This window comes from Hirundo rustica, chromosome 3 (genome assembly GCF_015227805.2).
Source record: "Hirundo rustica isolate bHirRus1 chromosome 3, bHirRus1.pri.v3, whole genome shotgun sequence".
In the NCBI taxonomy this organism is placed as follows: domain Eukaryota; kingdom Metazoa; phylum Chordata; class Aves; order Passeriformes; family Hirundinidae; genus Hirundo; species Hirundo rustica.
The window spans coordinates 109,268,456-109,340,544 of record NC_053452.1 but is presented as its reverse complement, the minus strand read 5'-3'; positions in this window follow the sequence as shown (position 1 = coordinate 109,340,544).

Sequence of the window (72,089 nt, the reverse complement as noted above, 5' to 3'; positions counted from 1 at the left end):
ATTCCATAAATATTCACAAATATTTGCCAAGCAGGCCTCCATAACCACGAGTTTTAATTAGGTTGCAGCTCCCTTGGTTGGGCATTATTGAATGATTCTGTCAGCAGTGCTGAACCATTAAGGTGACTTGAAAATAACAGGAAGGCTTTTGTTTATGCTGAAACACGAACATCACTTTCCTTAGAATATTGTGCCTCAACCTTTTTGTGTTTGTTTATTTGTGTTAAAATCACCCAAATGTTGAGGCAGTGTATTATTAGATCAGCAGATGAGAGAAAGGCCCTGATAAGAACACATTTTTGTGACGTATATTAGAGAACAGTAATAGCGACACAGGTTTAATGACAGTGCGATAAATAAGATCGAGAGGAAAGTTGAGCATATACCGGGTGTTCATGCATAATAGAGTAGGAATGCATTGTCTGCTGTACTTTTTCTATGCCAGTAAATTGCCTTTGGATAAAAATACCATGCTTATCTACTCTAGAGAAATACTGATGGAAAAGTAATGCTAGTGGAAGGATGCGTGCTTGCAAAGAGCACCAGGCTTTTCCAAGTCTTTGCTCATCTTTCTGCTCATTACTATTAAAAGTGGCTGAGGAGCAAATGGTCGGGTAATGAAAGAAAAAGCAAACCGATTTCTTTCTCACAATTCCCATTGGCCTATGAGTGAGGCTGCAGCATTTCAGGGCTGGGACAAGTCGGGAAACGCACTGATTCCTTTTCCATAATTTAAAGCTACTCCCTAATGAGGGATGCAGCCTTCATCCTTGCTAGGCTGCATCCATTACTCCAGCACAAAGATGCAGGCTGGAGCAGTGAATGTGGTTCCATGCTTGACACAAAACTGGATGCAATCTCCCCGGTGTTCAGTCTTGGTAGATGTTAATGTGAAACACAGGTAACAGGAGATTAGGATTTGTGGACAGTGTGCTTAATATACACATTGCTGTGGAGCTGAGGGTGGTTGTGGAGTAATTTTCTTTCCAATCAGCATTTATTACAAAAAATAAGGAAAATTTCATTTTGATGAGAACCTTTACTTTTGTCTTCTATTCTCCTCTATAGTGTGTTGCAGGAAGGAGTTTGCTGGAAATAGAATACAAAAGAATCTGAAAATTTTAATGGAAGTAAAATAGACTGGATAATGTCCATCCACATTTTTTACATTATATGGAACCTCATTTCTTCATACACCCTGTATGATTTTAGTGTGGCATGGAAATTATACAAAATGCTCCGTGAATAAATGTAAAAAATTACATAGGGTTTGTAAGCATGAAATGAGTAAGAGTCCAGACTGTCCCATTAGGACTGCTGGGTTCAAGGATTGTCACTTAATGCTTACTGAAAGGGGTTCATTGGGACAGTTGGCTCGCATTCCTAGGCTTTGATTTAATGTACACATATTTTCATAGGTGTTTTTTCTTCTCTTCCATTTCCTTATCAACAAAACTTATATTTGTGTAAATTCTCAAGCACATTTCCATCAAAAGAAAAGCATTTCTAGGAGTGGGTAAGTTCTTCTGGGTGCAGTACTGTCTATTTATCCAGATAGAGCCATGAAGAAAAGAATAACTATTCTTTTAGGATGCTGGAGAGCTAGGGGAAAAGACATCCTGCCTGACCATTGTTTGCTTGGAAAATCAGAAATAAAGCCATAGAATGGAAACTGCACTTTCTTATCCCCATGGGCCACTCTGGGAGATAAGTGCTCTGAAGTCCTCAAATCAGGTAAAGTATAAAGGTGCACAAGTCGTTTGTGTCTGAATGTTTGTCTACAAGTAGGGGAAGACCAGCAAGAGAAAGATGTGTTCTCAGGGAATGTCAGGGGCTCAGTGGGTGCTTAACTGTTTTGTTGTCGCTGTTGGACCTTTTCTGTGGGACAATACTTCAGCAAGTTGTCACTTTTTATTTCTGATTTCCCCCAGAGCCTTTCTTGTACAAGGCAGCCTATCTTTCCCTCCCCGTCTCACTACCTCTGGTGCTTGTTCCACAGTATCTGAATATCATCTGTATGCACTTAAAGACCAGATGTTCTCTGTTGCACTTCTTCCAAAACTAGGCTAGAGAGTGCAAAAAAAAAAAAAAGAAAAAAAGGGTACTCAGACTAAATCATCCAGGGATTACACTAACAGAAAATGATGCTCCTGGTATGGAAACTATTAAAGAAAACTTGATTTTGTCTTTATATACTAGGGTTCATTAACTTTCTCTCTGGTAGGGCTAATGACCTGAACAGAAGCTGTGGTTCATTAGTGATCTTTCTCTCTCTGCCTGGCAGTTGAACAGAAAAAAGAAAGAGCTGGAAGGAGACATAGAAATTCTAACTGCGACAGAACAGCATCATGTGTTCTCAGGTCAGGAAGCAAATTATTTTTCTCTTCCTGTTCTTGTAATAAGAATGATTTGATAGAGATAAAAATATCCTTTATGCCAGAGTTGGTTTAGTCACCTGAAGAGGAGTTAATTTACCCACTTTTTAGCAATTTCTTGTTCTGGACCTGCTGAGATCTGCTTCCACCTCTGGAGCCTGTAGCATCTTAAGGTCTGTGCTGCTTTATGTGTGACAGCTCCAGGGGTCATTGGCAGCAGGGAGCAGCTGCAGGGAGGTTCGGGAATACCCTGGCCTGATCTGCTCTGCTGTCATCCAGCTCCTGCAGGACATACCTTGGCACTTTGTGTTGGTGCAGGATAAGGAAAGGGTGGGCAGTACTGCTGCCTGTGTATCCAGCTCAGGTGTGGTCCTGATGCAAACCAAAGTTCAGGAAGCCATTAAATGTGTTTCTGTTTCCTTGTATGGAAAAATTTCCATTTTTTAACTGAAAGCCTCCTTTGTGGAGCTGTGATTGCCAAGGAAATCTGTTCCTCTTAAGCATGCTGTTCTTACAGCACAAGAAAAGGTCTTTAAATTCTATTGAATTGTTATTTCATTTGAAGGAGGTGAGAGAGGAGTGGGATGAAGAAAAGAAACACTGCACCAACATTGCAATGTTACATAACTTACCAAATAATATACTAAAATATTCATCCACTCATATTTTCAAGGCTGTTTATTTTTTCCTAAACACCATTGTTGTTGTTTTTTAATGTCACAATAAAATTGATTAGCTCTCATCACCTCTCATGTTTGAATTCAACTTTCAGAGGAAAAGATGTGCAGTTTACTGTGACTTTAAAATGAGCATTATGAAATATAGCATGTGAATTCTAGGCAAGTAGCCAGTGAATTACCTGTCACTGAAGGTAATTTTCTCTCTCTCTCTTTTTTTTTTTTTTTTTTTTTTTTTAAATGTAGTCCACACTAAAATATAGATATTAAATATTTTTAAGGGAATTGTTCTTACTCGTAATCAAATGCAGAGAAGCAGTATGTGAAATAACTAGTATTTGCAGACAGTTATTGAAATAGTAGATCTGCAAATGAAAATTGTGAGCTTTGATTTGGGTAGTTAATGCTTTCAGAAGGCTTGAGGTGAAAAAAAAAAGGATAAAGAGCAAGGGGACAAAGAGTCAATGACAGATTTTTTTACTTGAAAAGGGATCCTGAGTCATACATAATGCTATCATATACCCGCCAAAATTAGACATGGGAAAGACATGTCAGACAAAGCAGTCTGTTCCTTTTTTAGTGCAGGACTGTTCCCTGAATGACGTTGCTTTGTCCAATCTAGTTTTAAGTACTGGAAGCAGTAGATCATCCCCATGGGAGACTGTGACACACTCTAGTAGTTGTTACTATTGAATTTTTTGTGATGTTCTTCCTAATATTCCCTTTGTTTAATTTCTTGCTGTTGTTCCTACTTATATCTATATTCTCAAGCCTTTATTTATTTATTTATTTATTTAAATTCATTTTAACCCCACTCTGCCCATGTGCTTTCTCAAACATGCCAAGTAAAAGGTTTGGTATCATTTGTCTTACATGCCCTTTTGAGATTCAGAATCCTGTGAAGTTGTTCACAAAGGAAGCATTGTGATGATGAGATGATTTATTCCAGCTTTTAGATTAGTTAGGTCCCTGGCACCCATCTGCACCTGAGGAGGGATTAGCCTTTGAAGGGCCAAACTGAAGTGATGAGGGATGAGTTATCCCTTAGAGCTCACCAAAAGGAGAAACTGTCCCCTAAGATATGATCGAGTTTATCCAACCCATCTTGTCTCTGCTCTCACAAGAGATGGCAATGCTGTTATCTGACGCTTATAATTTAGAGGCTATGTAGACCAGATGGAAAATAGAATTAAGAATCCTGTCAAAAGTCCTTGAGTTATTTGTTAGTTTCTCTTTATATTTCCTATCTAGAACATCAATCCCTGTTGGGGGCTGCTCCTTCCTTAGGTCACAGATTGCAGGAATGGCTCAAAAACGTGCAATGACTGAGATTCAAAGCATTGGACTTTTAAAAGGCAATGCTATTAGTCTGGACAGATGGACAAGGAACTTCCTGGAAACCAAAGACATGAGACATTGACCTTTCTGTAAGAGTCTCATGGTGGTGGATCAGAGAGATGCAGGAAAATGTTTCCATAATAAACTTTTACAACTGGTCTTTAGTGCTGCAGTATGATTTAGGTTGGAAAGGACCACTATAAATCCCGTGTTCTGACTGACTGCTCAAATCAGGGCCGGCTTAGAGCACTTTCCTCAAGGCTTTTTCCTTCTCAGTTTTGACTGCCTACGAAGATGAGGCTCTTGCAGCCTCTCTGGGGAACCAGTTATAGTGTTTGACCATCTCACAGTAAAAGAATTAATGTATAATCAGAATTTCCTTTGCTGCAACTTGTGACTTTGCATATCTTTGTTGTAGTTCATGTTCTTCTGTTTATCCAGGTCTCATAAAAATAAAGTCCTTTTACGGTATCACTTCAGGGGATTTTTATGCTCACTACATTGCTATGTTAGGAGAGTGTTGTCCTAGTGTCATGGTTTAGCCCCATGGTTTGTCAGTAGGGTCTCATTTACTATACTGTAAAATACCACATGGTCACTCCCCCACCAGTGGGATCAGGGAGTGAACTGAAAAGGTAAAAGCTGGAAAAAACTCATGGATTGAGACGAAGACAGTTTAATAGGAAAAGAAAAGGCTGTGCAAGCAAGCAAAATAAAACAAGGAATTGATTCCCCACTTCTCACAGGCAAGCAGGGCCCCATAGCATGTAATGGTGATGTGGGAAGACAAACATCATCAATGTCCCCCCATCCCTCCTTCTGCCCCACTTCATACACTGAGCATGATGTCATGGTGTGGAATATCCCTTTGGCCAGCTGGGGACAGCTGTCCTGGCTGTGTCCCACCCACATCTCCTCACCAGCATGTCAGTAAAACAGCGGAAAAGGCCTTGGCTCTGTGTATTTCCTGCTCAGCAATGAGAAAGGAGCATCTCTGAATTATCAACCCTGTGTTCAGCACAAACCCAAAACACAGCCCCATGCCAGCCACTGTGAAGAAATTTAACTCAATGCCAACCAAAACCAGCACACTTAGGTCAGTGGCAAGAGTGCCATAATCTTTTATGCAAGTGGAAATTTGGGAATCCTGGTGCTGAAGTTCTGAAGTCCTTATCACCCTGTTTCCCCTCTGTAGAAGCTGTCAGCATGCTCTTCAAGTGCTGAGTTGGCACACCCAAATACACCCTCCCACCCTCAACTTGACTGCATTATTACAGAAATGCTTCAGGCACTGGGGCTTCTCCCTGTGTGTATTGAAAACAGCAGTACTGGTCTTGTTAGTCATTGAACAAGGACCCAGGAAAGTACAAGGAGAAAAACAATTCAGCAAGGAGAAGGTGCAGAAATGCCTCTAGTTTGAAGGTGAGTCTCCATGTGCAGCTCACTGGCAGCACAGAGATCCTTGCCGTTGTCCGCAGCTCCTTGATGTCCCATCAATCTGAGAACAGGACGTCCTACTTTTACTGACCTTTCTCATGTAGTGTGTGACCTGCACATACTGCCTGTGTCTGGGTTGCTTCAAAGAGCTGCTGGACTGCAGCTCTCCTTTTGGTGCCTCAAAGCACCAAGTTAATTATAAGCCTGAGCAGCAATTCTTGGTTCCAGGAGCTAGTTACACAAATGCCTTTCTTATTGGCAAAAGTGACACATATTCATAATCGAAAAGAAGAAACAGTTAGAATATTGTCTTGTGTCTCTGCTACTGCAGTATGATTTATAAATAACAATAATAGGGACTGGGCTGGAGGATGGAAGGTGAGCAGGAGTCTTTGGGAACTAGCTCTAATAAGGATAAAAATGAAATGTTGTGGTGTTGTATGATGTTATAATTGGCTGGTGCAATTACATTTTGTTTACCTTATGGTAATGGAATTTATTTTCACAGGTACACTTTGAGAATCATAAATGTTAAATGCACTGCAGAAGAGACCCTGACTACACTGATGTATTTCCCTTAGACCTCTGTGGGCTCAGGGAGAGTAGGGTTACATGCAAATGACTCTTGACAGGTTATGTGGCATTGATTTGCAAAAAGGGCTGCTCTTTCATTTTCTGAGTATAATTACAGAATCTCACTGTTTTCTTTCTCTGTTATTGATGGTTGAAGGGCTTTCATAGCTGTGAATTTCATCTCAGGAGAACTGTGATCTCTACCTTTCTAAATTGTGGTGACATGTTGCCATTGTCATTTGTACTAACGGCTTATACAGGTGGCAAGGAATCACTGCATGAATAAGAAAAGAAATGCATCTTCATTTTATTAATGAGAAAAGGAGCTCCTCTGGCTCCAGATTTATAGCTCTGAAGACTGAGGAATTTTAATTCAAGTGATGGAAATTAAACTTACTTTATATTGTCCTAGCAAACATATTCCCTACAGGAAGGCTCACGTAAATCTGTTGATCATTAGCACCAACTAATACTACTAGTAGTAATGTGGACAATTATCTCTAGCACTTTCTATCTTTGATCTGGAAAGGCTGAGTCCAAACTTGGAGGAGGTTAAGAATTGAGATGTGAATGTAAATTTTTTATTACATGCTCTCTGCAGTTTGAAAAGAATGTGGGTTTTTGTAGAAAAGAGAAAGAGTATTTTTCATTTGGGATTTTCAAAAATTTTCAGATAAGTACTTTGCTTTCTTTCTAGCAGCATCTGAGCATGAATAACTCAGGTACTTCTGTTTTCCTTGGGCTGCTTCAGCCCAAAGACCTATTGGGGAGGCTGAGTGACTTGACACCTGAACTCCTTTCCCCACCAGGCACTGACAGGAGCTGACAAGGAAAAGCCGACATGGGCACTCCAGGTTCTTGTTGCAATATCTTTCTGCAAGGCTAGAGGAAGGGCTCTTTGGCTGATAAAATCTGGATCCCCTTTGGTAGGTGAGCACAGTAAATGTGGTAAGATAAATAAAAATAAATCAATGTACATCAAGTCTGCACCTTGCTACTGCTGGCCAAGCCCTCCTACAGAGCTGCAGGAGCCCTTCTTCTGCTGGTTTGTCTTGTTTGCACATAGGTCACCTCACACTGTGATGTGGTACAAAGTCATCTGCGTGCCTGGGGCTGCAGTCGCCAAATCCAGCCTGGAGCTGGCTGAAGGCCAACAAGGGGCTGGGCTGAAGTCAGACCTCTGCTTGGTTACAGTTCAGGAGATGCTTGTGCTGATTCTGGGCTGACAAAAATTGTGCAATCGCTGTGTACCTCTTCCCTTCTAAACCCTTGTGAGCTGAGCAAGTGGTTCCCAGACAGGCTTCAGAGTGAGAAAAAAATAGCAGTATGTTTTGAAGAGCTCTTAAAGAGTTTTATTTTTTACATTCCTTGCAAGCTACTGCTGTGCTTATTTGCCTATCAATTCATTTTCTCTTTGCTGGTACATTTACTCTATATTTAGCGCATTTTAAGAGGACAACTAGATTGTACAGACAGAAAATCACACAGTAGGGTCTTATTTACTATACTGTAATAACTGTGTTCATAAATCCAACCTCTCTCTGGAAAACTCATATACCTGTCTTTTCTTTCTCCCCTTTGATTCCTGTCCTTGCCTCTCTCTCTCTGCTGACAGCAGGCAGTAGGAGTTGCACTCAGTACCTCTGAATATTATGGTCCATTTACTTAGCTGTGGATGCTGATAATAAAATTAAGGCATCCAAATTTGACTCTTTTGTCTTACTTACACTTTTGTGGTGGTCTGTTGTTTACACATTTACAGTGAAAGCTATTTCTGTGGTATTAAGATTTATGCCAGGCAGAGATGGATGTTTATCTGAAATGTAGTTTCCTTGGTTATCTGGGTTTTGAAGGGGTCTTTAAGTGTTAAAATGCACTTAGACTAGCAGGTGATGATGTATTGAAAGCCTTTGCTGAAAAAATATTTTGTATGATGTTTTTAAGGACATACACCTTATTTTAACGTTTATAATTTATAGCACTGCCATTTTATAAAAATGATAATAAAATGTACATTGTATAATTAAAAATTAAATGCTACAATATAAAAATATGCAATTTATTCAAATATTTATTAGATGTATTTAAAAAATCACTAACTGATAGCCTGACATAAAGTAAAATTAAGAAATATGAAACACATTTTTGTTGGACTCAAACTTCTTGTACTAGAGTAAATGGAGAGGCAAAGGGAACTCATAGAATGGTTTGAGATGGATTCCACAGAATGGATGGAGTTAAAGTTCATCCAGTTCCAACTGGATGATAGACCAGGTTTCTCAGAGCTCCATCCAACCTGGCCTTGAACATTTCCAGGGATGGGACAGCCACAACTTCTCTGGGTAATATGTTCCAGTGTCTCACCACCTTCACTGTAAAGAATTTCTTCCTAATATCCAATCTAAACCTACTCTTATTCAGTTGAAAGCTACTTCTGCCTTGTCCTGTCACTACAAGCCCTTGCAAAAAAGTACTCCAGCTCCCTTATAGCTCCTTTAGGTACTAAAAGGTGTTACAAGGTCTCGTAGAGCTTTCTCTTCTCCAGGCTGATCAACCCAACTCTCTCAGCATTTACTTGCAGAAGAGGTTCTACAGCCCTGTTGAGCATCTTAGTGGCCTCTTGTAGACCTGTTAATTTCCAGATGGACCAGACTGAAAGAACCTGAGACCAGGATTTTGTAATAAAGTTCTCTCACAGGTCTTGAATGACAAGTCCTACACTATTTTGTAGGTAGGCTGTGGAGCTGTAGGCCCACAGCTGCTCTAAAAACTTTCTATAAATTCTCTTGTATATGCAGGAAAAAGCTTGGACATGGAGTGGTACAGTTATTAATAGTAAATGTTGAATATTGCCTTATTTATCAAGATTTTTTGTGAAAATGTTTTTATGTATTGAAGACCTGTCAGGGGTTGGCACAGTTTGTTTTTTAGTTAGAGAGGAACGTGGAGTTCTTACCCAGTCAGGACCTTGAAACTGTTTTAGACAGTACAAGGACCTATCAGAAGCCAGGTTTAGGATATTGGCATCTGCTTTGACCACTGAGAATGTTGAATGTGACTTTGGGCAGTACCCATATAAATCCAAATTTTGTTCAGGTCAGCCTTTTCCTCCTGGCCAGCGGAATGGTAACATCAAGTGGCGCCTGCTGCTCCTCCCACCCCTTCTCGGGGGGAGCTGGCCTGAGGCCTGGCCGGGCTCCATCGGCTCCCGGCGGGGGAGGAGAGGCTGCAGATTAACATCAACAACTTTGAAAACCTCCCCAGAGCAGGGAGGGATCTCCATCAGGCCCCTAATACCAGCTATGGGCCCGATTGGGCTGAGGCCGCCCCACTTGTCACCGAGGGGTGGGCAGAGCTCTGCCCCCCTCCCTCCAGTGATTCCCAGGCAGAGAAAGAAAAAGAGTGGAAGGAGGAAACCCAGACTGAAGAGGAAACCCGAGCTGATCTGAGGTGCAGCGGGGGAGAGGCTGCTGCCCGGGGCAGAGAGCACATGGCCACTGCAGGCCTGGGCAGATTTAACGCTTTCCTGGCAACATGAAGCTTCCAAGGCCTAACCCTTCTCTGAGAGAGAGAAGAAAGAGACAGAGTGAACATAGGAAAGACACAGCATGAAGTCAGTGGAGAAAGAGTGAAAGAACTTATTGGAAGATTGAAAGAAAGATTATTGGAAGGAGGGACTGAGGATGTGAACATTTTTAACAGGACTTCTCTAGGGTAAATTATGGAGAAATGGACTGTCTTGACACCTTAATGTTGTTTGGGGGTATGCTGGTTCTAATCAAAATTGGGGATTGATATGATTGAGATTTAAGTGAGAATCTCAAAGCCCCTCACTCCTGGGGTAAAAGGAGGTTTCAGCCTTTGAGATGAAGATGATTTTAGAGAAAAAGTGATTTGAAGCCCCCGGCTCCTGAGGTAAAAGGAGGTCTTTATTTCTTTTGAGATAGAGACAATTTTGGAGATAGAAGAGAATCCTTATTTTGTACTAGAGGAAGCATTCTTAAACAGTACCTCAGATACACTGAGAGGCCCATGAGTAGCCAAAGGAAAGGCTGCTAATGGGTGGAGCAGCACAATCTGCAAAAAACTCTGGCCAGTTGTAGATTTGTGACATTGGGAGCCATGAGACTGTTTTTGTCTTGTGGCGAATGTCTCCATAAGACTCTAAAGAGACTCCTCTCCTGAAATGATGAAAGATTATGTTTAAATGGTGAAACTGACTGAAAATCACAGGTTGTGTCTCTCTATGTTTTTTGTAAGAAAGTTAACTGTTTGTTAAGGGAAGAGTGTTTTGAAGTTTCATTTTGGTTTTTTTTGTTCTTTCTTTTTTTTTTCCAACTTTTTTTTCCATTCTTTTAGTGTGTGTTAATAAAACTATTTGTTTATTTTTAAGTTTAAGCCTGCTTTGCTTCTCCTGATCTTCTCCCACAAAAAACAGAATAAACACTAAAACCACTACACTAAATTTGGCAAATAGAATTTGGCAAATGTGAAACCACTACAAGATCAAACAGCCATAGGTCTGCTTTCTACTTGAGTAGCTCCATCTTTATTATCCTGTTCATAAAAAAATAAAACCAGAGTATATCAGCCCAAAGATGTGAAGAGAAGCTGGTGAGGGAGCTGGGAACTGTTCTGTATCATCCTTTGAGAAAGCCAAAGCCTGTTTGTTTTTGCCAAGGAGTACTAAATGTGTAGCTGCTTTGGGGTAGCTATTACATGTGAGATACAGCTATTCCTGAGACTCAAGAGGGATAAGGTACCTAAATCTATTAAACTAATTTGAAAACACCAGTCTAAAAAATTGCATATTGTTTCACTATTAGCACTAGTGTACAGTAAGTATTTGTCATAGGTTTTTCCTGGAATAGCAGTGGTTGTTAAGCAGCTACTTATTTTTTGCATGCTGCACGGACGGAAACCCATACTCTTTTAATAATATTCTGTGTACGTAAATGTGCTCAATGCCATGTAAATATTTTGATCATTCTATTAACTAAGCAATAAATACACAAAAAAGAGGTGGGGAACTGATGTATTTTTTTTTTTTTCTTTACCTCTAAGATAATCTGTTTCAAAAGGATGCATGTAAAAAGTAGGCATAACTTTCAGTATCTTTCAGGTCCGTCACCTGCTATTTTCCTTTGGTGGTCTCACCACACTTAGGGAGATAGATGGGTATATCAGAAAATTATCTACACATAATTTGTCATATTTGGGCTCCAGTGACAACAGACTCTCTGCTTTGGAAGAGCCTGGGGTTAGCATGGTAAGGAAAAGGAATAACTCCTTACCCTGAGGGCTTAGTTCTTCCCATGCAGCACAGAGGGCAGCTGAAAACTGTGTGGGGAAACTAAACTGCTGAAGCATTTTGTGTTTAACGTGGCATGAGAATACGGATGAGATGAGTTGCTCTTTCCCACTGTCAACCCTTGAATTTAAGATTGAAAGAAATCCTGATGGGATTATTTCAAAAAGTTCCCTTGAAGAAAGTGGAGAGGTTATAGAAACAAAATCTATTATCCATCATCCCGTCATTAACAAAGTGGAAGGACTGGCAGAAGAATTGTTGGCCTAAACTTGAGACGTGAAAAAATAGGTAAGAAAAATAGACTGGGGAAATATTCCCTGGGAAGGGGAAGGGATTGGATGGTACCGCTAACCCTCTTCATCTCTCATTTTTAGGAGTCTATTATGTTATTTTGTAGAGTGAAGAGTGGTTTAAATGATTAATGGACTGCAGGGCTTGACGTGCAAGCAGGCAGCCAAAGGAGTGAATGTGCACAGCAGGCTCAGCTACAGGAAGGGATTCCTGAGTACTGCTGGCTGGGCAGGCAGGGGTGCTGCACCCTGCAATTTAAGGAGGTGTAATTAACTGAAACAAAACAACAATTAGCCAAGAAAATCTTTAAACACAGCCTTTTATTGTGCCTACCTGTGATCTCTGCCGGGAGTGACAGCTCGCTCTGTGCCGCTCAGCTGCAGTGCTGGCATCCATGGCTTGCTCACTCTCTCCCAATCCATGCCATCCCTCAGCACAGCTCAGGGCATCTGCTCTGCTCCCCAGCCTGGCTCTGCAGCCCCCTTTACCACATCAGAGGCTGTTGCCCACTAACCCCCAGAAAAGCTGGAAGGTGTGTTGCATACTGTGTTTAAATGACAAGGGACCATAGGTCAAAGGGGAAAAACAGCCCAGATGAAAAAAATAAACTGGATTAGACAGAGAAGGTGCATAATACTAATTTCAGAAAGGTCTCTGCAGGTATGAGGGCACTGCTGACACCACCCCTGGAGAAACCAGCTGGGGTAGAAAGACTCCTCCTTCATGACCATCCCCTTCTACCTTCCAAGCCAGGCCAGCTGCCAATTCACATGCAGACTTGGAGCAGGAATTGAGAGCAGCAGATGTTGCAGCCTGCTGAAAGCTTTCTTGTGCCTGAGTGTTTGAACTCCTAGAGAAGAGCTCTTGTGGAGAAGGCCACTGGATGACTGCAGGATTGCATCACGCTATAATTTTGGATGACTTCAATGTTTTACTGTGAAACTTCCTCATGGAGGAAAATGTATTGGGATCTTCCTAGCATTCTGTGAAACCACTCAATCAAAGTTGGTCCTGCCTCTCCACTACCTTGCTGGGGTCTTGGTAAAGTGCTGCAGTGTTTTTAGGTAGTGGCTTTGTCCTGTGCTGTTTTGGAAAAGTGATGGGACTTTTTATATGTGTAGTTAGATTTGAGTCTATTTGATCCCTAAGCAAAGGAGAGAGGAAATGTTATTGTTGTATGAGCATGGTCTCTCTGGGGAGAGGGGAGGGAATATATTTTTTAAAATAGAAAAGAGAACATTATCTGGCTTTTTCACTTTTATCCTGATACAATCATGTCCCATAAGCTCTTAGATATGAAATAAAACACGCACAGTTTACTCTTGCTTTAGGCCCACATTCTGTCCAAATAAATCTCACAGAATGTGAAACCACAAAAACTGCTCCATTTTGTCAGGCCAGAGGCTCAGCTGCTCCAGCACTGCCCTTTAACACTGCCCCATTATAGCTTATGGAAAGGTTTCTTATCCACACAGTGGGTTTCCACAATGGCATAATGCTGTTTTACATTCTACCCTCTGCCTTATGCTGCTAATTTTTAATAGTCTGTCATTCTGGACACTGCTGAAGATTGAGGTGAAGTTTTCAGAAAACAATCTAGTGTGAGGCACTGCTGGTTATGTAAAGTTGTTCCTCACTGTGTTCATTGCTTGGCACTTGTTAACTCTTAATTTTGTCCATGCTCCCTGTGGCTGCCTTTGGTTGATTGCAGGCTCTGTGAGATGAGCACCAAGCAGGGTGCTGGAACTGCCTGTGATGCTGCATGATGGCAACTAAATTATTTGGTTTTTTCTTTTTCTCTATTTGCTGATGAGACTAATTAACTTCATAGAAAACATGATAAAATAATATATCAATGTCATTGTAAATATGTTTTATTCTTCTGTCTAAAAACTGTGATGTTAATCTCCAAGGTAAATGGGTATGATGTTTTATTCTGCATAGCAAAAGATGTGATGGAGATTGCAACTGTTGTATAATATTAGTATAAATAGGGTCAGATGTACATAGTTTGTCTGAGGCTCCTGTTTTGCTTCTCTGTCTTTTTTATTTTACCTCCTTAGACCTCATAGTTATTCAGTGATTTTTTTTATTAAATTATTTATTGTAGCCAGATGATTGATGTTGTTTCACTTTGGTTCTTTGCAGCTTCCCAATTCTTTAGTTGTCAAAATGACAAGCACTCAGTGATTAATTAAAACCTTGATTTTGCTCTGTTATTGTTCATCTTCAGTCAAATATAAATTCTTATGTATTCCAGAAAATAATAAATATTCCCCAAATGCAAGTTTCTAAATTTTAGATCAAAGAAAACCTTCATTTATTTTTCATTATTAATTTTTTATTATATTTAATTTTTTATATATGCACACACATATATAAAATTTTTTCTTGTGAAAAATGTTAAATTGAAAACTTTATATAAGAAACCTGCCACCATGGCCTGATGTTGGATGGTAACCTCTGTAAACTTCCTCATAGAACTCTCTTTTTTTCTGAGAAAGGTGGGACAAATTAAGAGTGGGTCCTTGTCAGGACTGACAAACCCCCTCACTCTAACTGGCATTAATTGTAGTGCCTTTTTTTTTTTTTTTTTTTTAATATTGTGGACAGAAGCATGCATTTCTCTCATCTATATTGAAGTGTTCGGTGTTGAAAGATACACCTGAATTATTTACCTTAAGATCTCTTTATAGTTGATAGAAAGAAATAAGCTCTCTCAAAGGTGCAATTCAGCTCATATTGAAGGAGATATCTAATATGGGGTGCTGAAGTGCATCCTATTGCCTGGTAAGAATGAGACAAGCCTCAACATTGGGTCAGATAGATACTGGGACTTGGGCCAAGGTGACTGATCTATCTTGTGTAGCTGGACACAGAGAAAGTAATGTCTCCGGTTCCTGCACTGGGCTTGGGAAAGGCTTCTGCTGCCCTATGCTGTTATATGCAAAAGCTTGATGTCAGTGGGAGCTGCTGGGAACAGCATAACAGATTCCTTTGAATGAAGTCAAACCACTCAAAGTGCAGAAATGCATCAGCCCAAGCTGGTCCAGCCTTTGCAGTGTTGGGGTGGGACTCTGCACAGAGCTCTCTGTGGGTGTAGGTGGGTAGATACTGCGATGGCAAAGAGACCACAGGCACTGTGTTCTCCATGGGTGGGCTACTTGACCAGCATGACAATCAGCCTTTACCCCTGGAACAGCCACTCCTAATTCCTCTTGGGAAGAGCTGATGGGTTGGCTGGAAATGATTTGAGGTGTGTTATGCTTTCTGCAATTGCTTTCACAGACCAATTTCTTTTTCATGGGGTCTCATGTGAGAATAAACTTATCAGCTTTCTGGTATGATTCCCTGAATGGCTGACTCATGAATTCTAAAGTTTCAAATTTTCATGTACGTAGCACATCAGATTTTGCTGGTAAACTGAATTTAGCCTTCTTTTCAGTCTTTGTTTAGGTTTTTTTAAATCTAATTTATGCTGTTGCTTCTCATTTCTTGCTTCCTCTGCTTAATGTTCCCAAAGATATGATTGGCTGCACCTGAAGTTGCAGCTTCTTGGCCTGCTAGAAAAAGAAATGATTTGGCCCCAGCAAATTACTAAGCTAAAATTCATATGATAATGCTTTTGCTGATTGGTTATAGTCTTCCATTATGGAAAACTCAATAAAATCCTAATTATAAAAAAAGCAAAACAAAACAAAAAAGCCCAGATAAGAAAAAAGCAAGTAAAACCATTTTTAAAACATCCTGAAGTTCCCTACTCTTTTTCATTTCCTTTGATGGTATTAAATAGATACTTTTCCTGCTTTGGAACTCCACAAATGTCATTGCTGAGCTACTGATTCTGCTGAAAGGGTGAGGACCAGATGAGGAAAATTCAAGGTATGAAAGAGTGTGTCCACTGCCAAAGTGAACACCTGTGCATATTCTATAAAAGATTTCTGCATACGTGATTTTTAAATTTTTGCTAGCCATTCTGATCTGTTCCTGATGCATTGTTATATATGGAATGACCTTTTCCTGTAATTTCAGTTGTAGAGTGTAAAGAAACCTCCCCAACATTCTGCATTGTGAGTGTGCAGAAAGGGATGAGGAGGTTTCCTCCTGTTATGAAACCTGTTTGACTGTATTGAACCCAAAAGAATGAGAGACAGCAAGAAAACAAATTCGACAAGTTCCTCCCACCCCCTTTTATGCCAGAAGAATTAATTGCATGTTTCCTATGAAGCAAGACACAATAAGGATTTATGGTACATTTCTTGTGGTTTTGTTACACTACCACTGAAAACGCAGAATTTTCTGCAGGTATGTATACGTGGTGTTAAGCATTTCTTCACAGAAATTTGAACAAATGCTCGAGACTCAGATGAAGAAGTGTTTTAGATGTCATGAGTCTCGGTGGCAATTGGCTAGTGGCAAGGCTTTACTAGAGACCAGGTTAGGGGCCATCCTCTGTCAGTGATGCCATGGAACAGACTATTTTGCTTAGATAAACCCAGTTTAACACTCATGCTACTTTTCATATACCAAGATTTCTACTTTCAAACTACTTTTTGGGACCATCTTTGAGCTGGGAGAACTCCTGGGTGATGGCCAGGCATTGTTGGGGGATAATGAGTTGGCAAAGGCCGTATAAAGGATGGCACTGACACGACATGTCCGGAAGATCACATGACGGTGCTTCAACCTGTTCACTCAGCTTTCTTTCTTTCTTTTTTCTTTTATTTTAATCTTTTCTTTCCTCCTGTAAGGCAGACACTGTTTCATATGGATTAAATGGGGAAAAAAGCTAGGAAAGCAAGGTAGAGGGACGGCTAAAGTGCGGAACACTGGGACACCTAAGCCAACTAATGAAATCCAGCAAAAGGGGTGGTATCCCCTCAGGATCATTACTGTGTCCTGTATTGTTTAACTAATTCCTCAGTGACTTGGATGAGGGGGTAGAGACCCTTCACAGGAAGTTTGCTGATGATATAATACTGTGCGGAGTGACTACTGTGCTGCCATTCAGTAGGACCTCTGAACTCCTTCTTTAATTCAGCAAAACATCTGCCCAGCCATGGAACTTAAAGTTAGAAAGAAATGCTTTTCGTAAATATTCTAGGCAACTCAACAAGTTATGGAATGATAAAGTGTTTTAATTGTTTTCTGGATGTAGGAAGCAGAGTTCTATAATTAATACGCTTTGATTTAAAATATTTCAATATAATTATTTATTTAATGATTTAATGATCCATGTACATTAATCCCTTAAACTTCTTTGTTCAGTTATAGTCTTACTTCTTTTTCCCCAGATGTGTCTCAGGCTATTCTTTACAAAATCTGCAGTTTGTTTGTCTGCTTTCCACAGAACTTCATTCATAGTCATAGAATTTCAATTTGACTTTAAGCTGGCCTTGACAGTGATGTTAGTGAGTCCTTTGTCTCAGTGAGTAGTGATGTAATGGGTTTAAACTCACTCTACTTGCTGTCTTTATGAAAATTTGAAGCTGGATGTAGCTAAAAAACACTTTTGTGCCTTCCCACCTGCTGCTATGCCTTTTTGTAACAAATGAGATTGCCTTGTCTTTTAAAACATTTGTGCTTTACCTTTATTAAAAATAATGGGAATTTTCCCCATATGCCAATGGAGTGAGTATGTCTGTCAAACTTGAATGCAAACAACATGTAATTCTTCCCCATAGGTGGGATCAGAATATTGTCACTGTACTTTCAATAATATGTTACAAAATATTTAGATCAAAATAGTTAAATACGATCAGATTTAGCATGAAGTTTGGAGGTATTGTTTGTCTCTTCCACAATCAATAAGACTGAGGTCTTAAAAAAAATTGTTACATTCAAAAAATAATAGTTCCTATACACAAATAAAAATTGCATGAAATTTCCAAAGTCTAATAGACCCAATGTTTGGGACATTTGATTTTTTAAAGTGTATTTTAGCTTTAAATGGATCATTTTATATGTAATGTTCGGATATTTTCAAAGATTGAAAAACATTGTTGCATAGAAAATGAACAAACTTTTTATCAAAGAAGTTTGAGTTACAAGCCTTCAACACTGCTTAATTTTTTCACCTGAGTTAGAAGGTTACCTAAGCTTGTTTGTTATTTCACATTCTGTGGTGGATGCCCCATCCCTCAAAGGGCTCAAGGTCAGGTTGGATGGGGCTCTGAGCAACCTGATCTGGTGGTAGGTGTCCCTGCCCATGGCTGGGGAGTTGGAACTGGATGGATTTTAGGGTCCCTTCCAACCCAAACCTTTCTGTGATTCTAAGATTCTGAACAGAAGCAAAAATACAGGGAAAATTTGATTCCCACAGCTTGAAATACCTTCTGTGAGTTGAAGATTATTGTTGGAGTCTGGTTTGGATCAATCTTGGTTCCTTGGAAACTGAAAGAGCTAAGGCAGATTCCCTGTGTGCTGACTTCAGGAGCTTTGTGGCTCAGTTTGGCCATCCCTTCCCTCTCCTAGGAGAGGGCTGCAAGGATTGAATCATGACCCTTCTGCACTGCATGTTATGAAGGCAATGGTGTTCAAACTATTATTACAATTAGCATCAATGACAAAGAGGAAGAAGAAAGGCAGGCTTTCTTTGAGTACACTTAGAAATTTGTGATTCTCCAACCTTGATGAAATCCTGCTCAGGTTTGTGAAAACCCTAGCTGAAGCAATCTCAGCAGTCTCCCTGTATGTTTTGAGAATGTGTGGAGGTGGGTCAGGTTTTGGAAAACTGGAAAATGGGAAACATAAGACAAATTAAAATAAAGAAAAAAGCAAAAAGGGAAGGTTATAGGATGATGGGCCAATTCTTTTTTGTTGGAACATGCTAGATAAAGAAATCTAACAGTAGTTTTTTAGGGAACCTAAAAGAACACCAGATGAGTAAGTAGTAAATTTGTTGGCAGTATGCAGTGAGTGTTAAATAATTTGTCAAGATTTAATCATATCAGATCAATCCAAAATCTTTTTATGTGAAGTAACATGCCTTAAGGGTATAGACATGGTATAGCTAGGCTTTATTTCAGGTCTCACATAATGCAGGTAAGTTGGGGTTACTGTAGAGTGACACAAAGGTGTCTGGGGATGCTGCATTCAGAGCAGTTGCCAACGCTTTGCTGCTAAACTGCTGTGATGAATTGAGGATCCAGCCTAGCCTTAGTATGTTCAATGTTTTCATTATAATCCCATTCCAGGTCTCTAGAACATGCTTATTAAACCTGGAAGTGAAATGTATCTGAAAGAGGCAAAAAACAGATTGAAAGATAATAATTAATTCAGAATTTAAGTAAAACAAATGGATGGTTCTGCACTTAGGTGGGGATAAACAGCTGACAAAATACAATAAGAAAAACAGATAAGAAAGGTAACAGTCTTGCAAAGAAGAATTTGGACATTACAGTGGGTCACAAAAATGAATATAAGTTAAGATTATTATGCTGTTTGTATTGGTTTTGCCTTGTAAGGTTTGGGTAGCTGACAGCAGGGGGGCTACAGGGGTGACTTTTGTGAGAAAATGTCAGAAGGTAGCATCTCTGGGATAATGTATTTTAGAAGGTGAAAAAACCTGTGCAACTATAGCAGGAGAGAGGATGGAGAATACGTGAGAGCAACAGCTCTGCAGGCACCCAGGTCAGTAAAGGAGAGACAGAGGTGCTCCAGGCGCTACCCTGCAGCTCCTGGTGCAGCCCATGGAGGCCCACGGCAGAGCAGAGATCCACCTGCAGCCCCAAGGTAGCTATGACCCTCTGGGAACCTCATGCTGGAAGAGGCTCCTGGCAAGACTCATGGTTCCATGGAGAAAGGACCTTATGCTGCAACTGAACTGCTGGAAGGACTTATGATCCTCTGGAATACTTATGCTGGAGCAGCCTAATCCTGAAGGAACTGCTGCCTGTGGAGGGAGCCATGCCAGAGCAGTTTGTGCAGAACTGTAGCCGTGGAAAGGACTCAGCTGGAGGAGTTCATAGAGAACTGACTTCCTTGGGAGAGACCCTGCACTGGAGCTGGGGAAGATGGTGAGGACTCCTCTCCCTCAGCAGAAAGGAGAAGCAGAGACAATGTGTGATGAACTGATCACAATCCCCATTCCCCATTCCCCTGTGATGCTGGGAGGAAGAGGTAGAGGAATGGGGAGGGAAGCTGAGCCAGAGAAGAAGGGAGTGGTGGTAGGAATGTGTTTTAAGATTTAGTTTTATTTCTCATTACCCTATTCTGATTTGATTGGTAATAAATTAATCTGATTTCCCCAAGTGGGCTCTGTTTTGCCCATGACAGTCACTGGTGAGTGAGTTCTCTCTGTCCTTATCTAAACCCATGAGACTTTTATTATATTTTCTTTCCCCTGCCCAGCTGAGGAGGGCAATGGCAGAATGGTTTTGGTGGGCACCTGGCATCCAGCCAGAGTCAGTCCACCCCACTGTTGCATAGAGGTCAAACATCACACTGGTATTTATAAACAGCAGCATAGTCCATAAAATTTGCAATATAATTCTTCTTCACAACATTGTTATGGTTTTTTAGAAGTGAACCAGGAGCAAGTACAGAGGGAGGCTATGAGGAAAGCCTGGGAACCTACAAAGGATGGGGTGTTTGGTGTCCTTAGAACACAAGCTGCAAGAAGGTCTCCCATGGCCATGAAGAGTAGGCAAGAAATAAATCTCAACCCGTAAAGAGAGAATTTTACTTAGAATTTTAGGAATGGGAAAGGTATACCTTTTCTCATAGTAGGAATTGGTAGGCACCGTGGTTGCTCAAGAACATTTCACAATGCTCATCTCTTAGTGGTATTAAAGAACAGGCTCAGCAGGCAGGGATAAGTTGGTTTGGGAATATGATGGCTGGAGTAATTCCTTGTTATAGGAAAAAAATAAGCTAGGATAATCAGTTCGAGTGCCTTCTAACCAGTCTATGTTTGTGCAGTTTTGTTGTCTGTCTAGACCTGGTACAGGGAAAAAAAAAAACCAAAAAAACCCACCAAAACTATAACATCAAACTGTTTCCTTTTTCTCTTATCTGCACTGTTTCCTCTTCCCTGCAGGTCTCTGGCAGGTCCAGAGAGCATGAGCACAGTTGCAGTAGCTCCTTTATCATAGCGGTGAATAATATTTCTAAATGATAGCAGTAATTATAAATATATGTATAACATATATATGGAAAGCACCAATTTGGGCTTGAGTGTTGAGCTGCTGGAGGGTCAGAAAGCTAATCAGAGGGATCTGGACAGGCTGGATCCATGGCCTGAGGTCAGTTTCAGGTTCAACAAAGCCAAGTGCTGGGCCCTGCACTTGGGTCACACCAACCCCTGCAGTGCCACAGGCTGGGGGCACAGTGCCTGGAAAGCTGCTGGGTGGTAAAGGACCTGGGGATGCCAGTGACAGCAGATGAACATGAGCCAGGTGTGCCCAGGTGACCAAGAAGACCAATGACACGTGGGTTGTGTCAGTAATAGTTGTGGTCAGTGGGACCAGGGCAGTGACTGTTTGTCTGTGATGGACATTGGTGAGATTGCAGCTCAAATCCTCCAGTCAGTTTTGGACCCTTCTCTGCAATAAAGACACTGAGGTGCTGGGACATGTCCAGAGAAGGGCAGCAGAGCTGGTGAAGGTTCAAGAGCACAAGCCTGATGAGGAGCAGCTGAGGGAATTGCGAGTGTTTAGCCTGGAGAAAAAGAGGCTCAGGAGGGACATTATCACTCTCTACAGCTCTGAGAAAGGAGGTTGTAACCAGGTCACTGTTGGGCTCTTCTCACAGGTAACAAGCAGTAGGATGAGAGGAAATAACCTCACATTGTGTCAATGAAGGTTTAGATTGGATCTTAAGAAACATTTCTTTATGTGAAAGAAAGTGAAAGTGTCAAGCACTGGAACAGGCTGCCCAGGGAAGTGTTGGAGTCACCATCCCTGGAGGTGTTAAAAGATGTGTCGATGTGGCACTTGCAGACATGGTTCAGTGATGGGCTTGTCAGGGCTGGGTTAATGATTGAACTTAATGATCTTAAAGGCTTCTTCTAACCTAAGCAATCCTGAGATTCTATTTTTGTTGCTGGTCAATGGTCAATGAAGCAAACAGTTTATTCAGACACCTATATAAATGTTCTGACTCCCAAAGGTTGAACAGCTATGACTTCTACTGAAATTACCATGAACTTCAAACTCCTGAGACTTCTGCAGTTTAGATTCTTCTGCAGAAACCTTTAATGGTCTTTAAAAGGATAAATTATTTTTATTTAAGCATTGCTTATGTTCAAATCAGAGCTGACATTTTGAAAAGTCAATGTACAATGAAATGCCAGAAAAATATTTGTTAAACTTCTTGTTTTTTTTTTTTTTTTTTTTTTTTTTTTTTTTTTTTTTGTAAAAACAGGAAGATATTAGCCTCATGTATGTCTGCAGTCAATGTAAGAACTCCTGTTCCCTAGTGATCTTCAAAGCAAAAATACCTGGAATAAACATGAGGGCTATGCTTTATTGTAAAGAGGCACAATTCTTCCTTTAGCACATACTTTAAGAAAAACAAGCAAACTGCAAACAAAGACCATGACAGCCTTTCTTCCCGGTGTCTGTACAGTGTATTGGTGGATCTTTCTTTTGATGCTGCATTGGTAAATAACAGATTTTAGTGTATGCTTGAAGACTTCAAAGATTCCTGATGCTTTCAATTTTATTAAAATGTTCCACAGCCAGGTTTGTTCAATATGTTTTTTGAGTTTCATTGGCAATATCACTCACTATCTGTGCTTTGAAATGTTAGTGGGTTTTTTGTTTGTTTGTTTGCTCATTTGTTTTTGTTGTTGGTTGCTTGTTTTCATTTCATTATTTGACCACACTAGTACCATTAACAGCCAAATAAACTATGAGAGAGAAAACAATAAACCCTGCAAGGTGTTGCAATTGCTCTGAAATAATTACTGCAATTCCAGTGCAGGAGCACTGGTGGCCACAAGGATCCTTCAAAGGTCAGCAGATGGATAATAAACTGTATTTTGAATTAGTCTCTGTTTAGATCTCTGATGGAGAGGTTGAAATGGGCTTGTTATTTCCCTTTAATGTTGTGTATGAGGACCAGATATAGCTGAATTCTTTGCACATAGCAGATTCCAGAAACTGCTGCCTAGCTATTGGTGGGATGTGCAGTTATGATTTGGCATTTCTTTTCCCAGTAGATGGTGGAGTACAGTGAATATAGATATCTATTTCACCATGTGGAGCTACAAAGTGTTCCCAGCACTGGCTGGGAAATGAGTGCAGAGATGAGAGGCTCTGTGGTAGGACTGCAGCTAAAGAAGGACAATAAGGTTCCTCAGAAATCTGATGCTTCTGTCTGCCCTTTCCTTCACTGTGGATGCCATAGTTTTCTGGGTAACGTAAGACACCATCTGATATAATTCTGAAGTATTTTCATAGTAATTGTTTCCATATGTTGGTAAACAAGAGTGAATTGTCAGTACTGTTTTAGGTACTACTTTTTTTTTTTTTTTTGGCAATTACTGCTTACTAATTCAAGCAGGCCGAGGGGTCAGAGACAGTTGTACAAGTCCTTATGCTTTGCATGGAAGGTCTTTCCTTCTCCAGCTGCTGCTGAAATCTTAAAATTATTGGAATATTTTTTTAGGGCAGGCCTAAGCCACAAAGATTTTTTTGTGGGTTTGGACTAGCACTTTGTAATTTTGGAAATTCTTTTAAGGATAAGCCTGAATTCTCAGGCTTATAATAAATTTTTTTTTTTTTTTTTGGACTCATCCCTAAAGGTTATTCCCACTTCTATTTTTATTCTCTCATGAAAGGACAGAATATCTAAACAAGTTCCGAACAAGAATAATAAAAAAATTAGCCACTCTTCCCTTCTTCCAAACTTCCTTCTATTAGAGGAGGGTCTCTGAAAATGTGCAAAGATTTTTGGGAACAAAAGAGCTATTGGAAATCTACTTTGGCTCTGGTGTTCCACCCTTTCTACAAACCTCTTGCTATGGTGGTGCCCAGGCTGTCCTTCTGCTGTGTATATCATACATAAGTTCTTCAAACAAAAGCATCTCATACAGTCCACAGATGTGTTACTGGTACATGCTTTGACGTGATTCTTCAACCTGCTTGTTGTTCCTCAGAATTCAGGAATAAAGATATTTGTTGAAATGTAAAGGTAATTATTTCAAAATGGGTAAAGAAAGGACAGACGAGCAACCCAGCATTTGAGGGTAGAACTCTTAGGATTTTAAGAGATAGATAACAAGGACATCTAGAATACAAGCTCTTACTAGCAACTTTTCTGGAAGCAGAAACATGAGCTCATGCTTAAAGATTTAAGGCTGACTCTAACTCCAAGGGATTAAGCTGAGATTTTTATGGAAGCAGATTATTTTTATCTTTTCTTAAAGCTTTCTATGAAGTCTCTTGTGATAGTCATGAATAGGAATAAGATATTGTAATAGATCAACATGATCTGAGCTGAATTTCACTGGGTTATGCAGTCTTTCTTATCACTATGGCTGATCATAAAAAAAAGAAAACTGAAAGGAGCCTTTGGGTACCTCTACTGACCCTTGTACAATTTTCCGCAAAATGGCTTCACAGTAAAGAACAAAATGTTCTGGTTTCCTCTCTCTTTATCAGACAATTGCATCTTCTATCTAGAAATTATCTCTAAAATATCCCAAACTGTTGGTATTCAACATGGAGATGAACAGTAGGTGCTGTTTGACAAGTGCAGAAGAAAACTGATTTGTAGTGAAATGGACTTTTCCAGACACTATCTTTTATATTTAACAGGGAATATGTGCACTGATTGTTGCTTCTGACAGTGATATGAAATGTACATGGAAGATAAAGAACTGTCCCCCTGCCTGCTGCTGAGAAAATACTGGGAGCATTTCTGGTCCTTGGAGACTTCAAGACCAAAGAAATGAGAAGGTTCTGATCCCCAAATTCCTTGACTATCTTGTAAACTTTTAAAAAGTTCAAAGTGAGGAGTCTAAGGGAGATGAACCTATGGACTCACAGATTCAAAAGCACCAACCAGTGTGGGCACAGAAAACTACCAGGGCAAGTCACTGCTTTGTACAAGCCCTTGTCCCACCTCCTCAGAGGTTTCTGTCTGCTACCAGTACCTGGTGATCAGCAAAAGCCTTGCTCTGTCCTCCTCACAAGCTGCTTATCACCAGAGGCGGGAGATGCACATACATATTCCAGTCCTTCCCCCACAAATACTTGTCATTAAATGTGACAGGCTTCTGAAGAAGAATTGTTACATGTAAATAAAATATGGTTGCTAAGAGACACTATGATTAACATGCTGACAATACAACCTTCTTTGATTGTTTGGGCACCAATTGTCTGCTTCTGTAATCAGCAAGGAAATAATGTTTTGGAGGAGATTTGTCAGGCTGAGAAAACGAGGTTGTTTTTTTTTTTTTGTTTCTTTTAAAATTAAATTAGAGTCTAGTGTTTCCACACACACACACACACACACACACACACAAAAAAAAAAAAAAAAAAAAAAAAAGTCTCCAAGCCATAACTCTTCTATTTTTTTTTTTTTTTTTTTTTTTTTTTAGCTGGCACATCATAAGTTTTGTGTTTCTGTTTATGTTAATTTTTCAGTTAGGAAAATAAGGTTAGTGTTAATAATATATTTGTCAAAATATTCAAATAAAGAAAACTGGAAGCTTGGGCTCATTAAATTTTTATGTGTAAATTATATATATTAATTTTCTTTTTGCCGGGTCTAGTTTCATTTTGAATTTCTCCTACTTTCAAATTCTTCCAGTTATTTGGGACATTTGAAATTAACTTTTTTGATCTACCTCTAGAAACCACCCTCACCATTATTCCTGTACAGAACAAGAGATTTGAGTTTTCTTTTCCATTGAGGGGAGACAGAAAACGGTGGTGATCCTAATTTTTCCAGTAGATTGACTCTGGTGCCATGGGTGAGGCATGGTGAAAGGAGATGAGCATGCAGAACTCATCATTCTCTGGCTGAAAATTACCCTTCTCACCTCCTGTAACTGGATGTGTAACTGCACTTGCATATGTTGCAACAGATGGTGTTTCACTGAAGAGCGGCTGAAAACGGCACCTTCCTACCCAATGTTTCTGCCTGCTGTGTGTATTTAGAGTCATGTCTTCTTACTACAGTGTTTAAAAAGAAGTTGGATTGCCTATTAGTCTTGTAGAGCCAACTGAGAGATGATGGGTGGCATCTCTTTTCTGCTAATGTTAATGGTATTTCAAGCCCAAAGCACCTGCGCTAGCGGCTTGGAAAACAATGGTTCTGCACAGGTACCTGTGTAGGCACAGCCTGCAGGCAGTGAATATGCCTGCTGGAGCCCAGTTCAGCCTGGATGTCCTCTGTGGTGGTGACAGATACAAAGATAAAAATCCCTCTTCTGAGACCCTACAGTAGATGTTCATTTCCAGGATTTCAGAAAAATAAACTCAGTGTATTTTTATTTCTATTTGGGGATGGACTAAACCATAAGTTTTGCAACACAACACCTCCGTGTTCACTGTTCTTGTGTAATAAATGTGGATGATTATGCCACAAGTGAGAGAAGGTTGCATTGGAGTAGCTATACCTGTTAAAAATAAACTTAAATGCATAGATGTTTACCTACTATGACTTTCAGAAGGACCTGAATGCCCTACAGGACAAGTAGAAGAGTAAAGGAAATAGGTGATTTGTAGTCTGCAGAGCCGTGCAAAGAAGTGGTAATGGTTTTGCTTTTAAACACACAGACACAAAAAATCAAATTTCCCCTTCCACCAAGTGCAAACAGATCACATCTAACCAGTGTAGTCTTACTCAAATAAAAGTTCCTGGGTTCTATTGGACAGCTGACTGAAACCCTGAGGTATGATATCTGAATAGAGTCATTGGCCACATGCATATCTGCCCACATAGTGATTATGCTGAGTAACATAGGTAATCCTGGTTATCCTGTGGCACATAAGTATTGGGGTTAGAGAAGATGGTATTCTTACTTTGGCAGATTTCAAGACCAGAAGGGTGGCCTATGACTATCTAATCTAAACCCTTCCTCATGCTGGAGATGTAATTTCTCTGAAAAACTGAATTATACCACCTATTTCAGAAAGCTAGTTAAACCCATCTTAACAACTCAGACTAACTGTGAGCTCTTACCTCATAACATTTCATTTTCTATGTTATATCTTAATTTTCCATGTTGTGCCTTATTTCAAGGCTAAATTTTCTATCTCCAGCTTCCAGTCATTATGTCTTATTATGATTTTGTCGGCAGGTTTGAGAACCATACTACTGGATGGTGCTTTCATGTGCAAGAATCTGTACAAACCCCTCAAGTCAGCTTTCAGCCTTTTCTGTTAAATTAATTTGATCTTTTTAAGACTCACATCTTTATATTTGTTTTCCAGTCTGGTTTAACTTTTTTTTTTTTTTTTTTTAAATGTCTTTGTGATTTCTATATTTTTCTGGAAGATCTGGGTCCATGCCTAGGTGTCTTATGGTAGTGGAAGTTTTAGAACAGCAGTAACACTTCCCTACTTTTATTTGACAATCACCTTTTATGTAACCAAGGATCATATTAACCATTTTGTCAATGCATTACTTTAAGAGCCTGTTTTGAGATGATTATCCACACTAACAGCATGTTAACTCTGCATAATTCAAGTTTGCTTTTAAACCAAAGTGTTTTGTGGTACTAAGTTAAATGCCTTAAAAATGAAGCATCCTGTGCCAACACGTCACCTTTATCAGCAGGGCTTATAATCTTGTCATAAAAAACAGCGTTTGACAAGATTTACTTTCTACAAAACCATGTTGAGTGGCATAAATGATATGTTTAGCCATTGTTTGTTGATAGAATCCTCATTTAACTTCTCCATTCACATCAGAGAAATTTTTCAATGGCCCCTAGATTATCTCTTTTACCCTCTATTAAATACTAGAATTACTTTTTCTAGAAAAATTCAGTATCTCAACTTTCTAAGATCTCTTAAAAATTAAAATGAAACTAGAAATATTATTCAGCCCTTAAAAAAAATTGGTTGTATCTAAGGTATAAACACGTGCTAAATTGTTTTATTTTTATGTTACCAGTGTTTTGATAGAGAAGAAGTTTTCTTTGAAGGGGTATAGAGCACTTCTTTGTTTTAGATATCAAGGTGTATTTATGACAAATGTTTCACTTTCCTATATTGCTGTTGAGAATTCTTCCATCTACATCTCCTGAAAAAAACCCCTTACAGCTGACCTACTATCACCTTTCCTCCTAATACCTGTGAACACTAATCCTCATTTCCTGAAGCCCTAGTTATGCCTAACATTAAGGTTATTCCACTAACTTTTTGCTAAGTCACCTATATTTTAAGTTGTTCACCATTCATTTATTTCCTATTTACCCATGTTAGATATAATTTATTGATATTTCAAATCTCATTTTAAAACAGTGGCTTTCTTGTTCTAAGAAAGAAACTTGTGGAATTGTCTTAAAGAACCAGGAATGAGGTTCCTCTCTCCTTTTAGATATATCAGGTTTAAACTCCTAAATTTCAGCAAACCACTCTGAAATATTTTATGAGAGAAATAAGTACTACTAGGGGGTGATTTAATAGATTTATCTTAGAGATCTCTTTTAGGTTGGGATGAACTGCCTAATGGAACTGCTGATTTCTCCCTCGAGGTACCTAAGTTAGACTTAATGCTTCTGAGTTTTAGATAACTGCATTATGTTGTACAGCTCCCACCTTTCTTTTTAGTAACAAACTGAACCAGTTGTCCAGAAAACATCCCTGAATTTAAGGTCACCCACCATAAATCAGGCTTCCTTTCTATATCCTTTTAGGGAGGTTGGGTGAAAATGCATGCCCATCAGTAATTTTTCTCTGCTAATCCATAATCATTCAATGTTCTGTGGCTGAGTCATAACGATGAATGACAGCCACCTCCACCTCTTCCCTCGCTGTTACTGAGCCTTTCAAGACTGGCATAGAAACAGCTTTTTGACTATGAAACATTGATTCTTTGTAAGTTCAGTTCTATGATGCTGCTTGGAATATGTCAGTATTTTCACCATGTTTGCAGATGCAACCTGTCGGTGCTGTCCATCTGGTTTAAACAGAGCAGCAAATGATGCTGGGATGTATCACTGGACCTACAGATCCTTTCAGCCTGTTCCTACTGCTTCTTATCTTCTGGCACAAAGGCCTCCATACATGCATCCATGAGAATTTTTCAGGAGGACAAGGATGGTCTCCATTTGTGCTTGGATGCAGTGGTGCAGCCATGGTAGAGGCTGGGGTGTGCTCCAGCTGATAAGGCCTGCAGGGAGGCAGGGTTCATTCTCTCAGGCTCAGCTGGGGGGTAAATATGGCTTCTTAGCTCCCAAATCAGAGCTGGCCCAGGGGGTGAGTACACTGAGATGGCTTCTGCCAGGAAAACACTCTAGACACAGCCTGTGCCTGACTAATGAAGGAATTGATGAATCTTTGGTATTTGATTCCCTCATAGGTATTCGTAATTTGCTGTTGTTTCTGCTCAATCCAACAAACAAGCAGTAAATGCAGCAATAGTCTTGACCATGGGAGAGGATGCAGAACACCTCCTTCTAACAAGGGTTTCTTTTTAAAGTTGTTCAATTTTGATTTCTTTTCAATCAGCTAAACCAGAATCCTGCCAGCTCTACACCAGTTACACAGTTTTGGTGTTGATAGTTCAACAGGCTGCCGTGTTTATTTCCCTGTGCAATTCTGCTGTCTCTGTAGCCAGCTCTTCTGGGAAACTTTGTTCTTCTACATATTTTATCAGTTCTACTTTCTGAGGCCTCTGGGATGACTTTTGAATCCCTGAATACAGAAGTCATTCAAGCATAACCATTTTCGGATCCTTGAGTCTCAGAAACCTTGATCAATTTAGGGGCAAATGGTCTTGGCGGAAAATAGACACATGGATTTACTAAGGTTTAATAATGAAGTGCAATGTTTGAAATCACTGTTTATTTTGAATAATATCCATTAATTTGTTGAAGTTGTTTTCCCCACATTCTACTTCTCAGGCATGTGGTGTGATTCTGAGAACTGTCCTGTGCAGGAGCTGGACTTTCATGATTCTCATAGGTCCCTTCCAACTTAGGATATTCTGTTATGCTATGATACTTTTCTTATCACTCTTTTGAAGGTTGACCCAGGCATTGTTCAGAATCTGTCTGGTGACAGACAGATCCACTGGTGTGGATTTGTTAGATTAGAAAAGGTGTTTCTGCTCTTTCTGTGTTCTGATGGCTCCTTGAACTCTGTTTTCCTTGTTTTTGTCTTATTTTATGTATGATTTTTCTTTGGCTAAACTCTGGCAAGAATGTCAGTCCTCTGGTTTATTAGTGCATCCAGTTATAATTTCTATCAATGGACATGTAGTTTCTCAAATAAGCTGATATTTAATAATCAGTACTCAGGTCCGATGGCCAAAACAAACAAAACTGGTCAATGTGTTGTCTTTCCTGGAAAAATAACAGGATGCTTTTCTTTGCCTCTGCATTTCATTGATGCTGACCTGTTGCGCGTCTTAAAACACATCCATCAGACATCAGGTTTGCTTTTTCATTCTTTTCTTGACCATCCAAGGACACTTCCTAGGCATTTCACATTCCAACCTGGAACTCCACTGCCTCCCCAAGTATAGTTTCCTAATTGTAGGACAGAAATAAAAGTATGCTGCCCTCTGTGTGCAGGAAAGTAAGATCTAACACTGAAAAATATTTACAGAAGTCCAAGGTGTTTCATTCCAATTCTTACCCATCTGATTCTTCACAGTGACTTTAATATAATCTCCAATACCTCTATAGTTACATTTTGGCACAGAAGTCTTGTCTTATGCATTCAACAGCACGCTCCAATTTTTAGTAGCCCTGAAGATTTTCTTTTTCTTCAGTTGGAACATTGAAACCAGTAATTCTTCAAAATCCCGTAAGTAATCCTTCAAATCATGTTCTCACAATCAAAAGTAGAGGCAATATGCCGAATAAACACAGTAGAATTCCTTTCCCCCCCACTCTGGAGGGATTTGTTTTCTGTGAATCATGAGCTACCAAATATCAAATAATTATTTGCTAAATAATGAAAGGGAAGACTAGGATATCTCTTAAGCCTGATTAGTCCTGGAGCACAGTGCATGACTATTAAATACCACAGTGCTGCTGTGATGAAATCACTCTGTGAATGTCCTCAGTGAGGGTGCTGTTGCTGACGTCCCTCTGAATACTTATTTGTACTGTGTCCCTCCCATGGATAGAGTCCCTCCCATGGAACCTTCATAAAGTGGACTTGTGCAGACCTAGTAGAAGACAGGAAGTTCCACAGAAAAGAGTGAACTGGAGTTTGTGGCTCACTTAGCAAATTTGGGATGCTCTCATCAGGCAGGAAAGGTGAAGGTGAGGATGTGAGAGCTCAGAAAGGGGATGTTGGAGTCCTGCTATGGATTGTGACTAAATGGCATGATTTACTCTCAGGACAGAGAAAACGCTAATGTGAACCCTCTGAGGGAAAAAGGAGTTCTTACATCATTGTAGTATGCCACTAAAAAGAAAGTTTTACTGCTTTCCCCTGTCTCTGTCATTGGGGCTGGATCGAAGGATGCTGTCACACTTGCAATCCCCCGAGACCCAGCCTGCTTACAGACACATTGGAAAACTATTACTGTGTGGTATGAGCTTTCCTGCTCTGACTGAAGGCTCTGTAGGGAGGAGAACTTGACCCCTGTGGGGAATAATCATGTCTCATTCTTTTTTTTTTTTTGCCACCTTATCTGGAAGGCCATGAAATTTCTCCCTTCTTACACAGGAGACTTCCCCCCACAATTGCTTTGTTCCCACAGGCAAAAATTTACACAGCAGCTTTCATTATTCTTCAGTTACCCTTTGATCCTGTGGCTCTGGAATAGTCTGTTCCATCCCTTAGTCCAAACTCCCATGAGACAGGGAGCTTGGGTCAGATGAGGACTGAGAAATTTGCACACCGAAAATTAACCCTTCCTGATGAAACTCAGGTTAATATCTTTGATGTTGGATTTCCTTGTTCTGCCTGTCATTTCCTCTGCCACTGGAGGTCAATGCCATGCACTGCTTTGGATAGCTTATCACCTAATAGGATTTGTGCTCACCTACACAGAACCATCCCTTCTTTTTCTGCAACTGTGCCTACAGTGTGATTGGCACCATGTTGTAAATAATTAGCGAAAGTAATGATATAACTCCCTGTGGTAATCTCATCCTATTTAGGATACAACTACAATCTGAACTTCAATAACACCTTTGACATAATCAAACATCCCAGAGCCCTTTACAAAGCCATAAATTACTCACCTGTAAAGTAATGACTGCAGGGAATTACAGCAGGCAATGAGTCCATTGATCGCTGCTGGTACAAAATGAAGGAGAGGACGTATAACAGAGGCCACTCCACAACTCTTTTCACTTGGAAATTTCCAGAGCGCCTTTAATTTCTGCATGTGTCTCTTTTCTTCCCCACAGAGACATGAGAGGAGGAAGACCACCTTGCTCTGACAGTCAAGGACACCTTCATCCATGCTGATCTGTAAATCCCATCTGAAAGTGATGGGATTTTAGGCAGGACACAAATGTATGGGCTTATAGCCTGCAGGGGAAACTGCTCTTTAGCCAGTGATGCAAATAAACAAGTAAATCACTTTCTTAAATTTGCATGGGCCCTTTCTGAAAGCAGGGTTTTACTGAACTTTTAAACAAAAAATAGCAGTGATTGCTTTGGACACCTCAGATGACATGCTGCACGCAAAATCGGGACTGCATCACCTCCTACCTCCTCCTAAGATACCCTATCCATGGTTCAGAGTTGTCATCACATTATTAGGTTAGTAGGAATTTTCTCTTTTATCAATTTCATTTAAAATGGTCCCCAGTTCTAGAAACCTTAATTTAAGAAGTCCATATATCTATAAACACTGTGATTGAAAAAAAATGAATTATTTTGGTAGGCAACTCCTTAGTGTCAGAAGGAATCGCTAAATCAAGAACTCTATTATTTATACGGCAATAACAAAAAATAAGGATTAAATTATTTTTGCACATAATCACCACTGTGATTATGAAATGTTTCATATTATATGAAAAAATAATTTTTTTTTCTTTAACCCAAAAGAAGACAATGGAATCAAACTTTATATTTGTAACATAAATACATATTTCTTAGCACCACCTGGAGCTCTTCTTGTTCTTGTTGTGTGCTGGGGCTAAGTGTTTATTATAGTACTATTCTGGATTCCCAGAGTATTACTGCACTTGTTATTGTGGTGCCAGCTTGACACCAGTGGGACTACCTTATGGATGCCATTGAGTGTGGATTTGAAAAGTGCTGCCTCTGAGATAACAAATATTTTGCCAAGATGGGAAAGTTACAATAGCAAATATTTTGCCTGGTTCTCAAAGGTATACTGCAGTTATATAACTTCTGCCTTAGTTTTAAACTGTTTCGTGTTCTTAATTGCTTGTCTTGGGTATTGAACATGTTGATGGACTGTAAGCCATGGGGACTTCTCATGGAGAAAGACAGCAATGTTTGGTCCCAAAGGCTTAATTTTGAAATCCAGCAGAATTGTTGTCTTTGCTCTTTGGATATGACAATTTAAAAACAGATTCATGCTGAATTTAGAAGGCATCTTTTGATGGATAGGGCTGCTTCAGGAATAACACACATATAGAATAATTTAAACAATCATCATTTTAAAAATAGGTTTGATTGGATTATTTCTTGTGGTCTGATCCAAGGAATATTGAAGCCTGCAAGACTATTTATACCAGATTCTGTGGACTGTGTGGTGGACCCTTAAATGTTTGTAGAGGACAGGGAATGTTACAGGAGCTCCCTGTGAGCTGTGCACAGTGTCTCCAAGCAGGTGCAGAAGGGGCAGTTAAGCTTCCACAGGGCAGGATGTCACCAGTATCCTCCTTGAGCTGTCCTCAACATTGCTGCTTGTTTGAAGCAAAGATGATCTTGGCAAAAACCAAGTGAAAAAATGAAAATGCCTACTCTCCCATCAACTGGTGTGTGTTTTCCTTTCTGATTTCCAGATTTTTAGTAGCTTATCTTAGACTCTGTGTCAGACACATTACAAACATTGACAGAAGATACTGCAATTCCATGGCATTATGAGGATTTTTGTTGTGTTTTGCTAGCTATGAATTAGTCTCAGTGCTTACAATTTTCCTCATTCAACAGTTTTCCTTTATTTTTTTAATATTGATAACTTTCTTTTTCTCTGCAGTCTAACATCAACAGAACAGGTGAAAAGGTAACTCTTTGAATACTGACTGATAAGCATTATGAGCCCTTGTCTCCTGAAATTATCCCAATGAGAGCTTTAAGTTCTAGCTCCTGAAATGTGGTAATTCTCTTTGCAAACTGCTTGGTTACATATTGGTGCTGGTTTTGCGTTTTGCAAGGAACAACGATGTTGCATTTATTAGAATCTTCCTAATTGTCCTGAGTTAGTATGCATTTGGTGTCCTCCGTGGGGAGATCTAGCTAATTAGAATAGCACCAAAGAGTGTTTATTACTGTGTTTCATATTTAAACAAAGAAGCTCAACACCTTTTTATATTTCAGTGAAAATGATTTAGGAATTATTAAATCCAATGAAATAAGATAGATATTAAAAAAATGTTATCTTGCAGGAAAAGAGTTATTCAAACTACAAAAAAAGATTGCTTTTGATACATGGAAAAACAGATTTAAATTGCTGTGTAGTATAACAGTTCCAATTTTGCAAGATGAAAAATGATTTTTTCACTATTGCCTTGTCTACTTTTGTTTTTTATCACCTGTTCTATCCAACTCCCAACTCTATGCTTAGAAACTAGTCTCTAGGGGGCAGGGAATTACATTTTTTTATTAAATATGTGTCAGGCATCCAACACGGAAGGGGCCCAATTTTAGACCCTGCAGTTTTGCTCGTGCAGCACAAGTGATAAATATAGGCCTATATCATACAAATCAGCAGTATTATAAAAATATGATGTATTATCAATTCTTATGTTTATTTTGTATTTAAGGTGGAGGAATAATCAAATGCAAAATTACGGTAAGGAGAACAGCTGTTTAGGCAAAATTATGTATTAAAAATAACCAAATCATTGCACATTGCCATGAAAATGCTGTATTGGAGCAATGATTGCTTGTATCTGTTTCTAGACTCAAGGCAACTCTTTCACCACTTACCTAAATTAGTTGTGAGACAGGTGGGTGCCATGTTCATCTCCAATGAGCAAGAATTTCTGAGCATGGGTGGGTGAAAAAAATTCACTACCCAGGGCCTTCCAAGACAGTCAGGGAGATCTCTGGTGATTTTAATTGACCATGGATTGAAGCTCAGGAAATGATTTATACTTCATAGCTATCTTGTTCTTGGATGACTTTTAGATAACTTTGACCTTATTCTTAGGGTAATAACCGTGAATAACTCATGTCAGGACAAAAAGTGATCCTGTAAAGAGAACAGGAAGCAAATTATTCAACACAAGCACTGAACAGCATTCTGTTGTCAAAAAGAGTAGTATGACTGACCCTTTGAGCATAAATAGGGAAACACTGATTGGGAGAGGTGAGGTAGACTTGAACTAGAAAGAGCACCACATGCAGCAGACATTTATCTGTTTTTTAAGAGAATGTTGAAAAACTAAGACAACATAGAACAGACCCAGAAAAATGAGGTGAAAAAGCAGCTGGCCTACTTCATGAAGTGGACTGTACAGCACAAGTCCAGCAGTGTAAAGAGAATGCCTGATATTATGTGTCCAGTGGTTCTTAAAAAAAGGAAAAAAAAATAAAAGGTTGTAACTGTTCTTGATTGAAATAAATTTTTGTCAAGGATGGGCTCTGTGGTCCATTGAATGTTTTCGTACATTTTTTGAGGCATACAGTTGGACTAAACAAAGGTATGCATAAAGGGATTAAGAGGTATTTTTTATGGAAGTCAGGGTATTTGATCAAAAGGTATTTTTTTTTGGTCTTGAAAGCTGTGGCTCTGATAAACTTTTCAGAAACCACAAACTGGGTTTGAATCCACAAACTGCAGATACAAGGTTCTGTATCCTACTAAATATTTCCTTAGATAATCAGCTCCTCCCACCCCTATTTTTAATCTTTATAAATGTTAATTGAGCACCATTCTGAAAATTTCCAGGCTAAAGATTTTTTTTCTTTCCAGTGGACACATAGTGATTAAATGCTCTGGAGGAACAAAATGCAATTATGCAGGTTTTCATTCCTCCATACATGCTAATTAGAACAGATAAACCTTTTGCTACAGCATTTATAGTATTTTGGGGGATAATGTATATGAGAGATAAGAATGGACAATATTTCACAATAATTTAAACATGAAGTATTTTCCATAACGCATCCATGGGGAATGGTTCAGTCATCAGATGCTGAGGCAGCAGTGTATTTATTATCACATTATTGTAGAAACACATACAGCAATGGCAGACTGCAGATCACAGCAAGTCACCCAAGTAATATCATAGCTCTTTGTGGAAAGCTATCAGTACCTGATGAGTCTGAATTGTGACACTACCTGGAGCTGCACAACTAGCACCTGCTAGGTCATTACAAAACTTGTCTGGAAATTTTATGCTAGGTCTAAGAGGAAGGAATGGGAGTGAATTGTCAGAAATTATGATCAACTTTCAGAGTTTTGTCATCTGTGATAAATCTCTTTCTATAGTTAGAGGATCTCCTTTATTGTAAGGATTAAAAAAAGGAGAGGAAGGAGAAAGAAAAAACCCTGAGAGCTGGTAAAGCTTTATGAAACTTAACTTATGCTGTATTTTATTTTCACATCAAATCTTCTTAAATTCCTGGGATTGCTGTAGTATTTTTTAATTTAGTCTGACTGTGGTGAGATTGTATTTTAGACCGACAGTTTAACTCTTGAATAAAACAACAGATGTTTCTTATGGACATTTATCTCTAAATCAATGAGGTTAATTGAGCACTTGTTAGAAAAATGTAAGGGAAATCACTTTGCAATATTTTACTTTTATCCATGAAAACACTAAATGAATACATGTTCTTGTTACTCATAAATCCTGAATTGGAGACATTCCATTGGACTGTTAATTTCTATTTTGAAGTATAACTCCTCCCCCTTTTGTAATCCAAGATTGTTCTACTGGTAAAATGAGAGAGAGAAATACAATAAAGAATGACAAAGGAAGAGTAGAAATGTGAATTGGGAATATAGTGGGGAAAATGACAATATAATATGGAGGAACATTCTGCTTAATAGTCTTGAATTAAATTCATGAGGTGTGGTAATTACATGAAGGAAAAAAAAAAACCCTCAACATATTCCCTTTCAACATGTGTAAAATGAATCCAAAGAAAAAGTAGATATTTTTTCTTTGTGTTTCTTTATTTCAAACAGAAATTAGGACATTGAGTGTACTCTTAAGCTGTCTGGTACACTGTGACCCTTCATAAAGAGGAATCCATTGTAATACTTTGAACATTCAGTTTTGGCACTCTGCACCATACAGAGCCTTTCAACCCTGTCCCCACAGCCTTTGAAAGCGGAAACAATCTGAATTAGAAATCTAATAGATCCTCATTGTTAGAGCAGTACCTAAAGTGTGTCTGGTTCCGTCCTGCACTGGGCGGGAGCTGACCTCCAGCTAGCTCGAGTCAACACAGCCACAGAATGGTCCCGGTTCGTTTCGGCTTCTCGGTTTAGCAGCTGGACCCAATTGTGTCATAACAGCAACAGCAGCAAAAGAGAAAAGGCTGGCTCTCAGCTTAGCAGGTTAAAAGATGTTTATTAGCTCAAGAGCTGAGGAGCAGAGCGCTCCGGGCTGAGAGCTCCGAGCTGAGAGCTGAGAGCTGAGCGGCTGAGAGAGTTTTTTCCTCCCTCCTACCCCCTATAAGCGGGGGAGGGGTTCCAGGGGGGTTACAACAAGACAACAAATCAGGGGATTCAGGGGGTAACAAGGTGTGCCCACCCCCAAGCCTTGGACCACTAAAATCCAGAGCTAAAGGAGTTCCCCCCAGGGGGCCCATCACCTGAAGCCCTCTCCCTGAGATTTCACAACCTGGGAGGGTTCCTCAAAGTGATAGACAAGCTGCCCCAGAGAGGGGGGTGGGGGCAGAGGGCATGTTACATGTCAGGTGAGGAGTGGGAGGACTGACACAAAACACCTTATTATACAGACAACACAAATGGTACGCAGAATTGGGGATACAGTGAAATGAACCATAACATAAACTACTTATAAAAACCTAATAAAACAGTTCTGCACCACCACACTAAAGGGGTCCCACAAGTAGACCAGAGAGGAACTTTTGATAAAGGCATGTCATGATGGGATAAGGCAGAATGTTTTTAAACTGACAGAGTTTAGACTTAGATTAGATATTAGAAGAAATTCTTTGTTGTCAGGGTGAGGCCCAGAGAAATTCTGGCTGCCCCAGCCCTGAAAGTGTTCAAGGCCAGGTTGGATGGGGCTCTGAGCAATCTGGGATAGTGGAAGGTGTCCCTGCCCATGGCAGGGGGTTGGAAGGAGATGATCTTTAAGGTCCCTTCCAACCCAAAAAGTCCTGTGACTCCTGGTGATTCTATGCATATACTTTTGTGCTGCATCACAGGCCACACAAATACTGCTCTGGTCAGTTGCAGAGACTGCATGTCATTCCACACATTTTGAAAAGACAAAAACCCAACAAACCCACAAAATAATTGTTATGCTTTTGAACTTCTATGTTCTAGTGCTTGGCACTAGAAGAGCCTGAGAAGAGCCTGCTTCCATTCTCTGGTCACCCCCGCTTCAGGTACTTGTATATATTGATGAGTTCCCCTCTCAGTTGTCTCTTACCAAGGCTGAACAGGCCCAGCTCTCTAAGCCTTTCTTTGAAAGGGAGAGGTTCCAGTCCCTTCATCATCTTTGTGGCCCTTTGCTGGACTTGCTCCTCCTACTGAGGAGCCCAGAACAGGACACAGAACTCCAGATATGGCCTCGCTGGGGCTGAGGAGAGGGGCAGGATCACCTCCCTCGACCTGCTGGTGCTGCAGTTCCAGTGTATCTTAATGCCCAAGAGGAATGGATCTGGATTCTTCCTTCCTTTCCTCCTCCTCAACCTGCATTCCACTATTGTAAATTAACGTACTTAGAGGTGATAGTGGTGTCAAAAAATAATTACATTTCTTTCAGACTGTCTTTCTCACTAAGCATGATGGAAAAATATGTTTCCTAAAATAACTTTTCGAATCAATAAAAGGAAGTGCTAGCAGTGGTTAAAGTTCTGGAAAGGTGCTGGATGGTGACAAGATATCAAGACTGGATGACATACTCAAGGATTATAAAGAAAATGCTGTCAAAATAGATATAATCCCTCATTAAATTAATCAACTCCAGCTGAGGAGTTTGATGGAGAAAGTATAAGCACCTTTTAACAAAGTGTTAGAAATTTTAGATTTCAGTTTTGCTTCAACATTAAAGGAACATTTGAATTATAAATGAAGATTTATTTTGTTTACAAAACCCCTTGATTGGTATAAAAAGGTAAAGCTGAAGAAATATGGCTGCCATAAAAGAAAATCACGCATCTCTGACAAGTAATTGAATGGAATTGTAAGCAGAAGAAGGCAGTTATTATAACTAATTTGGAATTTCAACAAGCCATTTATGGAACTCCTTGAAGAAGGCTTTCAAGGAAATGAAGTAGCCCTAATACATTAGAGGTGAATGGCACTTACGTGCCAGAAACTGCTTAAGCGACAGAAAACAAGGGACAAATCATCTTATCCCAGATGAGATGACTCACCTCATGGAAGTGCTTCATTGAGATTCGCTCTCTCAATGGAGCCTCAGTGGCTAGTTTGGACTGCATACTCTGCTTTTGGGCAGGCAAAACATTTGATGAGTTAAACTTCACCTCTACTTTTGAATATAGAAACCCACCATGTTCTGCATAGTTTGATATATTGGTTATTAATGAGCTAGTGAAGAGATGATCTGTGTAAAATGATTGCAGTGTTTGAATGTGATGCAGTTATTTCACTGGAAAGAAATGAAGAAATGAAGAATTCAATGTTCAGGAGTGTTTAGGTATTATAAATGTAAATTAAATTTCAAATCCAATGGAAAAAATAGAATAATTTGAAGTAATTATGAGATAAAAATTAATTCTCCAAACAAATAAGCCCACTGTAATTTCTGTAGCTCTGTGATTCACATCCAGTCCTGGAACAAGAGTTACTGTGGTTTCCCCATGACACACCAGCCTGCCATCACAAAATCCCCATTGTGCTCTTCTGACATTTCTCACTGCTTCCTAATTCAAAGCCAGATTATTTTATCCTCCTCTCCCTGCTGAACAGGCTTTTTTGCACTTCCCCTGGTCGCTGTAGCTGAGTTGCTGCAGAGACCTCTGGGACAAACGCAGGGTGAGGTGAGTGGGCTGGCCCAGCACCATGCAGGGCTGGGACAGCTGTATCTGAATGCTGTGGCTGTTTTTTTTTCCTCCATCCTTATTCTTCTCTCACTGTTCATTGAAGCTAAGGGGGACATTAGAGCAGCAAATTGCTGAAACTGCTGAAATAAGAGCTGGAGGGGAAATCTCAGCTAGCAAACGCCTGCAATGTGGAGAGATCTCCTGTTGGGGGGGCGGGGTAGCCAAAGTCAGGTATCACATCTTGTGCTATGGTGAGTATTAGGATGTACAACAGTCCTGACTAGAATTTCATGACATAGTATGAATCATGATTTCCCTCATCTTGGGTACTGCAATCTCCTGGTCACATTAGTGAAAAATCAAAGAGCAGTCAGAAAAAAGGACTGAGAAAAGTCATGATAGAAATATATAAATCAATGTATGTTTTAAGGAAAATAAATAAGTCCCTCATTTTTGGCCTTTCTGATTTACAGAACTAGAATGATCACTTTTCATATGATGGACATTTCTAAAGGTTCGTGTGTTTCTGCATATATGACAATCCTTGTGGTATCGTTCTGGAGTATTCAATATTTATTAATTTTATTAACAGTATTGTTATATTGTAAAACTTTGCATTTTAAATCAAGAGAAAAATGCAGCAAAATTAAACCATATCTCAGGTTAATTGTTAGAAATAGGCAGTACCGGGGTTAATGTATTCATATAATAGCTTGAAACATTTTGCGCTGATCTTCTCTGTATATTGGTTCTCTAATCAAACATGAAGAGAATTAGATATGTCATTTATGCCAGTTTACATGTTTTCAAAGGGAAGATTTTTCATGTTTTCTAACAAATGTTTCATATTTGTTAATTTGGTTTTCTGCCTATCATTCTTCTTTCAGGAAAGAGGTCATTTTATGACATTTTATCCTCAGACATGACCCTGGAAATGGAAACATGATCCAATCATTGGTGAGTATTTACAATGGTTTCATTATGTGCTGGTAGAATATTTAAATTAAATTATACTGCCTTTGAAGGCTAAAATCCTTTAATGCTGGTATTTTAATCTGAGGCCAGGCATGAGTAGCTATTTTAAAAAACATAAAAAATACAGTTTGTGCTTGTGATATAAGCTTCTACACACATGCCATTTCTCTCCCAATTAATGTTGACGGTACTTGTATTTCAGTGAAGACACAGTAAGAAGTAAGACACAGAGCAGCTCATTAGGTAATGTTGGGATGGAAAGCTTTTAGCTATTGTAGGTAATGTTGGGATGGAAAGCCTTTAGCTATCGATGTTAAAAGAAATATAAACAGCTAGAAATTTCCCAGGTCTAGTAAAGCAGTGGCATTTATATGAATAAAGGCATCTTTGCTTAACAACATACATGAAATATAAGCTATGTCTGAATGAACTCTTTGAAAAACAGAGACTCCTAGAAGGAAGTTTAAGTGATTTAAGTTTTCTACAGTCTACATGAAGGCATTGAGAAAAAAAAAAAAAAAAAAAAAAAAAAGAAGAAGAAAGAAAGAAAGAAAGAAAAGTAAAAGAAGAACCTTCAACCTTCCTGAAATATGCCAAACTAGCACAAAGAAAGATTTTTGCATAGCTTGCTTAAAATATTCCTGAAACAGATGAAAAGTCAAAACCCAGACATTTGAACAGACATAGGCAAATACTGAAAAAATGATTGGCAAACATATTGGTGAATCTCAAACATTGCTGGATTTCCTTTTGTTGGTAACTTCTGTAGCTGAACTTTTTAGTCTTTAACAATTGTATGAATTGAAGCTCACAGATGTTTATGAAAAGCAAATTTTAGATCAAGAATCAAGATTTACTTAGGCTCTGAGACAGCAGACCACTTAAATATATGCTTAACTTGAAGTCTGTGGAAACATTTGCATACTTACAGTTAAATCTGTTCTTATGTATTTCACTGTATTGGGTTTAGAATCAGAAAATCCAGCTAGCTTTATGATTAAATGAGTCACATGGTAGGAAAAAAGAAGGTGTAAAGTTAAAAGCAGGTTGTAAAGTTTAAGTCAACAATCATTCGATAGATAACCGGTTACAGTCCAAATACTGCATAACACTATTAATTATTTCTATCTTAAGCATTTCAGAGAATTAAAATCATTGAGACATGTCACTCTTGTGGTGAGTGAGGTTCTTGAATATAAAATTGCTGCAAACAGTGCATTCCTCATTTCCAGGTGTTTACCCAGGCTTACATACTGTTAGAAAATTCTGGGACAGATATAAGACATTGCACCTAAACACAGACACACAATAGAGCTAAAATGAGTAAGAATCACGTTTATTTTGATCAAATCTGATGAAATACCCATAAGCCATGAACTATTTAATAAAACATTTGGAGTGCCAGTGACTGCAGTGAAGAAGCCAAAATTTTCCTAAGGGTTGAGGGAGCAATGGCAAGTTTCCTCATCAAATCAAACTGTTTTCCACAATGTACCTCACAGGCACAGAAGGAGATGCTTTCTGCATTCAGAACTAATAATCTTGCATATGACATTTGTCTTTTTTTAAATGAACTTAAAGTCTAATATGCCTGCAGACAAAATATTCAGATTTCTTTTTAAAAAAATATTTTATGTATACAGAAAACAATCATTGTCACAATATTCAAATGCCTTGTGCTAAAACTTTCTAGAGTATTCTAATATAATGATTTTAGTAGATTTTTGAATTTTTTTTTTCATGTAGGTCTCAATAAAATAGTGAGAAAAAGTCCCAAGCATATAGCTTTATTTTTCCTAAAGCCCAGTGTAATATGTTCATAGGCAGTGCAGAGCAAAGAAAAATAAGTTGGTGTTTTTTTCACCAACTTGTCAATGAAAAATGTTCCAGTGCTAGTGAAATGACACCTCTTGAAACTTTAATATAAAATCTTGAGTAACTTCTTATCCCTTGGTGCTTTGTGTTGGAAGTATGTTTGGCACCTTTCAGAGCGTAATATCAAGGACTCAAATTTCTGTATTTCAGTCTTATCTCAGGAACTCACCTTGGTTGTTGGCTTCTCTATATTTATCTTATTCCTTCCCTGAACACTTTCAATTAGATCATGAAGTACTGCTAGACAAGTTCTCTTTTTCTCATTTTGCTGCTTATTTTGGAATATTACAGAGCAAACAAGAGCAACAAACCATAGTCAGTGAATGCTTCCCTTTTCTTATCAACTGTAGGACCTTGTATATGCATAAATCCTTAAGAGGGTGATCTTACATTTTTCAGAGACTTTAGATTAGACGTTTACCACCCTAACTTTACACATGGACAAGGAATTGTCCGCCAGACTCCCTCTATAGTCATAGTTGACTATGCAATAGTTGCTTTCAGTAGAGACCATGAGCCCCATTCAATGTGCATTTACTAAAAAGAATCTCTTAGGATAATGTGCATCTGCATTTCTTTGATAATGTAGGCAGTGGTGGTTCAATGTAGACCTCTGCACTGCAGTTACCTGCCTTGGGTCACACAGATTGCACCCAGCTGTTAAACTTGTAGGTGAATACTCAAACCCTCACAGTATTATGCAGTTACACATAGCAAGACATAAAATGTGTTTTGGGAACTACTGCATTATTCCATTGTTGAAATTTATTTTGTTTCCAATGTTGTCTTCTATTTTCAACAGTGAACTTACATAATTTTAAGAACCATCCTAAAAAGGACACTTAAAGCTCAGCTTGGTTCCCAAATATGTGAGTCTACTGCCATTTGCAATGTCCTAAATTTAATGAAGTGTCTGCACAGCATCAATTACACCCAAGACCTACAGAAACACGACTAGCAGGATACCCTAGAAAACCTCAAATTATCTTAAATTTCCATGGATGGGCAATTGGAGTTAACAAATGAGAAAAGTCAGGCTCAGAACATGAGTGTATCAGGAGGTACTACCTCTGAGGGCTAAAACCAAATGGGACATATAATAGGTGAATTTCAATTATTTAAAGTAGAAAACAGAGATGGTGATTTAAAACTATTCTTCTGTTTGCCTTATGAGATCTGTCCAAAATATCCATAGAAGAGATTCTCTTTCCAGTGTATGAACTTTGACCTTATCAGGTTGTGCAAATACAGCCATGAGTTGTTCATATTATTGAGTGATGATAAAACCTCATGCATTAAGATGGATCTACCAACAGCAAGCACCCCAAAGAGGCTATGACACTGTTAAGTGATGCTTACTCCTCTGAAATTTTACAGATCTGCTGGGCTGACTTGGGTTGCAGCCCAGCATCACCATCTCTCTGGGCAACCTGTTCCAGAGTTCTACAACCTTAATTGCAAAAAACTCCCTCCTTGTATCTAATATAAATCGACCCTCAGCTGGTTTTAAGCCGCTTTTCCTATTGTAGCAAGTTGCACTAAAAAGTTACTTTCTAATCTCCCTTTAAGTACTGAAAAGCCACAATAAAATTTTCCTTCATGAGATCTTGATGTGTCTGAGTCACTTTTGTTGTCCCTCTTCTCCCTCAAATATTCTGTTAGCCTTCAAACACTTACAGTTGAATTTCTCTCCTTTTGGAAGGCTGAGAAGAGGCCAGGGGCTGCCCCATATTGCAGTTCCAGACAGCTCCAGAACAAACCCACTGCAGGCCAAAGCAGAGTTTCCTAAAACATCACCATGTATTTTTTTATTCCTTTTCCTTGCCATTATCTATCCATACAACAACAAGTGAAACTTCAGTAGTATCAAAGAAGAATCAAACACCTTTTTTTCTGGTTAAAACTGTATTTCAAAATAAATAAGATCAGCAAGTACACAGGTATAAAAAGTTAATTTAAACTGCTTTCCTTAGGAAATTGCCATATCAGCTTAAAACTGGTAGAAGACCCATTAAATGAGACAAATATAGAAGGGATCATATAATCAGTGGGAAAGTGGAAGGTATTGGGATGCTTCAAAGCTATGAGTTTTAGGAAACTCATCAGGGAAAGCTGATAGTGCCAGTGTCATGGGGGATACAGAATAAGCTTTATAGAAATACAGAAAAAAGAGAAATATGGTAAGAAACTTCATAAGGAGATGCAAACAGAGGCACAGCTGTGAATTCTGTTGGGGAAATATTGCAAAATACAAACTCAAGGAGAAAGAAATGAGGCTGGGTTGCATGTGACTATGAAAAGTATGAAAAAATGTAATAGTTCCCTACAGGGAGACATGGAAGCTTCTATGCAAGGAAGTAGAACAAACTGGTAATTAATCTGAATTTGGCAGATGACTGGGCTGGATCAATTGATTTCTTTGCATGTTCAAGCCTACATACCCCCTACTATGTAAAAGAACCTCCAAATTAAAAGGTTTTGGTCTTAAGAAGGTGCTTGCTAGACTAGAATTAAAAAAGAAATAACATTATGAAACTCTTAATGGGAAAGAAATCTGGGGAGAATTCCAAACACAGATTTATACCATTCTTTCAGTCTTCTGAATTTGGCATACTTTCCGTATAAACCAAGATTAAAAATCAAAGAATTCTCTGATATATTAAGTCAGTGAAGTACAAGTTCATTTAAAATCTGTTGCATGTAAACCAAGGACACCCGTATCAGGTTCCTCACCCAAGTAATAATTTAAAGCCTATCTGAATCCCTTTTGGGATTTCGATCTTAGAAAATCAAATGTGCAGTTTATTCCTGATGAAAACTGTTTCTCTTGTTATGAGCTCTCAGAATGCTGTGTTAATCAAAATACTAGAGTTATCATAGGCTGAACTCTGAATCTGAATTACCTATTTCATTTATTCTTTAAAACTTATTCATTCCACCTGTGACCAGAGCATCTGAATCCCAGGTTCTCCTCCCCAAATCCCCATCTAAGATTTTCTTTACAGCCTCACACTTTCACAAAGCTTTGTCTTCCACTGGGTCTGGTGTTGACTGCCTTGATGGAAGTTTTGCTATCTCATAATATTGCAAGATAATACAGCAATACTATTTGTTTAATTTGCATCAGCTCTGGAGTTATTTCAATGTTTCAATACAGAAGTCTCTATGTCAGAGAACTTCTTCCAATACAGCACATTTTCTGCAAAACTGCCAGAACCACACAACTGTGTCTTACACAAGCGTAGCAGAACTGGTGATTGAGAAATCTGGGACATTCCCTCTAGGTTTTCAGGAATGTTCTTTGGGTTTTGTTGTCCATATTAAGGAGACTAGGAATTGCTTTCAAATGGAAATGCCATTCAAATGCAAAGTAAAATTTTACAAATCAAAACTAGAATCGAAGTAATGTACTTGTGATCATCCTCCAGAGACCATGAGGTTATTGCAGGTGAGACCCCTGAAATGTCTTCCTACCACCCATGTACACACTGTCTCCATCCAGCTGCCTACATACACCATCAGTGTACAGTGTAAGCGTGCTCCATTTGCAGCATAGTATCTGAATTTTTGGCCTGCTTAACATTTGCTATTAATATGCTTTGCCACAGCTGTCAGATTAGCCAGGGCTGGGTGGTTTTTTTTTTCGTTTTATCTGAGTTGGCTTTATTCCCAGATTCCAGATAAAAGTGATAGTATTTTGCTTGACCATCCCATTCCAAGCATTAAACACTCTGACTTCAGGCTTGGATGCTCTAATGGTGTGTTAAAACTGTCCAATTTTGCCTGCCCTCCCCTCTGCCCACACATGCACACACAGAGCAAGCCACAGGAATACATTCCTTAGGTAAAACAAATGTGTGGAGCCTCTGACTGGGAGTGTGTTTAACTGGAAGTGGTTGGAAGCTACAAAGTGACCACTAGGGTTAAAATAACCAAAATGAAGAGTCCACAGAATATGACTACTGATATAAATTGAAAACAGTGTTTTTTAGGATTTTCCCTTAAGAAATGGTGGGGCAATGACCTCACACATTTTTGTGATGAGAAATTACTGAACAAATTACTGACCCTCAGATGAAAAACAAACTCCATCTTCTGTGAAGTTTATCAGCAAGATGATTTTTGATAGACTGCTTGCATCATTTGGTATTTTATTTACCCCATTTATGTCTCTGTTTGTTTAGTGCAGCAAATCTGTTGTGCAGGACTCTGTTAGAAACAAGAGATATCTATAGATCATTTCACAATGCAGTGGAATTCTGTACCTCACATGCTGAACTGCAAAACTGCGTCTCTCTGTTTCTGGATTGTTTTAACTTTCATTCTGTTGATGCCACCTATGGTCAGATACATAAATAGTCCAGTTTAGGCAATATTTAATTCCTTTACATATAAATAGTCCAGTATAAGTAATACTTAACTCCTTTACTCAGTTTAGCTGTTAAAACATAAATTACAGTGCTGTTCTACTATCCTGGCTCAAAAATTACAGATTTTTTCACCATGTCTTTGATATGAGCAGCTAAAATGGTGAGGAGGGCTGCTTCCTCTCACCTCAATAACGAGAACATATTTGAATGCAATTTTAGCTTTAGCTTTTTCTTAAATCAGGAGCTCTACATTTCTACACATCTGTTCCTGAGACAGAAGTCAAGGTACCCAGTACAGACACCATTATTTGGAAGATATTTCTTACATTTCTCTCACCTTGTCACATGAAATATGGAGAGAAGATTACGATAATTTGGAGCCCCCACACAAAAAGACAGTGACAAACGGGAAAGTATTTAGTGAAGAGTGATTAGGATCGTTAGGAAACAGTGGACTGTGATAGGTGAACTGAGGCTGATTAAATTGGCATGCTTAACCTGGGAAAGAGAAATCTAAAGGGTATCTAATTGTTGTCTTCCACAGCCTGCAGGGGAGATGGAGTCGGGCTTCTTTCAGGGGAGTGCAGTAAAAGGACAAGCAGGGCAGGATGGAAGATGCAACCACAGATAATATTATTTATGGAGAAAAACATTTATACAAGTGCAGACAGATTTTGGAGTAGATACCCAGAGATGCTGTGAAATTTCTGCCCTCAGAGATGTTCAATACTCAGCTGGTGGAAGTGCTCTACCTATTTTAATTTCACCCATTTTATATTGGAGTTTGGATCGGAAAACTGCCAGACATCCTCTACAGCTCAAATTTTTCTTTAACTGTATAATTCTATCAAAATTATCTACAGTGCAGTAGCAATCAAAATATCTGTGGGTAGATCCTCTAATCTGGAAAGGCAATGTAGAAGCACATTAGCATTTCTTCCTTGTTCCCCTTTTCTTTGGAATTCCCCAGAGCACTGTCATTTGCTACTTGTCGCATTAGAACAACAGTGCATCTTTTGGCACATGTAACATTTTATAAACAAAGGAACTAAGTTGTTTGGATTCAGTGGAAAGCCAGAGGGACATTAACACAACCATACAAAACAGTTACAGGAGTCAAACTTCTGAAAGAGCGTTTTAATCTCAGCTTTATCATGTATTTCAGTGAATATTATGAAAACAAGTGTTGATTATAGACAAACCAAAATGTAACTGGGAGATTTTTTTTTGTCTTTTTGTTTTCAGATTCTGGCCACTCCTAATGTGAAAATGTTCTTCTCTGGAGATCTTGGCCTCTTTCATTTTGATTCCTTTTCATCTCAGATATCATCTGAAAACACTTTCTCCTCAGTGCCAGTATCTCATTCTTTACCCCATGCAGTTACTAGGAATGAAAGATATGGATGAAGAGTGAAAAGGATCACATGATAAAAGAAAATTAAAATCCCCTAAGAACATATACTCAAATGCATAAATCCAGGCCTTTTTCAGAGCTGGATTCTGGGCTGAAAGGCTTCAGTACAAGGTTAGGTTGTTGTATCAGTGCTTTTATTTGACTTTAAAAGAAGAATGATTTACCAAAAATGATAAAAGACAAATAAAGAGACCACATGCTAGTATAAAAAGACAGAGACAGAAAATTGTTTTTTTATGAACTAGGAGCAGCCTGTTACTCTACATTTGAACCCTGCTACTCTTAATAGACCATAAACTGTAACATCTTACCCCTTTTTTTCCTTACTGTTCAAAATTGATGACCAAGATTGCAGTTTGGCTCTCCAGTCTTGATCCCCCAGTAAGTACTGTTTGGGCCACGTGAATTCTGGGTTTTGTGCATGCATCTCTTTTCTCACAGAAAAGATGCAGCAAAACTGTTTTGGAGTTGACATGGCATAAAGTTTCTCCTGGCACCAGCAGACCACAAATACTTCACTCCCAAACGTCCTGCTGAGTTCAGTACATTTTCTTTCTCTCTGGACCTTAGGCTGTGTTCTTCATTGTTTTAGGGTAACATTTTTACCTCATCTGCAGGCTTAGCCTCAGCCTCTCTTGCTGGAAGGCCCTTCTTTTCTTTCTCACTTGTCTTCTGGCTATGAGGGCCACCACCGTGCTTTCTCTTTTGTAATGTTTAAACCACCACTATTTCTTCCTTCTGACACTACCTGTGCCCTCTTACCCAGTTCTGTCAGGCCAGTTAAGTGGGAGAGATGGGATGGGATATGGGGGATTGATCAATTTTTGCCCTTTCTTTGCTGACTGGCTTAAATTAACAGGGTTAGAATTTGAGGTCTTATAAATATGAGGTTTTAAAAATTCCCCTGGGAAATTTAAGAAAGCCTACAGAGGTTTAGCTGAATCTGAAGATTAATGGCCTACATATATATGTATATTTTTAACTAAGCTGTTTATTGTCTGGAACTTGACTTATTTTACTGAAAATACAGAGAAAAAAAGAGGAAAAAGACAGGGGAAGGAAGGGGTTTTTTTGGTAGGTGAAAGTACTCTTTAAGTTTGTATTATTCTAAGCAGACACACTTATTAGACCTCTGCCTTCCCAACATACAGTTGGTTTGCATTTTAATATTTAAACACAGTATTTAATGCCTATGCCACTGTGTGGCTATCATAGCAGGAAAGACATTTTTACAGTTAAATGCATTAAAATGCTCCTCTCTGGAAGTTCATATTTAGAACTTCATATTACACTTCACACTTCACACTTCACACTTCAATGTTCAGTACGAACCCCTATTTTTTGTGTGTTGGGCAAAAATAAATTTTAATGCTAAATTTGCTTTTGATATGGTCTAATAACAATGCAAAATGAATGAAGACTAATAAAATAACACACAGTTAAATGCAAGTCTGAATTCTTGCCTTCACTATCTTTTAGCTGGATTTGATAAATGACATTGCCTGCATTCTAGACAGTATGAGTTGTCATATTTTTCTAAGATCTTGTCTAGCAGAAAAGTTAATGCATTTTTTTTTTCCTCTCTCTCTGAATTTCTCAGTGTGGAAATTGCTATGTATTTTTTAATTTAATTTAATTTTATTCTTTGAGATGAGAACTTTAAGTTGTTCTGTCAGGATGTCCTTTGATGCCAGGTGCATGTCAAATTTGTGGACACACACATGGCTTAGAGAATCTATTCATACTTTGCACATTAACAAATGAATCATCTAGAAACCATATTATCAAATTTTCTTTGACAGCCTCAAATTCATTTACTTGACATTAGCAGGGTTTTTTTTCTAAAAGACTTGCATGAAATTTTCCTTTAATCTACTCATTTGCTATGAAAGAAGAATGTGAAGAATGTAAAGAATTCAAACTTGCTGACTTTTTATTAATTCTTTCCTGTCTCTCACTTCCTTGCTGCAATTTTGCAAAAGTTGTTTTAACTCTATATTAACATTCAGAGCCTAAGATTTTTTTGTTTTAAATACTCCTAAAAATTAAATATACACATTAAAATATATTAATAGAATAATCTCGTGTTATTAGATTGTTTTTCTTTTTCTACAGTTTTTTATTTTTTTCTAAATAAAAATTCATTGGGGAAATAAATTTATGTTTTCATTCTGAGTAAAAAATGATGACTAACCTTGTAAAGAAAATGAGGAAGAGGAGCTAAGAGAAGTGTGGGTCACAGAAAGTGAAGGTCTGAACAGGTTTTGGATGGGATATTAATTTTCTTCATAGTACCTTTTATGGTGCTATATTTTGGATTTCTGACTAAAACTGTGTTAGTAATGCACCAATGTTTTAGTTATTGCTGAATCGTTCTTACACGACATCAGGGTCTTTGTTTCCAATGCTGCCCTGCTAAGAAGTAGTCTGGGGGTGGACAAGAAGCTGTGAGGGGACAGCCAGGACAGCTGACCCCAGCTGACCCAAGGAACATTCCAGACCATGTGGCACCATGCCCAGCAGATAAAGCTGAGGGGAAGAAGGACATTCAAAGGGACGTTTTTCTTCCCAAGTCACTCTTATGTGTGATGGAGCCCTGCTATCCTGGGGGTGGCTGAACATGCCTGCCCATGGGAACTGGTGAATTAATTACCTGCTTTAGTTTGCTTGCACATGCTGCTTTTGCTTTTCCTATGAAACTGTCTTTATCTCAGGCCACAAGTTGGGTTGCATTGTCTTCTCGATGGAGGTTCACATTCTCAGAGTCAAATTGATTACTAGACTTCTAAGAATTTTACATGAAAATTTTATGTCAAATAAGGCTGAAAACAATAATTTCTTTTTTTTTTTTTTTTTTCTTTTCCTTCTTTAATGGTTCTAATGAATCTCTAATGATTTCCTACTTCAAACTTTCTGAAAACACTTAATCTTCAGGACTTAGACACTGCCCTCATCTCCCCTGGTCCCTACCTGTAGGTTTGGCAATTCTTCGGTTCTTTTGTTCTCAAGGTTCTCAATATGACTTGGGGGGCTTAGAACCGTTTATTACAGGTACCCTGATACCTTAAGACTTCATTTCCACGGCGCCCTGCAGAGGTACAGACAGCTAAGGTAAGAGTAATTGTAACCTGCTGAGGGAAAACTGAGTTCGAGACATATGAGTGTACCTTGGTAGCTGCAATTATATCTTCACAATGCTTCAGCTGCGGGCAGAGCCACCTGACCCCACTGTTTCTCCAGGTTATAAATTCCTTAATTGCATACATGACTAGAAGTGGGAATTAACCTACATGAGTGTGACACTGTTGTAAGAGGAAAACTCCTGCACATCACACATTTTTTGCTCAAAAACTGGATCCTTTTTCTTCATAAAGCCAAGCCACTGCGCTCATCTCATTAGGGAGACTTCTCTTCTGAGTACGCATGGGCTTAATTGCTGTTCTATGTGTTTCTGTGTTTGAGTGTTGGGTTTAATTGCTGTTTTTTCTACGTGTTTTTTTTGCACCAACACCTCGGCAGAGAAGTATTGCCTGCATTTGTGAAAGCCACTTCCCTTGCACATGTTTAACAAAAACTTTAGTATTATAAAGAAATTAATTACTATTCTAATCAGATTGCTGGTGTCTATCTGATCCTTTCAGAGTCAGATATACTTCTAAGATAGGTTCTTTTTCTCTACTATAAGCCAATCTTCCTTCATAACTTATGCACTCAGACCCTTAATCATTTGCATGGCCTTTGCTGTGTGTTTTCATTATCAGCAATGTCCTTCCTATAATAAGTAGAGTTGATTCAGCTGACACTCATTAGATATGCTGTCTCCTCCAAATACCAAATGTTCCTGCAATATTGGGAGGGATTTCAGTGAATGTGGTGTAGGGAGATGAAAGTGAGAGAGACAGCCATCTAATCTTCCAAACTTAAGTGTCATTTGGTTTGCAATGACTTTGAATATCAATTTAGGTAGCTGTGACTCAGCTGTCAGTGCTTGGCTGTATACTGTGCTGACTCCATGTATGATCATGTATCATGTCACTTTCTAACACTTTCCCCTCAACATAATCATACAGAGGGAAGAAAATTTTGCTTGATACAGTGATGTGAGCTGATGAAGCCCCTTTAGTCCCTCCAAATGGATCCCAGTTCACTGGGTTTGGAGATAAATGGGGCACTCATATCAGCTTCTGCAGATGTTGACTTGTTTCTCTGCCCATGGGCTTGATCTATAACTAAATGACATCTCAATTTGGCCCAAATTTCTTTAGCAGCAAGATCAACACTAACAATATGAGGCCAAAATATGGCCTCTGTAATTCTGATGGCTTCAAAAGAGCTGTGTTGACAGGTAAATTAATAGGAAATTTGGCTTAAGGAGACCAGAAATGCACAATATTCCTCATGTAGTCTCATTATTGCCCTATTTAACAGAAAAAGACACTGATTATACATACAATGTAAATCCCAAGGCCTTTTCTGCTTCTGCCAAACACTGTAGAGAGGGATTTACAGCATTATCCTTTATCATGTCCAAGTCTATTCTTGGTTTGTATTGTGCTTCATTTTAGGCTATAGTCTCTGTGGATAGTTTTGATCCTCCCTTCTCTCATTGCTTTACGCTTCTCTATGCTGAACTGCATAAGCCAATTATCAGACCATAAACCTCATCTATCCAAAACATTTTGAATGCATATGCTCTGTGCCTTTGTGGCTGCTACCCTCCTACTATTTTGTGCCATTATCAAACAAAGGCGTATTTTAAATATTGTCATACACGCCCCCTGGCCCCTTTCAAAGTAATTCTTAATTAGATAATGATTAATTAGATGTTTGTAAAGTACTCTGAAAAAACAAAGTGCTATAGAAGTGCAAAGTATTATTATTAATATGCATCATCAGTGTTATTAATACAGAGCTTTTCTTCAGCAGCCCTGCCACTGCATTCGTCCTCCTGAATTGTCCGCTCTTTTCCAGAACAAACCATTTCCTCTGTGATTGGGATACGCAAAGCAATCACATGGAGATGAGAGACCTCGCAGGGCAGAGAGTTTCTCTCAGAGAGCTCAGGGCTGAGCCAAGGCCGAGAGCCCCTCTGCCTGTTTATTTCTTACTTTTTATACATTTGTGGGTCTGGCTGTGGATTGGCTTCTGGAGTTTTCACCTTCCAGCCAAATGGCCAGACCAACTGTCAGTTACAATTGTTTTCAGGTTAGAAATATGAAAACAAAGGACAGAGAATGAAAAACAAAGGACTTGTTTATGTTACATGTGTGGGAAAAAGTAGAAACTGCTCCTAATATTGTACAGTAGCTAAAAAGTCTGACTCCATTTTATGAACAATCAAAAGGCTTTAAAAAACTCAGAAAAACCAGGGTGACATTTCCTCTTTACAAGGCAGCTTTTAATCCAATTCAGTGCAGTTACCCTTTGTAATGTGCTCTCTGACTTACTAAAGAAATCACTCTGTAGTGTCATGTGGCACCAGGAGCAGTGGTGAAATGCAGACGGATTTTGTGACCATCCTTTTCCCATGCATTAACAATCCAGTGTGTTCAAAGAATTCAAGCCAAATTGGCACATGTGCTTTTCTTTTCAAGAATCCATGTAGTATCACCCTTACTGGGGGTGTTGCATTGGATCGTGAGTACCCCTGTTGTGCAAAAAAAAAATGCAGAGAACAAGACTGCTGACCTCATCAGATGAGGCTCGGCAGGAATGCAGAAGATTGGCTTGGTTAGTTTCAGATGCTGAATTAAAAGGGAGAAAAGAGAGAAGGCACATTTAAAAGGGACAAGGTATTTTTCCATGATAATGCCCTTGCACCCCAAGACATCTATCTGAAAGTTTACAGTGGTGCTTGCTTGCATTTTCCAAAAAATCTTCTAATAGGCAATAAAATATTTCTAAGCCCAAGGCCATCTAAACTGTAAATAGCCTTCTCTGATGAAAATTATGCTTTCAGTTAACACAATAGATGCAAATACACTCACTTGGCAGACTCTGCTCATCTACATCTGTTAAAACAGTGTGAGATCTGCTTGCCTGTTGGTCAGAGCCTTGCTCCAACGTACAGGTTCCAGGCAATTAAAAGTTTACATAGGCAGACTTGAAAACACTATGGAAAAATTCGCTTTTCTTCAGGAAGTCCCTTCACTGTGCCAACCGAACAACATTGGAAACATATGCCAGCTAGAGTTAATTACTCTAGCTTATACTAATATGACATGCAGAAGGAAAGGGAGGAAGAGTCCATAGTTCTTACTAGCTGCCAAAAAGAAAAGCTGTATTGCCCTAGATGCTGTAAAGCCCATATAGACCACATTGGGGTATAAGCATTACAGCAAGGTTGAAGGAAGAAATATTGAAATGGATAATAAAAGAAATTGAAGTTTGGAACTTGTCCCAAGAAACAGCCGACAGTCTACCAGTGGTAGTCGGCAGCAGCCTCACAAGAACAGGAGAGTAGAAAACAAGATCTATAGTCAATAACCTTTACCTCTAGGAAAAGATGCTGAATGGGACTGTGCATAGTGCGGTTATAGCTTTGCCTAACAGGTTAGCCATCTGACTCCTAGCCCACAGTCTAAACTGAGACAAAAATCAATAGCAAAAACCCCCTACAGCTATATGATCCAAAGCCAATAAAGCTGGAAACTTTTTCTGGAATGAAAGTTGTTTTGCTTTTATGCTGCTGACCTTCCCAAGGCTAAATAGGTAATCAGTGATTCTATTGTTTTCTGTTCCTTTTGTTTGTTCTGGTACATGTCAGGCTCTGCAGAACTGAGTCTTTGTTCCCTGTATTTAATAGCTATAATAAATATGACTAAATAACCTTTAAGAAGATATTCTAAAAGACACCCATATGTTTGCAAAAATAGCCTAAAACCTCCCAGAGAATTTATATATATATATATGTGTGTGTGTGTGTGTGTATATATATCTATATATATTTGTTGTTGTTGTTGTTGATATATAAAAGCTTTTAAAACAGATGTTCCCAGAGAATGAAAAACTGTGTTAAGTCAACACATAGGATACAGCTGTAAACCATGTGGTCATAGTTTCAATAGCTTCATATCATAACATCTAAGCAGGCAGTCTGGGCTAGGTTGCTGATTTTCGTTTTGTTCTCATTACAGATTTAAAAGAAAGTGACAATCCTGGACTTTACCAATAAAGAAAATACGTTTATTGCAGACTGGTTGTGCAGTGTTTCTGCATGTGCAGGATGCCCATCTCATACTTCAGGGCAGATGAATGGTGATGACAAAGTTAGCTGTGCTTTCAGCTGGTGAAACCTTTGTGGTCTCTGGTTTACAAACACATCTCCCATTCTTGTTTTAAAAAGTGCCACAGAAATGTAACACCTCACTGCTGCTGATTGCAGAAGATGATACTACTTTCTTGTAGGAGCTCTACAGGGCAAATATTACAGAAAGAGACATACTGAAGTCAGCTGTTGTGTCCAGGATAGCCGCAGGGCCACAATTCGGCTCTCTGCCTGGGATTTCAACCACAAACAAACAAACAAACAAACAAACAAACAAATAAATAAATAAGTAAAGCTGTGGCTGTCATCAATAAAAACTGATTTTAGCTGAACTTCTCTATGACACCAAAAGACAATGGAAACAAAATTGAAATATTGTGCAAGTCCAGATACCAAAATACTTAATTGTTAGAAACATTTAACTGTTTATAAAGAGCGTTGATCTTGTAAAATGAAGAGTGAGGATGAAGGTCTTGCACTGCATTGCCAAGACAGCTGTGGGTGAGCTGTGCCTGAAGCAGGTTGAAGGGTCACACATGTAAATTTGTCATGAAGTCCATATAAATCAGATTTCTTATATTTCCAGATTTATTTCTTTCATTTTATATGTTCTGCTGCTCTTTATCTACACATGTAGTCTCCTACTACCTCTTTCTAGCATTTTTTTGTGCTCTGTTCATTTGCTTAACCAATAATTCCCCAGTTTACTTGATGCCCAAATTAAAAATCCACAATAATCTGCTTACATAATCAAAGCTTATGTGCCTGGATATGTATCTCTCTTTCTGGGCCAATCTTAAGGTCAGTGTAAATTAATTTAACTCAGCTTTTTTTAAAAAACAAAGTTTTTCCTTTATTTGAATAAAGTGAATTTCAGATCATGATTAATTTTATTTTGTGTGCATCATATACAATAGCTACTCTTCAATTATTTCTTTTAAACATTAAAAAAACCCCTTCAAAACACAAGAATACATGAAAAAAAAATTAAACTCTGGGATCACAGCTAGTGGTTTTGACTTAGATAATATAACAGGGTTCATTAGGTATGAAGTGGGTGGTATAGATGCAATACAATGTCTCTTGGAGGAAAGATGTTTCCTGCTGCTTTCTTTTACTTTTGGGCTAAGCAGAGTGAAAAAAATTTCCTTTAACAGTGATTAAGTTCATGCATATGGATAGATCTTGTAGCATAGGCAATGTATATCTTGGTTCTCACAGTAAATTGATTGTCAAAACTTTTAAATGGCCATAATATGTAAAATATTTTTACTCTGATGTAATTTTTTTGCCTTTAATTTTCTAATTTCCAGTGTTTTTTTAGTGTCTATAATGCATATTTTCCTATAGTCTCTGTTTTGAAAGATATGAGGTCCATTTCTCTACATTAAATTATAGGGATGTTTGTAAAGAAATGGATTTAATTAAAAAAAAATCAAAATAAATGTTAATTGTTTGGTTTAAAAGAAAGTATAAGAACACAGTTTGTCTGTGACTTGTGAACCATTCTGATTGTTACTCAAATTATAAAAAGTGATACACAAAAATACATTAAATTTGTGCATATAATAATAATTTTCATAATGGTTTCACACAAAGTAAACATTTGCCAATATTTTTCAAAAAGGTAAATTTGTAATAGATATAATGGAAAATATATGAGCAAATTTAAATTATGTTTAATAAAACACATTATAATTTCCTAAATTTTAGTTACCCATCCTAATATTAAGAATATTTACTTTTTTGAGCTACTGATGGCTGGGATTTTCCATTATAATGATTAAGCAGGTTTACTATTTCTCATTCTATGTCAAAATCTCTTTCATAAAGAGGTCTTATTGTATAGATAAGAAAAACATATACTTTTATAGACAGCAAGAATACAACCTGACTGATCTGTCTGAACAGGATAAAAGAATTTCATATAATAGGATTATCTCCATCTCACTTAACTTCATCCATCCAGAAATTAGATGTCTATCAGTAGGTAATTGTGTAGCCTCTCTTGGTTGCCGTTGTAGCCAGGGAGGAAGCAGAAGGAACCTGCAGGCAGTTAAAATTTGTTTCAATAAAAGGCCTGCTTGAAAATTATTAGTTAAACTGAATAACAGAGATCAGAATAATTTCTGAGGCATTCAAATAAAATGGCATTAGATTGTGTTGAAGGAGAATATAGTGTTCTCAAGACAAACTGCTGTTGGCATTTCTTGCTGACTGGTTTTCAGATTAATTTTATTTAATATTTCAACTAATGTTGACTGTGAGAAGATGCAGAGATTGTTAAAAATGGGCTGATGACCGAAGAGAGATGTTGCTATACTTAGGAAGATAAAAATCTCTTAGAATTGTCTCTGATCTTTAGACAATTTGGCCTGATGATAAATGTACAATGCAAATTAAAGTGATAAGTCCAGTGGAAATTTAATCTTTTTTTTTTTTTTTTTTTTTTTTTTTAAATGAGAGGCCCATCAGCAAGAACTAGGAAAGGAATAGGAAAGGAAAGGAAGATCCTGAGATCAGAAAATTATTATAGAATGACTGAATGAACATGAATGTGTGATAATCCATTAAAATATTTAAATTTCTTCTATGGAATAGAATAACATTAAATTCTATGGAAAAGGAAAAAAAATTTCAAAATATTTCAAAGTAATACATTGACTCTAGAAAGTATAATAAGGACTCCCCACCTGGAATTTTACTCAGTTCTATAGTTGATCAAAATAAAGGTTACATCTGCACTTAAAAGAAAATGAAACTGAAGCCCAAAATTGCTTAAAAGACAAATAAGTTCTCATGGGGCCTAGATAAATTTAATCTGGATATTAACAGATAGTTTTTAACCACTAGAGATGTGAAGTTCCGAAGTAGCCTTCCCATAGGAACAATGAAAAGAAAAATGCAAAATAATTTCATAATGGAATTTATTACATTTTTAATGAGATTCTATAACTTGTCCACCTGAACAGGAAGATGTTCCAAAATTTAAGAGATCTATTCCCCTTCTGTATTTTTATGTTCCTAAACACTTGTAGGCTGAGTTATGTTTTATTAGAAGAAATAGCAATATTTTAAATGTTGTAGTCTATTTTCCCATGCAGGAAGAATGCATTGGAGATTTCTCTCCTGGATCTGTTTGACAAACAGACTGAGCTCACTTAAAATGGTTAAAAATAGGTGTTTGTCAGATATGTCACCTGTGACTTCTGTGGAAAGAATTACTCCAAGGAAAAAAAAAAAAGTAATTGGGAAGAAGCATTTTGGTTTAGAACAAAGACCACAAAGGCGTGAGTTACCTTGTAGATTAAACTGATTTTCTCTTCTTTTCCATTCAAGTTATATTTATTTTTTTGCATGCTTTTTGGGATTTTTTTGAACTAAATTCTGAGAACCTGGAGATTGAAATTGGAGAGATTTTCCTCCACCTACAGTCTCCTCTTGGAAGGTGTGGCAGGAAGGTCAAAGGGAGTTAATCCAACTGCTGAAAACTGGAAATTTATTCTCATACAAATATTGGATAAATTTTGTCTAAAATGCAGATAATTAATTGCTTGTAATCAAACATAAGAGACCAAGCCCTTATCCTCAGGTATCATAATTGTTGCAGGTTTTCTACATGTGAAAATGAAGAGGAGGACAACAATATTTCTTGCAAGTATTTTCATCTCTGGGAGTTTAAACTAGCCAGAAGTTCCACAAGGCAATTGCATAAATAAACAATTGCCTTTTAAAATAAGGCCTAAGTAATTCAATTGAGCCATGGGAAATCCAGTCCAAGTTTTGTGCTAATGGGGAAGTGTCATAAATATTCACATTTCCTTGCCATTAGCCTTATAATTTACTACCTACAGGTATAGAGATAGATGAGGAATCTTATACTTAAACCTTCACTGCAGAATAATGAAGAAGGAAAGAAAGAAAATTAGCTTATCTAGCTACTTTTTTAGTGAGCAGTCACCAGCAGCAATTGTGCAGGAATGTCATTGATCTAGGGCAGACAGACCAAGAAACTCAGAAATAGAGTAACGTAAAAAGTAGAGCAGTGGAAATACAGAGCGGATGGCTACGCTGACAGGATACGCTGTTACTGTGAGAAGAACTCTGGGGGTGTCTGTTTATTATTTGTATATGATATCATGGGGACAGAGTTCACAGAAATTAAATTTATCAAGAACAGAAAAATATTCTATTTCTGTGTCTCCACTGCTGAGGCCAGCAACTGAAATAATAATTTTGTCTTGACCATGTGCAGTCTGCAAACGGTTTATGAATGGGAATTATACAGACTCACTGTTTTGCATGATCATTCACTCCCATTGTTTGCACACACAAAAAATAGTGATGGACTATCATTATCCAAATTGATAGCAGCTGTGCTTACTAAAAAAGTGTTTTCCTCAAATCTGTTGACATGTCAGTGGTAATAAAAAAAAAAATGTCATATGGTACACTGAAACTCCTGAATTACTTGTCACAGACCATTTAAATGTGTGCTGCATTCAATCCAAGAAATCTTCAGTTAAATTAATATATTTTCTAGGCACTTTAGTACAGATTCTACCATCCTCTGGGGAAGTATTTTGAAGAAATCCTTAAAAATCGAAATATTTAACTTCCTTTCACATTTGCATAATTTAATTAGAAGGTTTATTTTACTTCCCCCCCACCACCAAATTTCAAGTTATCCACCATTTTGTTTCTTGAAACTAATGTGCTGTCATATTAACTCACCAGGGACCAGCCCATGAACTCCCTCTATAATATCAAGGCACTGGAAATTTATTAATACTGTGCTTTGCAGGAGGAAGCAAATGTGCTCTCCTTGCAGCAAGAACTGACCAGAACCCATGTGAATTAAGGTCCTGGCTGACAACCTTTGCTGAGCAGCTGGGTGTATGAAGTGCTGCAGACTCCTGTGTCCTGCCAGGCTAATCACAGTCATGGCTTCAATAGCTGCTATTAGCTCTCTCTCTGAGGCCACCTGCAAAATATCACGCACCCAAAAAAGCACTCAGCACTGCTTGTACATGTTTGCAATTTTTTTTTTTTTTTTTTCAGGATAATACAAATTTTTGGGCTTATACTTTTGAAGGTTGCATTCATGATCTATTAGATTGGATGCCTTTTTTACTTTCTCCATAGGCACAACCCCAGGTTTCTGGTAAGATGAAGACATGTCCAAAGGAAAAAAGCAAATAGGGAAGAATATTTCTAGGGGTCATGTTGCAACCTTACAGAAAAAATATTACTCCTTGAAGTCCAAAAATGTGATTTTTTTCTGAAGAAACAATTAGCCTTTACATAGGAAAAGCTCTGCCTTGTTTTGGTGTCATTTGATGGCATGTCTGATTTGATTGTATGGTGCCTACAGACAGTAAGTGTAATTGAGACCTTTTTCCTAAGGATGCTACAGACACAGGCAGCAGATGTGTGTCCCTGCTCTGTGAAGCTGACAGTCCCAGCTGAACAGACAAGGAAACCTCAGGGAGATGAAATAACTTACTATTGTTCAGAACCTGAGCCAGAGTTAATACTTGTCTTTCAAACCTCAGTGCAGTGATTTGTCTAGTACATCGCCTTACCTCCTGTTCTCACCATAAAGCAAAATAAAACGTACAAAACCAAGTGTTGTAGATAAGATAGACTCCAAAACGAGGAGATGAGAGAGAGGCAGAAAGCCATTGGCAACCTAAGTTCAAAACAGAGAGCATGGTGGAAATACAGAAGGTCAGAAACAGCAACAGAAAGAAAAGGGAAAGATATTGTTAGACAGCAAATAGCGTGCGTGTTTCCTATCCTGAGAACAAAACACCTGTCTGCTTGCTCTGCCCTCTCAGAGGTTTAAAACTTCATGCTACAGAAGACACCATTAGGCCAATTTCACTGACTGCATTGTGATGGACTGGACAAGTTCTCCTTTAACAGGCCTGGAAGCCGTGGCTCCCTGCTCTGAGAGCAAAATCAGGAGATGAGGTCACTTGTTACCTGATTTCTATGGCAACAGGAGGCACTTCACTGTCTCATCTGCTCCTCCTGCTTCTCCCATTTTTTCTGGGAACTGAAACTTCTGGCTGTGGATTTATGCTCAGCTGATGCTGATATTGCTTCCAAAGTATTCTGGTATTGGCTGGGATAGAGTTAATTTTCTTCATAGTAGCTCATATGGGGCTGTATTTTGGATTTGCATGAAAAGTCAGAAGTGACCCTTAGAAAGAGTGATATGAAAATTTCAGGAGAATGACATTTTCTTTCACTAAGTAATTGACAACAGAAAGGAGATGGTTTAGACGGAAAGGGGCTGAAGACAGAAGCTACCTATTTTTTGTCAAGACAATGTACAGTGCAAAGATATATAGAGAAAGTATAATTGTCAGTCACTTCTCCATGAAGGATATTTTATGTGGTAATAAATGAGACAAACAGGCACTGAATAGGGCTTTATGGGAAGCAGTTTTGGCTCAGTTGTACCTCTGCCTCTCAGGATGTCTCCCATTAGTCACTCAGCTGATGAATTTGCTCAGCAGTGGTGGCAGTTTCAGGAAAGGAAGAAACAGCTCTCAGAAGATTCAGCAGTTTAGTTTAAATACATTTCCTCTCCCACGCCTGTTCCATGCTGAGCTCGTGTCTCTCTCTCTGCAGCTGTTGCCTGTTTCATGGTACCCTCTCCTTCGTGTTAATCACCCCCATCTATCCCTGGAGGCAGCGGAGCCAACCAGCACCATCATTTCACAACTATGTCATCAGAAGATACTAAGGTTTTAGGGCCCTCAGAATTCAATCTGACCCCAGAAGAAGCGCAGATTTTTTTCAGGATTCAGAAAGTGTTCATTAATTTCTTGGGATTCAGAAGTTTTGAGCTCAGGTGGTTGCACTCTGTTGTGGCTGGCATGGTTACCTGGTAGATGGAGCCACATCTGCATGAGCTGGTTGTGCTTGAGCCAGCCAGAGATTGCTAATGTTAAGGAAAACAACTCTGAAAAACTCAAGCTGTCTTTGCCCAGAGCTTGCACCTGAAATCTGTGTAGCTGCAGGGCATGGTGCCTCATGTAAGGCGACCCCATCATGGGTACTTCTTTGGCTTGAGCTGACAGAAGTTTGAGCTTTCTGCAATTTGTTATAGACCCTGTTTTCCCCTATTTAAATTAGAGATAATTGTTGTAATGCATTAATTGGGTTTATATTGTGTTTCATTGGATTTGTAATCTGTATCATGTGGTTTGTCCTTACTCAGCTGTAACCCAACTCTCTTCCACTCCCGTTTCTCCCTGATTGGGTGGTGTCTTATCCCTGCCTCTGGCCCTGCCCCCTGCGGAAAAAGCTCCAATAGGGGAGGGGTGAGTCCTCTCTGGCACCGGTGAGCCATCGGGAAGGGCTCCTGCCAAGCAAAGTAGGACTCAAGAATAAAAGCTGTACTATCCCACCCAGCGAGAGAGAGCAGACTCTTTTCCTTTTGCCATTGGTGGTTGTCTAGTCTCAAAAGAAATACAACAGATAATGTTACTTGCAAAACATGCTGAGGTATGTGCTGGTATGTGAATTCAAGGGAATATTCCCATTTCTCTAATGGCTCCCTTTCAAACTCTGAAGCAGGGACATGTGAATTGTTTTGTCAGCTGATTTGCAGGATTTAAGTCTATTTTTGTGACTGACAAACCTTAATCCATCACAATACAATCAATTTTCCCATTTACCCCTTACAGGGCATTTTATAGAGTAAGCTATTAAATAATAATTGTTGTAGTGAAGGGCAGTGTATTTGCCCACTCTTAGAGATTTCTGAAATATTAATATGTGCTGCAGCTGTCTCAAATGAGCCTGCCCTGTTTAGGGCATGTACTAGATGCTCTAATTAAACCCATTTTCATTTAGTCGGTGAAAAAAAACCCCACAACAAAATTGCTTTTTACACCAGGTTGGTTATTTAATTGGGATGGGGAAAATGAGGAAGCAGAGGAAGAACAAGTGGGTTATCCCCAGCAGGATACTGAGAATAAGCACTTTTTTCTTGGAAAAATCATTGATATCTGTCATTGTCTTGAAATTACCGTTACTTGCTAAATTTTGGACACAAGCTAATAGTGGGATCTGAAGATGCTGTAGGAACTGCAGAGCTGAGGTAAGATGAAGTAGTTTCTTTAAAGATAGTGGCTTCCAGTGGGACTTGGACAGCTAATGGGATTGAAGAGTTTGCCCTCGGGGCCATCAGTTGCGACCGAGCACATTAAAATGAGGGAACAGCTCAGTGGTTTATGTAAAATGAGATGGTGGCATGAGTCCAGCTATTGAGCTCACAGGTATCTCCATCTACATGCTAATACTGAGGTTTGGGCTTAGTGTGCCATGAAAGAAGTTGACGGAGCAGGAACGCCACCTCTAATCATGGCCTGCAAGGCTCCAGCTTTCTAATTCCAGTGGCAGGGAGGACCTTACTTTTATACAATTGTCTCTCTGTGCATAAAAATACTTAAATGGTAATAAAGAAGAGGAAGGGATGTATGCATATCTCCCAGAAAATTATTCCCACCTCAGGATGTATAGTCACCTTCCCATTATGATGGCCCAGGGAATCCCAGGTCCTACCATTCCAAGTGAAACAGTTTCAAGAGCTGGAGTGAGACAATACTCTCTATCCTGGCCCCATATGTGATAGGATATGACCACAGAAGCTCCTGAAAACCAGAATCACAAACACCATCAAAACCACTTTGAATACCTAAGCAGTCAAACTCTTCTGTCTTTAAGTAAGAAAATCAGACCCCTATAGGTTGGAGTGAAAAAAAAAGATATTATTTTAGTTCTATCTAGAACTCTGCAGGAAGGATACAATACATACATATCAATATATGCTTTATAAAGCATAAGGGTCTTCATTAAATTTCTAGAGTTTTCTAGAATGCTTGGGAAGCCCTTCTAGAACTCATTCTATGGGAAGTCTGGAAATGTTAAATCACCTCAGTTGTAAAATGCCTCCTTCACTGCACAGATGGATGCTGGGGGAGATATTTTCTGCTGAACCTGCATGCAGATCCATGGACCTCATTCATTTGCTTGGCTAAAATAATGTCTTTGTAGACATGATGGTTTAAGACTATAACCAAATAAATTTTTGTAAGAAAAGTAATACTGTTTGTTAGGAGAATTATTCAAGCATAGTACAAGTTCAGGAGCCACTGTTCTGAGTATATAATGTTTAGTAGCTATTATGTCTCCTTTTTCTCCTCCACTGGTACCACCTGTTTTTCTCTCAATGGATTTAATTGGTTAATAAAATCAAGTAAAACTCAAAACAGTTCTTCTCTACCTGTATTCAGCTGGCAGGCTAGTGTCTCTGGTTAAAAACAGGAAAAGCATACTTAAAAACATGATTTTTTTCCTCTCAAGCTACTGCATTTAGTTGATAAATTTAACACACCAGGGAGAAAAAACCTCTTCTTGCAAGCCACACTTAAATTAGTTTTCTTTTTTCTCTCTCTCTCTCTCTCTCTCTTTTTTTTTTTTTTTAATTTTTATTATTATTTTTTTTTTAACTGTTCTCATGTACCACTTTAAAAAAGAAGAATAAAAATGCATTTCAATGCCCTCAGATTAAGGTCAAAAGCAGCTTCAAACTTACTCCATTGACAGAATCATCTTTCTGACTCTGACCCTCTAGAGGCAAACCATTTCTGAAATGTATTGTGTTTACAGGGCTTTTGGAGAAGAGATGAGGCCTACTGTGTAACAGTAATTTTGTTGGAACATGCAACTGTCCTGTAATGTAGCAAAAAAATTATGAAGCATATTACAGGCAAGGATTGGAGATTTTTTTGAAATCTAAATACAATTTTTTTCCCCTTTGCTTTTTAAGTGGTTGTCAGTGGAGTAAAAGGGTTTAGAAAACTGTAGAAACACTAAATTTATATGACCCAAACAATCAGTCCCCATATTATTAATGCTCTGTCTCCTTTCAAAATACTGATTAAAAACTCATACATTCCATTTGACCTATCAGCTATAATATCACTATCTCACACCTGTTCTGAATCTGTATATGTATGAGTCTGTATACGTATGTAAAACCGGTGGATTAATGACTTTTTGGGATGTGGTTCTAATTTTGAGGGGGCTATATTACTCCTTTAAAACACAGCTAGTGTTCCACAATGAAGCAAGAGCTGCATTTTAGTTCAGTGCTTAAACCAAACCAAAAGGATACATTTGCATTGACCTGAATTGACTGTGTGGGAAAAGGAACAGTGAATGAGAGAAAGGTAGAATTGCTCCATTCCTTGCTTTGTTAAAGAAATACTTTGCAGTAAATAGAATTTTAGGGATAGGGAAAATCTCTAACTCAATTTTGATTTGCATTTAATCGTGAAGGTGGTAAATGGCAAAGATCATTGATTCAGCTTGAGAGGCAGCTTAAATAGTATAGGAAAGCCTTAAAAGTATAGGAGAGCTTATAAAAACTTCTTTATCCAATTCTTACTGGCCTTGTGAAAACCATCTAAAGCCTGTGGCTAATCTGGCCTGAGAAAGCAAAACATTTAGAGCACATTGAAATTAATCATATTGATATTTTCAGAAAACTGCCTGTTTTGAGTTGTGTTGGAACCATTTGCTAAATTAATCATTAGATTCAGTATAGTCCAAAACTGGATTTTTTTTATGATTAATCTATCCAAACTACTGCCCAGACACTTTTCTGGTGTAAGGGAAAAAAGTTTTCCCTTAACTCTATGAGCTAGATGATGATTACTTGTCATCCACACACTCTTATTGACTAATAATCCCAATCAAGGATTTTGAGATGTGTAATTCTAGGCAGTGTGATATCTTCCCAAAAAGATCTTATGATTTTATCTATGAGTTGAGAAAAAAGATAGACAGAGCAGGAGATAAGGGAGAAGAAGGCAACAAAATGTTATTAACAGCGTGATTAAAGCACAAGAGGCTTTTTCTCATGTCAGAACATATCCCAGCATAGATGAATTTTAAATACCTCAGCACATTTAGGCTGTAGATGTCCCACAGTTCTGCTCAAAGGCTGTGACTCTAATGTCCACATTCCCTGATTTGTCATCTCTCCAGCTGCAGGGATGGAGGAAGAGAGGGCACTTTAGAGGGTGGTGGTGGATTGTGGCAGAGCTGTGGCTGCTGCAGGAGTGGGGCTGCACTGGGGGCTCCCCACAGTGCCTGGGGCTGCCAAGAGTACAGGCAGAAGATGGAGATCAATGTGCTGATCGCTGCTCCTGAGACCACTATTAAAAATGTGGTACCTCATCAATCATTGGCCTTGACAGAATAGAAAATAAACCATTATGCACTTTTTATGGTCTTTTATTAGTTCTAAAGCACCACATAGGTGTAGGATGTGATTATAAAATCACAATATAAATGTACTTTCCTAGATGTAAGCCTTTTTATTTCTTGAATAACTGTGCAAAACTATATTTCACAACATAGAAGTTCTATTTGTTTTTAAATTACATCCGTAGGAAAGAGGCTTGTTTCCAGCTTCATGAAGGGAGAGGAATAGTATAGGAAAAAAGAAAATACTAGAGTGGAATATGATTCTAGTTGTGCCTGCTGCTGAACTATTACTTTGTGGGTTTGGTCACTGTAGTACAAGAATTTTATAATACTTCTGAACAAAGCTAAAGAAACCAATTCTAATGCTGCTAACAAATGAACTAAGACATAAATGCAGGATAAAAACACCCATAAACCTACAGCAGTCTAGAATTTGGGAGAGTGAGAAGAAAGTGAAAAGCCTAAATGGAACAGACAATGTCAAGCAAAATTAATATTTTCAGTCACGCACAGATAACAAAGCAAAAGAAGTAAAAAAGGAAATCAAATGGAAAAAGAAAAAAAATGCCCGACATTTGGAGGAGATGTAGGGAAACAATTTTTTATGCAAAAGAACATAAACTTTTGAAGTGGCCTAACAGGCAACACTGTTGAACTTAAACACAGGGGCAATTCAAGACATTACAAGGTAGTGTCTCAAAGGGATTGTGGTATTGAAAATGTAGTGAGACCTTACTTATCCCCAGTGATGTCTGATCTTACATTGTATATGAAAGCTGTTCTTGCAAAACCGTAGCTGAGCCTGCATCCAGCCTTGCAGGAGCATGCAAAGACAAATCCACTCTCTTTGTTTGTGTTGAGTTTTTAAATGCTGCTTATTTGTCTCCTGAGACTTTCCCTGCCAGCTTTGCAGGGAAATTGTATGCAGATTTTGTCTCTGGTTCAGCTTCATGTACAGTTTTGGCAGGAGGTCCAACAGGTTAAGAAGAGTAGATGAAATCTTAAAAGGGAAGGTTCAGACAGTGCACTTCTACATCTTTCTGATCATGCTGCTGCTGGGGTTGGAGACAGGATTTTGTGTAAAGAAAAATTCTGATCTGTTTAAGTGAAAAGAGTCAGAGATATGATGATAAAACTCTGTTCTTGTTAACATGGACTTCTTCGATTTTGATGCTGATTTTTCTTATGCTCTGACATAATGAAAAAGGTATAGCCTGTTTAGGGTTCTCTCTCTCTTTATGGTGGTGATGATGAGGATGATTATTTGTTTTGTTCAGGCTGGCTTTTCTTCCCCTCTGAAGATCTGGATGGTGAGTTGGCTGAACTAGTATAAGAGGGCACAATTCTCACTACACTGAGGAGGGTTAACTTGGAGGCAGGACGTCGAAGGGGGCAGAGGTAGGGCAGGGAGGCAAAGTGAGAAGGGATCTGGAAACACAGCATAATTGTATTCAGATCCCAGAAAACCAGTGCCTCCTGACACTCTGCTCAGCTGTTGAAGAACAGGGCGGGGAAATGCATGTTCTGTCTATTAGCTGAGTTACATGTAGGATAACAGCCCACTTCTGATGCCTGGATTAAATCAAAAGAAGGAAGTCTCTGCTCTGGTGTGTTTCATTTATCCATGTATTGCACTGTCCCCAAAATTGAAAGGTAAAATCCAGATAGCCTGCTGGAAGACATAGTATCCAAACCCCAGGTAACAATGTAAAATTTCTTTTCTTCAGCAGTTTCTACTCTTCTAAGACTCAGTGGGTTCCTTGTAAACATGTTTACAGACAGTGGAGGAAAGGCACCACTTTACAATCTGTGTTTAGTTGTAGCCCAGATTTAGGAGTGCCATTAATCTCCATTTCTCCAAAAGGGAGGCCAAACAGTGTTCAGTCCTTTTGATGTCCCTGCTGGCACAGAGGGATGTGTTCAGTCCTGTACCTGGGCACCTGCTGTCTGGACCCTTCTGTCTTTGATGGGTTCTCAACCCACAGTTTCTAATTTCCAGCACAATGTTTTAACCACCACATTCCAGACTAGCCTTCGGGGAAGTAATTTCTGTCTCCTCTAAAGTAAGAGTGACTCAGACACAGATCAATGGTCCATTAAGCTGTTTTTCTTATTTGCAACATTACTCTGTAGTGACTGCTCAGGGATGACCATAGGAACTCAACACCATTGTGAAGCAGTTCATTCTGTAATATATCACCCAGCTGAACAGCAAATGTGCGAGGGAGTTTCTAAAGTGGCGTTTACTTTCATACCTTGGGACTTAACTTTTCAAATATATAATAAAAAATACATATATATTTATATCAATTACTTCTCAGCCTCATCTCATGAAAAAGAGGCCAATATTTATTTGCATGCCATGTAGAAAAAAGTATTCTTTTGCTTAAACTTGTTGTTTAATTGTTTTACTGGTACCTTTGTAATTTGTATGTAACTCTGTTCGCTCACTTGATAACTGTCTCATTTTTTACCCACATCAAAGTCAGCTCAGTCTGTTACATGGAAGACATAGACCATACTTGTAATTGCCTTTTTTTGCCTTTTTCTCCATCTTTTTAAGCCCAAATCTATTTGAGTTGGGTGGCTGAAACTGTGCACAGCATTCTGGATGCAAGCACAGCATGCATTTACATGAAAACATAAAAATGATTTCTGTTTTGTTCTCTTTTCTGTTCCCAATAATTCCTGCCATTCTATTGCATTTTTGACTGCTGCTGGGCACTGAGTTGCTGTTTTCAGAGAATAATCCATAGTAACTCTCTCTTTTCTGTGTGGTAATGGCGTATTTACAGCCCATCATAGTGTATGTATAGTTAGGGCTATTTTTTCCCATATGCCCTTATCAGCATTGAACTTCCTCTTCCATTTTATTGCCTATTCACTCAGTGCCATGAGCTTTTTCTGCAAGTCCTCACAGTCAGCTTTAGAGTTAAGTATCTTGCATAATTTTGTATGTCCTCAGCCTTTTTTACCTCTTTATTTGATCTCCTTTTCCAGATCATCTTTTGGTATGCTGAATAGCACAGGCTCTCTAGTGACCTTTCTCCATTATGAGGACTAATCATTATTCACATCTTTTTGTTTCCTGTCTTATGCTTGATACTAATTCATAAGAGGATGTCCCCTCTTACCCAGACAGGTCAGTTTCTCTAAGAGGCGTCTTAGAAGGATCATGCCAGTGGTTTTTGGAAATCAAGGAGTGCTGTACAGAATAGGTCGCTGTTTTTCATGTTGTTTCAGGCATCCACAAAGAACTCCTTTGGAAACACAACTTCTCTACACAGAAATGATGACATTGACATTTCCCAAGCATGACATATTTATCACTCATCATTTATCAATCATATATCATGATTTTTGTTTTTCTTTTTAGTTTGTCCAAAACTCCAGCATACTTGTTACTAGTCAGTTCTTCACTTGATCACTCTGAAACCCCTCTCATGGAAGTCTTCACCCAGGCCACAACCTGTTTTTCTGTTATGGGAAAATATTAGGGGTAAGATAGAATAGCTATTAGTTGAGAAAGCTCACATCGAGGACCTTAGCAAACTTAATTTTCAATTTATTTCTTTTTCCAGAAACATCTGTCATTGTCCAGTCAGGAACAGTGCTTTCAGCTTATTTCCCATATATTTCTTCTGATGTGCTTTCTAAGTGGTATTTGATACACATTGATACCCATTGGTGATCACTGGTAAACTTTCCACTTCTGACATGTCCTACTGTTAGCATCTCTGCCTTTAACAAGTTGTTCTTCAAAACCTTTTCTGTCTGTCTTAATACACTTCTATATCCAGCTTCCCAAGGCTTATAAACTTTTCTATTTTTCTTAAGTAGATACAAATCCAATTTTGCTGAAGAATTTTTATTTCTAATAAACTCCTCTATTATTTTCCTTGAAGAGCTTTCCCGGATCCTTTTGGAGCTGGATTTTTGTTTGTTTATCTTGAGCTTCTAGTATACTGTTTTTAAATACTCCACAGTCCCACGTTTAAACAACTTATGTTGTTACATACTCCTGATATTTTTACAATGAGCTCCCCTTTTTTGTAATTCCTCTTTAAAAGTAAATATTACTGTTGCAGATGTTTCTTTTTTTCCCTCCTTTAATTTGATTTATTTTTATTACAAATTGATTTTTTTTTGTATAGTCTTATTTTGAAGCAGATCCTGAAAGCACATGGGAATGCTTATTGTCATCTGGGGTTCTGGCTCCAGAAAGCAGTTGTTTATGATTACTGCAAATGTAGTCGTCCAGTGACATGGGAGTTTTGGATTGTTGTTTTGTGAGGTTTTGTTTGTTAATTTGTTTGGAGTTGGGTATATTTTATTGGTTTGTTTTTTTGGTTTGTGTTCATTTGGGGGTTTTGTTTGTTTTGTTTTACTTTTTTTGTAATCTCCTCAGTGTCTTTTGGAATCTCTTGGCCTTTGCTATCAAAC